The sequence below is a fragment of the Garra rufa genome, chromosome 2 (genome assembly GCF_049309525.1).
Source record: "Garra rufa chromosome 2, GarRuf1.0, whole genome shotgun sequence".
Classification (NCBI taxonomy): domain Eukaryota; kingdom Metazoa; phylum Chordata; class Actinopteri; order Cypriniformes; family Cyprinidae; genus Garra; species Garra rufa.
In genome coordinates this window covers 19,386,103-19,458,191 of record NC_133362.1, presented here as the reverse complement: position 1 = coordinate 19,458,191, position 72,089 = coordinate 19,386,103, and the positions used below count along the sequence as shown (strand labels likewise).

General features: G+C 36.7%; 2 protein-coding genes across 2 annotated transcripts in view; one reads left to right on the top strand and one right to left on the bottom strand.

Moving 5' to 3' along the window:
• Positions 1-19,117: 19,117 nt before the first annotated feature.
• Positions 19,118-34,066, top strand: ogfrl1 (opioid growth factor receptor-like 1). The gene is made up of 7 exons (XM_073833839.1): positions 19,118-19,391; positions 21,287-21,373; positions 21,571-21,649; positions 24,583-24,661; positions 28,204-28,270; positions 28,993-29,138; positions 31,469-34,066. The coding sequence occupies exons 1-7, from the start codon at positions 19,197-19,199 to the stop codon at positions 31,965-31,967; spliced, it is 1,152 nt and encodes a 383-aa protein (XP_073689940.1). The 5' UTR covers positions 19,118-19,196; the 3' UTR covers positions 31,968-34,066.
• A 27,838-nt stretch (positions 34,067-61,904) lies between these two features.
• asrgl1 (asparaginase and isoaspartyl peptidase 1) overlaps positions 61,905-72,089 on the bottom strand; it is an 11,802-nt gene continuing 1,617 nt past the window's right edge. Inside the window, exons 5-7 of the mRNA XM_073833841.1 lie at positions 71,263-71,384; positions 70,439-70,549; positions 61,905-63,838 (exon numbers count right to left, since the gene is read on the bottom strand). Of these exons, the coding sequence (XP_073689942.1) occupies positions 63,624-63,838; positions 70,439-70,549; positions 71,263-71,384 (448 nt within the window). The 3' untranslated portion in view covers positions 61,905-63,623. The remainder of the gene's footprint in view (positions 63,839-70,438; positions 70,550-71,262; positions 71,385-72,089) is intronic.

Sequence of the window (72,089 nt, the reverse complement as noted above, 5' to 3'; positions counted from 1 at the left end):
GTCTCTACACCCACAGACAGTACAACTACTGTGGAAAAAATTCGGCAGAGCGGAAGTAGACCTGTTTGCGTCTCCGAACAACGCTCACTGTCTGGAATTTTACTCAAAAAGCAGAGACGCGCTGGCCCACGAATGGCCCCGCCGTCATCTCTATGCTTTTCCCCCCGTCTCTCTCCTACCTCAGGTGATAGAGAGGGTCAGGGAAAAAGGATGTTCAATACTGCTGATAGCACCGTTTTGGGAAAACCAGCCCTGGTTCCCAGCACTGATGCAGCTAACGAGCACTGCTCCGTGGCCGATACCAGTGAGGAGAGACCTTCTCTCTCAGGCCAGCGGCTCGATTTGGCATCCTCACCCAGAGCTGTGGTCCCTTCATGTCTGGGCCACCAGCGAATATATGATGAACTCCCTAAAGGAGTATTAAACACGATCACGCAGGCTAGAGCCCCTTCTACGAGACAGCTCTATTCCTCATAATGGTCTGTTTTTCGGGCTGGTGCGCAGCCCGCGGCTCGTCACCCACTAACTGTGGTGTGATGGAGGTGCTTTCCTTTCTACAAGAGCTGCTGGACAAGGGCAGAACCCCGTCCACGCTCAAAGTCTATGTGGCGGCCATAACAGCGTTTTCGAGCACAACGCTAGGTCAGTCAATAGGAAGGAACGATTTAGTTATTCGCTTCCTGAGGGGAGCTAGAAGACTAAATCCCCCCAGACCTCCCTCAGTCCCCGTATGGGACCTTTCTGTGGTACTAGAGGCCATGAAAGGTGGACCATTCGAGCCTCTGCAGACAATTGATTTGAAATAGCTGTCTCTTAAGACTGTGTTTCTGCTGGCTCTCGCTTCAGTGAAGCGCATAGGGGATTTGCACGCACTCTCAGTGAGCGCGACGTGCATGGAATTTGGACCTAATGACTCTAAAGTCATACTCAAACCCAAACATGGTTACGTTCCAAAATCACTCAACACACCGTTTAGGGCACAGGTCATCGCTCTGTCAGCCCTACCGGTCAATGATGAGGAAACGGACGCGAACCTCCTATGCCCAGTCAGGGCATTACGAGCTTACGTGTCTCGCTCGTCTGCTTTTAGACAGACAGAACAGCTTTTTGTTTCGTTTTACGGGCGTCCCAAGGGACTGGCCGCGTCGAAACAGAGCTTATCCAGATGGATAGTTGATGCTATTGCGTTGGCATATGCTTCCAAGGGCATGCAGTGCCCGCTAGGTGTCGGAGCACATTCCACGAGGGGCGTGGCCTTATCGTGGGCTTGGTCGAGTGGGATTGCCTTGCAAGATATTTGTACGGCGGCGGGCTGGGCCTCTCCGTCTACATTTATAAGGTTTTACAACCTGGAGGTTCCCGCCTTACAGGCCAGATTGCTGTCAGTCTAGATGTTCAGTGTTGTCTGACCTGACGTTATCAGCTCGGGATGCTGCGTCTACTGAGCACAGCTCTAGGGTCGACAGTGAAAGTAATAACACAAGATGTGTCTGGGCAAACTGTGTGAAGACCCTTATTCTTACGTCAACTCAGGCCGTAATCCCGCCCTGTATGTACGTTTACTTAGTGCAGCGTCACTCAGACGCTATGTGGAAGAGTGCGGCGTTGCCCCTCCCTCTTCCCCGGACTCCCTGTGAGTTCTATGGGTGATTATGAACTGTATGAACCCCGGGCTTTCCCCCCTTCGGGTCTTTGGTGTCAGATCTCAGCATGCACGGCGTTTTACACTGGGTCCCCTAGCGTAAGATACTTACGCAGTACGAGAGACCTCTCGTAAGAGAACGTACTCGGTTACTAACGTAACCTCTGTTCTCTCTAGAGAGGGAACGAGTACTGCGTATCTTGCCGTGCATGCGCACGCTCTGGTTGCTTCGATGATGAAAAACCAGATAATTGCTGCCTACGAGCGATCTTTATAGGTCTAGACCACGCCCTTTTGGGCAGGAAGATACGCAAAGGGCGCGAAGCGACGCAAAGGGCGCGAAATGCCCCCATTGGATCTGGCGTCGCGTCAGGCCTCGCTCTAATAGGCTGCTGCAGTTGCCGCAGAGCAGCCAATAGGCGCGCAAGCTGTTTCGCCTATGTCTGTATGCTGCTGCAATGCGCTTTACATTATTTCAAAATTAAGGATAATTTTTGGCTTCAATATCTCGCAGAAAAGGATTTTCCCCTAGCGTAAGATACTTACGCAGTACTCGTTCCCTCTCTAGAGAGAACAGAGGTTACGTTAGTAACCGAGTACGTTTTCCTCTCCCAATGTTGGGGTAGACTTCAGGTTTAACGTAGGTTATGTAGTTAATAGTTATTAGTTAATAGGCGTGGTTAGCATTGAATTGTGACAGAAATGCACAAATTGTAGCGGATATATTAACGTTAGGGTGAAACTTGTATCGACAAAGACAACGGAATTTACATAAGCCTACTTTGAAACATCGCTACAGTGTGTAATTCCTTATTATCCCATGTTACTAAGTGCAAACTGGAACATTATATCAATAAAGTACTTACCCTCAATATCAAGGATGAAGAACGTTTAAACGCAGCAGTTCAAACCGCTGGCGCTTCCAGCCGTCTGTACCCACGTGATTCCGTCGCAATACTGCGCATGCGCAGTGACTCATCAGAGAGAGTTGTTGATATGAAGCGACTCGGGCTCATTGAATCAACAAGTGCTGATCTAATTCATTTGATTATTTCTTAATTTAGTTACAACTAACAAGAATCAATCATTTAACAGAAGTAAACTCGTTATAATCGTATTAATCAGACATATTTGTATTTTGCAAATCAAACAAGTGGCTAGTTGACTTTTTTGAGTGTACAGAATTGGATTTAGGATGTTGGGTACGAATCCCGTGAAAAACACATGAAAAGTTGTGGACATTTCAAGTCAGAACTGCGGCGACACGTACAAAACCAACATTACATAAACAGACCACATGTATATGTTCATCTGTTCCAGGGAAAGAAAAAAAAACTCTTTTACATGCCACTCAGTAGACATTTCACATCGAATACGTCACAAAACGTACATGGCGGTACGTATTTCGTGTCTTTCAAATAAGTTCCGACAGGAACATTTTCGTCATGAGATCAGGTTGGACTGCAACATGGCCCAAAGACATCTAAACAAACCAAAAACAAGATCTGATGTTAGAAAATGCAACCCTAAAAACAACAAAACACCCAAACAGACCTGGTTCTTCCCGTCATAAGAGCTATGTTGTCCGTTACAGTTCGGTACAGGCGTTGGAGATTCCTATTTTGATGTTTTATGAGCAATTTGAGAGTTATAAGCTGGTAAAAAATACAGTTGAGGTCAAAAGTTTACATACACCTTGCGGAATCTGCCAAATATTCATTATTTTACCAAAATAAGAGGGATCATACAAAATGCATGTGATTTTTTTTTATTTAGTACTGACCTGAATAAGATATTTCACATAGTAGATGTTTACATATAGTCCACAAGAGAAAATAATAGTTGAATTTATAAAAATGACTGTTTACATCCACTTGATTCTTAACACTGTGTTGTTACCTGAATGATCCACCGCTCCGTTTTTTCATGTTCATGTTCACGAGTCCCTTGTTTGTCCTGAACAGTTCAACTGCCTGCTATTTTTCAGAAGAATCATTTTTGTGTATTTAAACCCTTTCCAACAATGACTACATGATTTTCAGATCCATTTTTTTCACACTGAGGACAACTGAGGGACTCACATGCAACTATTACAGAAGATTCAAATGCTCGATGCTTCAGAAGGAAACACGAGGCATTTAGATCAGATTTAGAATTGGGAAACATGTATCTTCTGTAGCTTCTGAAGGGCAGTACTACAGCATTAAGCCATAATAATCTTGAGTGCTGTGATTGGTAAAGCTGCAGGAATGTATTCAGGGAATATAAGGATGTTTCGTGTGTGTATGTGTCACACAAATAAGAAGATAGCACTAATGTCACATCACATCCATCACTTGAAGAATGAATAAAGTAATCAGTAATCAGAACGTCAAATATTTAAATGATTTTGAAGATCAGGGTAAATTTAACTTATTTTGTCTTCTGGGAAACATGTATATTCTGTAGCTTCTGAAGGGCAGTACTAAATAAAAAAAATATGATAATTAGGCAACGGAATAAAATTGTACACATCTTTATTCTGTTCAAAAGTTTACACCCCTGGATTTAAAGCATTGTTTTTCCTTCTGAAGCATCAGTGAGCGTTTGAACCTTCTGTAATAGCTGCATACGAGTCCCTGAATTTGTGGGACCTGAAGGATGTTTCTAAATAACAGTGGGCAGTCAGGACAAACAAGGGACTCATGAACAACTATCACTAAACAAACATTCAGATAATTCAGGACCATTCAGATAATAACACAGTTTTAACAATTAAGTGTATGTAAACTTTTGAATGGGGTCATTTTTACAAAATCAGCTATTATTTTCTCTTGTGGACTATAGGTAAACATATTTCATGTGAAATGTCTTATTCATAAGATTCATCGTATGATTCCTTTGGTATTTTGGTAAAATAATCAACATTTTGCAGATTCTGAAAGGTGTACAGTATGTAAACGTTTGAACTCAACTGTATGTACAACATATGTACATACATACAACAAGCACATTTAGCCTGTTCAGTACATTAATATATACATCAAAAAAGCTGTCCAATCTGACCATGTCCCTATGCCTTTTGTTTTGTATCTTAGTGTTCAGTGTTAAAAAGAGCCTTAAGCAAAAGACTCAATTTGCTCTCCATTTAATCTTGTGGTTAGGAGAAGCAAATGAGATTAAAGAAATGTCATTTTTCATTGCTGTGGTAGTAATTGGTAAAAAATCACAGTTCAAATGGTTAGAAATGAGATGCAATCATACAAAAAAGAAAGAACTGCGTTAAGCATATGCTCGTCTCAAACAATTGAGGTATTATAGAGATCTCATTTGCGATCATTGTTTCCAAATGTGCCGACTGGAGTAGGGGCTGGACTGGGTGTAATTTACAGACCCTAGTCTTTAATTTAGTCTGAGAATTCCGTGCTTTAAAATCATATTGTTAGAAACGCAATACTCATTCAGAGGGCTTTTATATGTAGTGCGAAATGGATATGTCCTCCAGTTGAAATGACTAGTTTCTAATATTCAGATTTAGTTTGAATGTGATGGCACTACATTTCAAAGCCATAATTAACTTCCTCCTCTTAATGACAGAAGAACTGTCAACATTTAATGATCTTGAAAATGAAAAAAGCAAATGTGAGCAGCCGCTGAAATTTCTTCCTAATCTGTTAGTGCTGTATTGCATTTTTATATGCCACGGCAGTGCTCTGTTGAACGAGGTTTGCTCCAGTCTTTAGTGAGGAAGATATTAGTGTGGAAGAGAAAGAGCCACAGACCCTTTAGCGCTAGCCGAGGGGCGTAGGTCAGGACTGACTGACAGGAGGACTTTTCAAAGTCTTTACTGAACTTTCTTAATTAAACGGCACAGTTGTGCATTAGGCCATAATAATCTTGAGTGCTGTGATTAGTAAAGCTGCAGGAATGTATTCAGGGAATAAAAGGAGGTTTGGTGTGTGTGTATGTGTCACACAAATAGGAAGATAGCACTAATGTCACTTCAAATCACATCCATCACTTGAAAAATGAATAATGACATCATTCCTGCATACCAATAACAAACCAACAGTAATCAGATCGTCAAATATTTAAATGTCGTACATGTCGCTCAGCAGTAACCTTTATTGAACAAATAACTGACAATGTAAATGTCAGTTAAGCACAAACAGACGCTCAATTCACACGAGACCGGGTCAGGTTGAAGCAAGGACAATAATTCAAATGTAACTTTGTAAACAGAATGATAAGCGTGTGACTCAGCATATTTTCTAATACAGGACTAATTCTGATAAAGTGGAATCTAAATGTCATTCCTTTATGAAAAGCTTAAAGTTTGAGATACAGTCAAACCTAAATGTATTCAGACACCTTTAACATCTCTCATATCATCACAGTTTATTCACATTTGTTTAGAAAAGGGTAATAAAATATAAGAACTCATAGTTAAACTATATCAGAACAAATTGATCTCGATAATGTCAGATAACTTTTAAAAGAAAGATATGCACTGGAATACAATCAACCAAAAATTCAGACAACAATTTGTAGGACAATATTTACTATCAATACTTTGTTGACCAATTACCAAGCAATGCTTAATTTAGTTCGGTCTGTGGTGTAAAAATGGTGGTGTTAAAGAATAAACACTTCAACAAAACATGGTCAGGTCAAGTCTCTGAATAATTTTTGGTCCCATTTTTTTTTTTTTAATCAATTTTACTGGTAGTCCGCTGTATGAAGACTTTTTGGGTATAATATGTCACAGTTTACTTTATTTTGCTATCTTTACTTAAATAAATTAACTAGTGTCCTGCACCCACTAGTAAAAAATACCAAAAATTATATCTGATTTCTGAATCATTTTTGGTTTGAATTTATCTCTTTGCTTTTACAACATAAACAAGATAGATTTTTTAGCTACAATGTATTTACATTATAAACACTATGTTATAATGCACTTAACATAAACTATGTAGCATTTATTGAACATAGGCCCGGTTTCACAGACAGGGATTAGGTTAAGACAGGAGTAACAGGACCAAACCATAGTTCAATTAGAACATTTAACTAGTTTTTATAAACGTGTTTTAGATAAAAAAAAAAAAAAAAAACTACTGGTGTCCATCTTGAGACGAACAAAGGCACTGACATATTTTAAGATAAGTGTCTTTCAGTTAAAACAGCCCAGACATGCATTTTAGTCTGGGACTAGACTTCAGCGTTGTCTGTGAAACCGGGGGTAAGTAAACCATTACATGTCTAACTTACCCTTTAAATTAAGCTCTACTATGGTGTGACATCATTGACAAGAACGTTTATTCCCAGAGATGAATTCAGAATTTTTTAATTTAAGAAAATGTATAAAAACAATGGCTTAAAAGCTCAAGCTTAAAGGGATAGTTCACCCCAAAATGAAAATTCGGTCATTAATTATTACCCTCATATCTTTCCAAACCTGAAAGTCCTAAGATATTTTTGATGAAATCAGAGTGCTTTCTGACCCTGCATAGACAGCAACACAACTACCAAGTTCAAGGCTTAGAAAGGTAGTAAAGGACATTGTTAAAATAGTCCATGTGACATCAGTGGTTAAACTGTAATGTTATGAAGCTACGAGAATGCTTTTTGTGTGCAAAGAAAAAAAACAAAAAAAAACATGGCAGCGACGACAGACATGGAAGAGAAGTAATTGTTGAAAAAAGTCATTATTTTTGTTTTCTTTAAGCACAAAAAGTATTCTCGTAGCTTCACAACAAACGGTTGAACCACTGATGTAACATGGACTATTTTATCGATGTCCTTACTACCTTTCTGGGCCTTGAACGTGTCAGTTGCATTGCTCTCTATGCAGTGTCAGACAGCTCTCAAATTTCATCAAAAAAATCTTAATTTGTGTTCTGAAGATGAATGAAGGTCTTACAGGTTTGGAACCACATGGTTTTATTGTTGAGAGTATAATGAAAGTAATTTTCAAGGGATAATTCCCCCCAAAATTAAAATTCACTGTAAATTTACTTACCCCTTAGGCCTTGGTTGTTAGTGTATTCCTGCAATATTGATGTCTTATGAAATGAAACGATCAGTCTGTGCAAGAAACAGAACTTCATGTTCAATTTTTAACTATCCCGCTTCACATAATACTATTAACAGCATTAGAAAGCTGTATGAACACTACTCTAAGCTGAGATAATTAATGAAAAGCTACTGTCCATTCCTGATCTCCATCTCTCTGCAGCCTGCTGCATTTATAACTCCTGTAATCACCTGCAGACCACACAAACACACACAGACACGACGACCCAAACAGAATCAATCCTCCTTCACAGGGGCCGTATAATTGGTCCACTCTCCCAGAGCAGGCCTGTTAAGTATGCTCCGCTGTGAATTATGGATAGCCAGCAAAATGGCTAATAAAATATGAATGGCCAGTTTTTGTAGCTTGCGCTTCTCTGTGTGCAGATGTTTCTAGCAAAGCCAGTGTACTTCTAATAAAACACCCCTGTCATCACAGTCCAGGAAATGGCACGAAGCTCTTATGAAAACTATAGGCCATCCATAACAATATATGTCGTTATGGAGAAGCGTCTCATCAACATGAGTGCCTATGCCCATATATATTACCTGCAATCAGCTGTCTGTGACACTGAGCATTATTTGTCAGCACGCTGTGTGATTTATGCCGGTGTGTCTGTGCCATTAAACCCCTTCCTCCCTTCTCTCACCTGCTCCAGATGCTCTTGTTCGCTCTCATGGGGCGGTTTTAAGCCTTGTGCCGTTGTTTGTTTTTTAGGTGTTTATTTCATTAAATACATCAGCTTGTACGTGAGCGGCTTGCAAAAGAGGGAACATAATGAGTGAGTATGGGGTTTTGTTTTCTTTGTGCACAAAAAGTATTCTCCTAGCTTCATAACATTATTATACATCAAATAACATTATGGTTGAACCACTGATGTCAAATGAACTATTTTAACAATGTCCTTACTAACTTTCTGTGCCTTAAAGGAGTAGTTTACTTTCAGAACAAAAATTTACAGATAATGTACTCACCCTCTTGTCCAAGATGTTCATGTCTTTCTTTCTTCAGTCGTAAGGAAATTATGTTTTTTGAGGAAAACATTTCAGGATTTCTCTCCATATAATGGATTCTATGGTGCCCCGAGTTTGAACTTCCAAAATGCAGCTTCAAATGGCTCTAAAAAAGGGTCTTATCTAGCAAAACGATTGGTATTTTCTAAAAATAATTACTTTTTAACCTCAAATGATCGTCTTGTCTACAGTAGCTCTGTGTGTACTCTGTGTAGAGATTAAAAAGTATATAAATTGTAAATGGTTTTAGAAAATAACCGATCGTTTCAATAGATAAGACCCTTCTTCCTCGGTGTGATCATTTAGAGCTCTTTGAAGCTGCATTTAAACTGCATTTTGGAAGTTCAAACTCGGGGGCACCATGGAAGTCCATTACATGGAGAGAAATCCTAAAATGTTTTCCTCAAAAAGCATACATTTCTTTACGACTGAAGAAAGAAAGACACAAACATCTTGAATGACAAGGGGGTGAGTACATTATATGTACATTTTTGTTCTGAAAGTGAACTACTCCTTTAAATGTGCCAGTTGTGTTGCTGTCTAGGGTCAGAAAACTCTCAGATTTCTTCAAAATTTGTGTTCTGAAGAGGAACAAAGGTCTTACAGGTTTGGAACAACATGAGGGTGAGAAATTAATGACAGAATTTTGATTTTAGCGTGAACTATCTCAGTGGAGTGACACTGTATACAACATCGCCATCAGTGATGGTGAATATTAGAAAACATCAGACCACTGGGTAGCACAGTTAACCAATCAGAATCATGTATCCATGAGAGCCATGTAAAACAGCAGAAATACTGGCAGTGAAAGACTGATAATAAGCTGAAAGATATATCTGAGGGGTCTACTGCTGTGTCAGATGGGAGTGCGTATCTGGGGCATCCCAGGAGCCCCGTGGATCCACAGACACACAGTACTGATAAGAACTTAATTAACAGCCATGGTCAAGCTGCAGTCACAGCACACTGTAATACATTCACTGTGTGACAGACATAAAGGTGTGTGTGTGTTTGCCTAAAGGGGAGAAATATGGTAAAAATGATAAGGGCCTTGTGCCGTTAGACGCAGAATTGAAATCCCAGGATATTTGTGGGTGTCTGCCGTGGCTGCTGAATGCTGATGTGCCTTTTTACCCCCCACAACCCTTGCTAGAAGGACACGAACGTTTCAGTGTTCAGTCACAGCGAGGATGTGATTACTATTCTCGGTAGAAACATCCAGGCTATTACATTAGATTGTAAAAGCAACCTTGAAATGCACAGACACACTTGACGACAAGGTAATGACCCATATCTTTAATTAATTACAGACAATTATAAAACTGATTGACTTGCATAATCCTGGCACACTCCACTTCATAACCTGTATTGTACCAAGACCTCAGATGACTTTAATTATCTTTCTTTTGCAGGTTTCGGATGCTTTCTTTTATTCATCCCACACTATTAAGCGTAAAATATACAGTTAGAGACTAGTGTGAAGTGTTGCTGCTCTTCGTTATGACCCCTTGACTGAACTCGTCTAAATTCAGTCTGCTACGGCTGATGAACAGTCCGTCGTCTCATTAAGCTCTCAGTAGAATCTAAAGGCTGGTAGAATGTCATGCCCAATGGGACGTGAGACACAGAAATAAGTGTGTGGTGAGCTTGTCATGTAGTCTTGGCATTCAGAAAGCAATAAAACAAACAGACAAGAGCCATGTCATTAACAGGCCACTGTGCTTACATTATATCATTGTGGTCTGACTAAGTAGCTTCAGGAGTGCTGGTGTGGCTTACAAATCAAACAGAAATCAAAGTCAAAATGTTCTCTTGATATCTATGAAAATGCTGTCAGTAATTACTCACCCTCAAGTCATTTCATACCCGTAAGATCTTTGTTCATCTTCTGAACACAAATTAAGATATTTTTGATGAAATCCGAAGAGAGATGCAGAGTGTTGGTTCCTGTGTCAGCAGTGTTGTGGTAGTCTCCTGAATGTGCAGCAAAGAATAAAAATTCCTTTTGTTTTCTTTGCGCACACAAAGTATTTTCATAGCTTCATAACATTATGACAGCGACATCTACAATGGCTTTATAAATGTTTAAAAATGTAAAGTTACGAGAATAAAGCCGGAATATTTTAAGAATAAAGTCGAATTATTTTGATAATAAAGTTTAATTATTTCAAGAATAAAGTTGAAATGTTTCAAGAATAAAGTCAAAATGTTTTGAGAATAAAGTCAAAATGTTTTGAGAATAAAGTCAAAATGTTTTGAGAGTAAAGTCGAAATGATTCGAGAATAAAGTCAAAATTACAGGAATAAAGTCAAAATGTTTTGAAAATAAAGTCAAAATGTTTTGAGAATAAAGTCAAAATGTTTTGAGAATAAAGTCAAAATGTTTTGAGAATAAAGTCAAAATGTTTTGAGAATAAAGTCAAAATGTTTTGAGAATAAAGTCAAAATGTTTCGAGAATAAAGTCGAAATGATTCGAGAATTAAGTCAAAATGTTTTGAGAATAAAGTCTTAAGTTACAAAAATAAAGCCAAAATGTTTCAAGAATTAAGTCGAAATGTAGTCTAAATATTTCGACTTTATTCTCATAATTTCAAAATCATTGATTTTATTCTCATTTTAACTTTGTCTAAATATTTCAACTTTATTCTTGAAATATTTTGACTTTATTCATGTAATATTTTGACTTTATTCTCGGAATATTACTTTAATCTCGTTATCTTAGAATTTTTTTAACATTACACTAAAACGTTGTATTGAACCTTACAATGTCCTTTTCTCGAAATATTCTGACTTTGTTCTTGAAACACTTCAACTTTTTTGTAATTTTGACTTGATTCTCAAAGCATTGTCTTCGTTCTCATAATTTTAACTTTATTGTCTAAATATTTCAACTTTATTTTCAAAATATTTTGACTTTATTATCGTAATATTTTGACTTTATTCTGGTCATTTCGATTTTATTCCTAAAATATTATGACTTTTATCTTGTAATTTTAGATCTTTTAATTTTTTATTTTTTTTTAATGTGGAACTAAAACGGCATTGGATAGAACCACTGATGTCACATGATTGACAATTTAACAATGTCCTTACTACCTTTCTGGGCCTTGAACCTGGTAGTTGCGTTGCTGTCTATGCAGGGTCAGAAAGCTCAGATTTCATCAAAAATATCCTAATTTGTGTTTTGAAGATGAACGAAGGTCTTACAGGTTTGGAACGACATGAGGATGAGTAATTAATGACAGAATTTCCTTTTTTGGGCGAACTAACCCTTTAATAAACATTAATGAACATAAACATGACCTGCACACACACACAAAACAAGCTCAGTTATGGTATATGAAAACAGTAGACGCTAATGTAAGATAAAAAACGATGTCATTAACGACGACAACAACAACAATAGGCTAATAAATAACTGTCATTGTGTTTTTAGTTTATTATGCACCCTGTAACTTTGTGTAGCCTATTTATTGTGAATGTATCTGAAAGCGAGAGAGCGGCTGCATTGTTGTTTAAAAGAGTGGACGCAGGCTTCAGTATAAGCAGAGGGATTTCTTTGGCACAGTGATATTTTGTTTGAGTAATGGTGTGTTGTATCTAGCACAGGCTTGGCTCTCCATCACTCCCGCACAGATCCAGATAATAGCCCATCTGCTGCCCCAGCGCCCCACAACTGGCTGTCTGACTCATAATGCATACTTAAGAGTTATGTCCCACAAGCTCCCGCTAACCAAATGTATCCTTACAGTCGCAGCGTATTGATCCACAAACGCAATGCTTTCATTACAGAGGAACTGCTGCTCTCTAGTGGTGAAATTATAATAATACAATACTCTAGGTTTTCAAGTCATACTACATGACAGCCAGAATAGCCACATTTACCGCCTTTCTGTCTTGAACTCGTTAAATTCTAACGTTGTGTCATACTATCAGATTATATGGACCCAAAGCATTGTTTTACAAGAGTACACATGGGCAATAAAGATTTTATAGCTACAAACATTACTGAGCCAGCGTAGCTGCTCAGCAAGAACCTATTAGCATTTTATTAGCTACATTAGCTAATAATCAGAGAATATTACGCCAAGAAAAGAACATTAAGACAAAAATCACTTCATTGAAATGACTGTTTACTTGTCTTTTTAGCCGAATCTGCTTTACAGCAAAATTGAATTTTGTTTGCTTCATTGAATCGCTATTTTCTTATCACTTTAAAGCAGCTTTGAAATAATCTGTATTGTATAAAGCACTATAGCCTATAAATAAATGTGACTTGACTTCAAGTTGAAAGCTTCACTGAGGTTGGAAGCTTCTGTAATTCACAGCGTTTGGTGAGACAGGCAGACATTCAGCCATTTGACCCATTTTAATTAGTCTTGGATGTCCACCAAGAGATTTAAGCTCACTTCAGCAGGCCCTACATGCTGACTCAGTAGAAAGCCTGCTCCTTACGGTTCTATTAACGGACGGGATGGCTAAGTCATTATTATTTTCGCCTCCTCTTTAAACTTCACCGCCCACCTCTTCTCATTCTGCTTGTTGCTTTGTTGTTGTCTTCTCACATAGCCCTGCACAAATGGCTTTTGTAATGAGAAAACAGCTATAAAATGCACAATGGCTCCCAAAAGTGGCAGGCAAGCAGTTTGCTAAGTATGATTGTCAAATTGCTTGGAAACGCCTCTTGATTTCTTTCCTAACTCAATAGACACGGATTGTTCCCTTCAGCAGATGAACAGATTGAGAAGGTCTGAACGCCTGTTACAACTAAGTTACATTCTGCAGAACATACAGTGGCAGTCAAAAGGAATAATTAAGATTTTTAATGTTTTTGAAAGTGGCCTGCTCACCAAGGCTGTATTTTACAATGTTAAAGATAGGATAGAAAAATATTTGGCCAAGATACAACCATTTAGTGCAAAAAATGAAATGAAATGAAGAAAATCGCCTTTAAAGTTGTCCAAAAGAAGTTCTTAGCAATGCGTATTACTAATCAAAAAGTAAGTTTTGATATATTTATGGTAGGAAATGTACAAAATAGATTCATAGAACATGATCTTTACATAATATCATAATGATTCTTTGGCACAAAGAATACAATGTGTTTTTGGCTATTGCCACAAATATACCCATTCTGTTTTGTGGTCCAGTGTCACAAATGCCAATTTTGACACAAAAGCAAATGCTGAATGGGTGTGTGAGTGGCTGAGTGAATGAATGAGAAAGAAGGAGAGAGAATGTCAGTTTGGTATGTTGACAAGCTTTCTGTAATTTCGAATCCCAGGCCTCTGAAACAGTTGCACTGATGGGTCTGTGTCTCCCAGCCCCCAACAGGCAGGAAGCAGCAGAGCATGACTTATGAAGGATGAAGGATAATTACCCCACAGTCACTGGAGAGCCTATCCACTTTACTAAACTCACACACACTGAGAGAGATTCATGATGAAAGGGGAACAGAAGGCAAAGAGAGAGACAGAGAGGAAAACTAGATGTAAAGAGACAGGAAGAGGCAAAGTGATAAATTAATGATAAATGCACTATAGCATGAACAATAGACCGAGTGAACTGGGAAGACTGTAAGTCCATTATTTCGAATTGTGAGCAACATGAAAAGAGAAAGGGAAAAGATAGAGAACAAGAGTTGAAAGGAATTGTGATTTAGGTTTCATGATGATCTTTAGTGATAATTGCACTTTCAATCATTTAGTGTAAAAAAAAGTTGTCTAAAGAAACTTGATTGTGACTTTCTCCTGTTAAATTTAAGATAAGCCTACTTGTCGTTTTATCAATGATGAGCTGAGGTCTGATCTGGGATTGAAAGGACATTGAACTTGCTTCTCACACATACAGTACATAATCATGCTTGAGGCATTCTGCAAATGACTTGCATTTGACCTCATGCCACAGCAGCCTCTGCGCTCATCCTTCTGTAACTGTAATAGCTTCATTCAAGCGTTGGACAAATAGTAATGCCACCTAGTGGCTCTTTAAAAATGCATACAGCTGACTATAAATAGACAATGAGTACATTCTCCTAACATCATGTAACAGATTTAGCCTTTGAAAATGCTTATGTAGGATTTATTTACTTTAAGAATAAATGAATGAATGAAGTTTTGGGTTAATTTTGCATTGATTGATTGGACTGATCCATTTCATTCATTAAAGCAGGGGTCACCACACTTGGTCCTACAGAGTTTAGATCCAACCCTAATCAAACACACCTGAACCAGCTAATCAAGTATACTTGAAACTTCCAGGCAGGTGTGTTGAGGCAAGTTGGAGCTAAATTCTGCAGGACACTGGCCCTTCAGGATCAAGTTTGGTGACCCCTACATTAAAGATATAGTTCATTCAAGAATGAAAATTGGCTTAAAATGTACTAGTCCTCAGGCCATCAAAGATGTAAATGAGTTTGTGTTTTTCATGAAACAGATTTGAAGATATTTAGCATTACATCACTTGCTCACCAATGGATCTTCTGCAGTGAATGGGTGCTGTCAGAATGAGAGCCCAAACAGCTGATAAAACATCACAATAATCCACAAGTAATCCAGTCCATGAATTAACATCTTCAAAGGTTAGTTAAACATTTCTTTATAATGGATTTATTACAAACACACAACTTTTGGCTTCACTAGACATTGAATGACTGGAGTTGGGTGGATGTTGTTTTTATCAGCTGTTTGGACTGTCATTCTGATGGCACCCATTTGCTGCAGATGATTCTGGTGAGAGATTTCTATCAAAATCAAAGAACCACTGTTCTTGGGAAAAAAAGGTGACCTTTAATGCAATTTAGTGTTTGAAAATGTTTATGATTTTCCCCGTTTTCAAATATTACACTCATGGATTTGGCAGATGTAACAAGCTTGTGAATCATATTTTTTTATTCACTTGCTCAGAATCTACCTGTTTTTTCAGAGCTGTGACAATATGAGACACCTGCGATTTTTATCAGTTATTTTAGTAGCTATAGTTTCAGTAGATGATTCCTGATTCAAAGTTATCTTTGCACCTATAGATCTTATGCATCAGGGAAACAAGCACGCAGCCATCTTTAGAATTTTGTCTTCGAACTTCCATTTTGCAGTAGCTCTACCTTCCCTGTTGAAAAATGATTAGCTGGTGACAGGGCTGGCCCTAGCATTCTGGGGGCTCCAAGCAGATTTTCAAAAGGGGCCCCTACTACCTACAGTTTCACCTAACCAACCACCCCCCATCTCCCAATGTTTACATCCTACACGGAAACCTTATTGTGAAGTTTTAGAAAATTGTCTTACTCATAATTGACTTAAAGGTGCCATAGAATGCATTTATACAATATTTTAAGTTGTTCTCTGACATCTACATAGAAGGTATATGGCATAGGAAAGGGCAAAAAATCTCCCGAAACAGTTTTACAGCTCCCTTGGATTTGTCCCTAGAATGAAATGCTCTGTTATTGCCTTATTTGGAAGGCTCGTGAATATTAATGAGGAGCTCTGCTCTGATTGGCTGTTTCACAGAGCTGTTCATCTCAATAGCTAGCACATAGAAAATATATATTTAATTACGGAGCTCTAGCCGCTTTTAATATGCAGTTTGTTGAATCTGCCGTTTTGAATCCGCAATATTTTACTCTCACTATTGTGATCGCATGTGCTCTGTGTAACTTTATACTGCAGCGACTTACCACACAAGTTTAGATGCTTGTTCGTGATAGTCTTTGGTGATGCTCAGGATCTGTAAATCATTGGCCATCATCAGCGCAGTCATCTCTCTGTTTATGTGGTAAGTGCAATCTTATGTACTGCAATGTAACAGGCTACCGCTAGCATTAAGCTAACCATGTCCCTTCAGTGGCTTGCCTTATTTTACTGATGTACTGACGTTAATGATGATTGGGCTATGCAAATGTTGGGGGCGTAACTATTAACGATCGGGACTATTGCGTAATAGTCGGTGTTATGTTGGAATTGACCTATTTTTCAGTGGTATTTTGCAAACACCAGATTTATATTAGAAGGAGGAAACTATGGTGTTTGAGACTCACTGTATGTCCATGTATTGAACTGTTATTAAGGTAAATACAGTTTTCCATTCTATGGCACCTTTAAGATATAAATATAAACATATATTTAGGTGCACTAAGCAATGTTTGACCGCAGTGTCGGACCGGGTCCCAAAACACACTTGTAGCCACTCAGCAGTAAGGGGCATGTCTTGTAATGATAGAGAGAAGAAAGGGCTCGATTTGAGTGCACAGGACGGATATAAGCAGATCGACTATAGACAGAGAGAATTGGAAGATTAAAAAGAGGAAAATATCAGAGGAACAAAACATTAAAAAGAAGGCTTACAATCAGGCAAGAGGTAAGACCTAAGTAAATATCGGAGCAGGGTATGGGCGTGTTTGTTTTGGTGATCTTGCTTAGTGCACCTTTGAGCAAAATTGTGTGCCAAAGTGTCACCTTCTGTCAGAGAATAAATAGTTTTATTCAGCCCGTCTCCTGATTTTGTTCAGACCAATGTGAAAATCAGATCAAATTTTCACATAGCAAACATGCAGTACTGTCAAATTTAATTGGCCACTAATATGAATATATATACAGTTTGAAAAATACAGTATCTAGAAATATTCAGGTATTTTGAAGTTTCTACGATATTGAAAAATTGTTACACTGGCTCAGCATTTTCATAGCGCTCAGGAAATGGTGAATTAAAGCAACAAAACATAATGCAACCATGATTTCAACAACATTATTTTAAAATTCATCACTTGCCCTTATCTTTCCTTTCCTTTGTATTTTTTCTCCTGTCTGCATCAGGCTGATAGTGCCCTACGCAACCTGCATGTAGTGAGCGTATAGTAAGCGTACAGGGTCGCTCAGCTCTGACTTATTGTACTTATTGTAGAGTTGATGGGTTAGTTCACCCCCCAAAAAATTGCCCATTATTTACTCACCCTCAAGGCATTCTAGGTTTATATGACTTTATTCTTTTAGACAAATCCAATTGGAGTTATATTTTAAAGTTGTTCTGGCTCCTTCAAGCTTTATAATGGCAATGGGTGGGTGTTTCTCTTCAACAGTCCAAAACAAGTCAAATAAAGTGCATCCATCCTTAATAAAAAGTGCCTCACACAGGGGTTATAATCACATTTGCGTTAACAATTATACATGGAAGCTCTGGGCAGATGATGTCAGCGTTGCGCATACAACAGTGAGAAGTGATGAACGCAGGTGCGCAACGGTTTTGAATTAGAAGTACAAAAAGAGTAATAGGAGGGTTAAAGAAAAATATTTGTGGTATCGATATAAGCCAAGAAGCCTTTGCTTAAGTAGGGAAACTTTGCTTCCTATGCTCCTGTACATACATGGGTTTTCACGAGACTCACAGGCGCATGCGCAACGCATTCGTCCTATGCCTTCCACCCGGATTGGCTTTCATGTACAACTGTTAGTGCAAGCTATATTAAAGTGATTATTATGTTTTAAATATGGTAATATGGCTCCCCGGGAGCTGTGTGAGGTACTTATTATTATGGATGGATGCACTTTATTGGACTTGGATTGTTGAAGAGAAACACCCACCCATGCCATTATAAAGCTTGGAGGAGCCAGAACAATTTTTAATATAAGTGATTGCATTCGTCTGGAAGAAGGAAGTCATATACGGTACACCTAGGATGCCTTGAGGGTAATAATGGGCTAATTTTCATTTTTTTAGGTTAACTAACCCTTAACAAAAGCTATCATGTGCATTGTAATGTTCGAAGTGGATGCAAGCAGCACAACTGTTTTCTACATTGATAATAATAAGAAATGTTTCTTGAGCGCTAAATCAGAATGATTAGAATGATTTATGAAGGATCATGTGACACTGAAGACTGGAATAATGACTGATAAAAACTAAGCTTTGCATCACATGAATAAATAACTTTTTAAAATATATTCAAATAGAAGGAAAAGTTTTTATTGTAAATATTACTGTTTGTACTGTATTTTGCTCAAATAAATTGATTTTTTTGTCTGAATTAACAAAGACATTTTAAATAATAAGGTAATATTTAAAAAATACATGCTCTGTAAGGTCAATGACAAAGTTTAAGGCTGCCAAGATTTTTAAAATAAAGTTATGAAATCATGCATTTTTAAATGCAATGTCAATGACAAAGTTTAAGGCTGCACTGATGCAGCATCAGAACTGTTTTGCTTCGGTAAACATCATTACATCTATGTTTCATTGTGTTTTACAACAGAATTTGAAGCAGACTCAGAGCAGCCTTAACTCAGCTCTAGAGTCGCCTAAATGATGCTGAGAGCACACATCATCTCCAGTGCTGATCTCTGGGCAGAAGGGGGTGTGTTCTCATCACAGCGCTGGAAATCCCCCCATTAGTCACATAAAAGCGCCCCGAACGCCAGTTTTACATCATATTAAAGCTCGACCCTGAGCCGAACGAGGACTTTAAACTATGTAGGCACGGTGGACAGGGTTTAAATGGGCAATCTGATGGGCAGCTGGAGATACAAGGAGCCGAGCACAGTGGAAGAATGCGACTCGACGTGGGAAACGGACTCGGAGAGCGACGAGCATCAGCCGGGAGGAGAGGAGGAGGACAGCGGCATCTCCGAATCCATGAGCCCGGCGGATGCAGTCAGAGGAGCCGAACAGCTGGATCACGGATCACCGCAGGTACCCCATCATACACGAGGACTCAGAAATAACAAAGGAGAGACAATAACCATGAAAACGGTGATTAGCCGCATCTGTAGGACCTGGAAGCGTATAGTCGGCTGCATTAAACATGACAGCGTGTAGTAGTGATTGTGGTATTGATATTTAAAATCTGTGTAAATCCATGTGGTGTGAGCACGCGTGCTGTGCTTGCCTCAAGCGTGGGCAATGTCAACCTATCATCATCATAATCATCACCATATAAGTAGGTATTATTAAATTAAGGATGTACAGCTTTAAAGAAAACAGCGATATAGTGAAAATTGCACATTTAGAGTAAAATATTTGTTAAATACCGAACACATTTCCAGCATAGTAGCAGTTGTGATGAGCTCTATTGTCGTGTCATTTTTGTCCCCTTTTCTGCATGACGCTATAAATACCGTTTCAGCAATTGGAGGTAACTTAGGCTAGGCCTTGTGACACTGTAGTGATATCTAATACTACTACTAATACAAATAAACTAAATAAAAGCACATTTTATTCATTAAAACAATAGCTATTTGACCCATATTTGAAGAAACAGCTATGACCTTTCACCTTCAGATCAGTTTTTTCCCCTACATAGTTTAGTTTATACAATTATGTCATATTTATGACCCAATATATTCAATATACTGTCCTCTATGATTGTGTAACCTATAATTGGCACCCCAGGTAAAAGGCCCCTTATAATTTGGCATGGATATATTTGTAGCAATAGGCAAAAATACATATGGGTCAAAATTATAAATTTTTCTTTTATGCCAGAACTCATTAGGATATTAGGTAAAGATTATGTTTAATAAAGATATCTTGTAAATTTCATCATATATATATATATATATATATATTAAAACTGATTTTTTTATTAGTAATATGCTTTGCTAAGAACTTCATTTAAACAACTTTAAAGGCAATTTTCTCAATATTTAGATTTTTTTGCACCCTCGGATTCCAGATTTTCAAATAGTTGTATCTCGGCCAAATATTGTCCTATCCTAACAAACCATAAAATGAAAAGCTTATTTAATCAAGTTTTATTTGATGTACAAATCTCAGTTTAAAAAAAACTGACCCTTATGACTGGTTTTGCAGACTAGGGTCACATTTGATTTGTGAAACACAACTGAAAATGCAGATACTATTATACATAAAATCATATGAAATGCCAAAAAAGTTCAGGCTTAACCAGGAAAAGGGGCACTTTTGCCAGTGTTAACTTTTCTTAAGGCAATAGGAGGGTTAAAGAATTGTATCTTTGACCTTCTTAGATGTCATATGTTTTAAAATGGCTCATGTTCTCTCTAGGTTTCTGGATTTTAAGGCCACTGAGACTGTGACCTGTTCAGTGTGACCTATTTCCTCACGGGAAATTTGCTCTGCTGAATTTCCTGTCAGCGGAAGAAGGAAATTGGATTTTTATTCATTTAAAGCTTTGATTTTGATAACAGCTTTTCACACTCATGGTTATAGTTTCGTTTTTGTGACCCCTGCGTCAAAGACCTAATGTCGTTATATTATTTAATACAAAGTTAATGTAATGTTATTAATTAATAAGCTTCATAGACCTTTCAGTATGCCAACTGCCTTGTGTTTTGTGTAAGAGTGCAAGTCCTCTGTGCTTTCACTCAACCGTAAAGATGTTCAGTGTTTGAACATCACAAGAGGCTGAGAGCTAAAATGGTCATGAATTAGTTAGAAAAAAAGTACATAGTCTACAAAATGGAGCTCTTCTCTCTTGTCTAACAGCCTTTGCATCCCAATGGGGAAGAGCAGTGACAATGTAGCTCAGATGCTGATGAGTGAAGTCATTCATACTCTTTTTCACTGCCTATGTAACCATTACACTCCTCTCTCTTTTCCTCTCACAGTTTGGTGACATGATGGAGTCCTCTACTAGGATGAAAAGGAGCTTTTACGCCGCAAAGGACTTGTACAAGTATCGGCACAGTTATCCGGTAAAGAGTTGCGTCTACTCTCTTCAGATTTGTCATATAGAGCTCGAAGGCCGATCAACTTTGAATATGAAATTTGCAGTAAATATTGCAGTGTAGTCAGCAGAAAACATAGTAGAGACCAAATATACAGTTTTTTCCCACGCTCACTTTCTCTCTATCCTCTTTTCCTGGTTTTAATCTATGATTCTGTTGCTCAGAACTACAAGGAGCCTCGTCAGCCGAACGAATACCGCAATCTGAGGTTCTATCTGAATAAGATCCCCCTGGTGCCGGATGGTGAGTGTGTATTTGCTTTTTCATTTTAATGATGGGATCTGAATTGAAAAGAAGGCCATTACTAAAAAAAAAAAAAAAAAGAAAAAAGCCATTGAGTGTGAGGGTTTCTTTCTTTTGTCTTTTCATACTGTTTCCTGTATTCTTTAATAATGAGCTAAGGTTCAAAATGTTTGCCAAACAAATCTAACAAACAAATCTTTAAATCACCATTATATTAAAGGAACTTCCTCCCTGGAAGTCCCTTGATTCTCATAATGAGACTGTGCCTTAATTGTTACGTGGGGAAATTTTCTTCGCAGTAATAACAGACAGCCATTTCAAGAACAGAAGCGTTGGTGCAATAACGATATAAAACATTTTACCTTTGATTAAAACACTTATAATATAGTTCCCAAGAATGAAAAATCTGTCATTATTTACTTGTTTCAAATTGGTGTGTTGATACTAAATACATTTAGAAGGATGTACATGTTCCTCTTTTTGAGTGAACAAATTATTATTTCGAGCTTTTCAATGTGTTTCAAAATGTATCCTTCTGTATTCTGTATCTAGGAAAAAAATATAGCTTATGAGAACAACACGAGGGTAAATAATGACTGAATTGTCATTTTTGGTTGAGCTGTTGCTTTGTTGCATTAGACATGTTCTGAAATTTGCTTTGGATTAAATGTTTCTGCCAAAAAAGAGATTTAGCGATTCTGAACAAAAGAATCTGAAATATTGTTGGTGAGACTTACAGTACAACACAAGCAGATTACAATACACATACATACTGCTGAAACATTTATAGCCAAATGAACATAAAGCAGTTTTTACAACCGACTACACATGCCAGCTGGTGTGAGGGAGGAACATGGGTTCTGGAGTGCTTCATTAGCTGAATGTTTTCCCTGCGGGGCCAGTTTAGGCAGACAGACAGTGAAGACATCTCAGAGGAGCCATTGATTGGTTATTGTGGGCATGTTTGAGAATTAACTGGATCTGTTGTGCAAGCATTTAATGGCAGCATAACTGCTTCACTGCTGTTTAGGCTGACAGATAGACACACACACATAGCTCTGTGTCCCCCTGAGAATTTAGTGTTTTCATGTCACGGATGACCTACACCTCTATTTGCGCTCTGATCTGAAACAACACGCTGTCCTATCATGTCTCATATGTGAATGAATCATTATTTTTAATCATTTCTTAAATGAATCATTTGGTGCACATCCTTCTGAATGATTTATTCACAAATCAGACTGATTATCTAACTGATTTATTGATCAGGTCTGGTAATTCTCTGACGAAATTACAACTTAAATTTGGGTCTCTGTAATCAGTTATAATAGATTTATGGCACTTTTGCTTTCTCTTTAAAGGGACAGTTCACCCACAAATGACCAAAAAGACACTTGTTCGTTTTCTGAACACAAATTAAGATAGTTGAAGATGAAAGATGAAATCTGAGAGCTTTCTGACCCTGCACAGACACCAATACAACTTAAATTCCAAGCCTAGAAATATAGTAAGGACATCATTAAAACAGTTCATGTGACATCAGTGGTTCAACCATCATTTTTTAATGTAAAAAAAGATTTATTACTATGTTTCTGGGGCTGTAAACATTTTCAGTTGCATTGGTGTCCATGCAGGGTCAGAAAGGCTTCGAATTTTATCAAAAATATCTTAATTTGTGTTCCAAAGATGAACAAAGGTCTTACGGTTTTAGAACGACACTAAAAAAATACTTATTTTACTAAGAATTTTTGTTTTGTTTTTAGTCAAAATATCTAAAACTTCTTCAATTCAGATGCATTTACTACATAAGCAAAATCACATAAGACATTTAGTCTTGTTTCCAGAGTAAAAAAAAGTAAATTAAGTGCAGTTTGCTTAAAATAAGTAAAATTATCTGACAGTGACGTAAGTAAAATACTCTTGTTTTAAGAATATTTTACTTACCCCACTGGCAGATAATTCTACTTGTTTCCAGGGGGGGAAAAAAACTAAATAATTGCCCGGTTTCACAGACAGGGTTTAGGTTAAGTCAGGATTAGGTCATAGTTCAATTAAAACATTTAAGTGGTTTTTAGAAATATGCTTTAGATAAAAACATTACTGGTGTGCATCTTGAGACAAAACAATGAATCTGACATATTTTAAGATCAGTCAGTGCAAGTTTCTTTCAGTTTAAACAGCCCAGACATGCATTTTAGTCTGAGACTAGGTTTAAGCCTTGTCTATGAAACTGGGGGTAAGTGTATTTTGCTTAAAACAAGATCTTATGTCATTTTGCTTATCTAATAAATTCATCTTAATTTAAGAATTTGTTTTACAAATTTTGACTAGAAACAAGACAAAAATTATTGTTTTTACTTAGATTTTTTTGTCTTGTTTCCAGCCAAAATATTTAAAAATTCTTAAATCAAGAAGGATTTTCTAGATTAGTGAAAATTATTGTCTTGTTTTCAGAAGTCAAAATTAGGTGCGTTTTTGCTTGAAACAAGCAAAATAATCTGCCAATGGGGTAAGAAAAATAATATTGTTTTCTGTTTAAAATAAGATTTTTTGGCTTACCCCATTGGCAGATTATTTAGCTTGTTCTAAGCAAAAACTCACTTAATTTGACTTATAATTTTTACGCGTCTAGAAAAATCTTCTTGATTTAAGAAATTTTTTGATATTTTGGCTGAAAACAAGACAAAAAAATCTAAGTAAGAAAAGCATTTTTTTACAGTGCATGAGGGTGAGTAATTAATGACAGATTTTTTTTTTTTGGGGTGAACTATCCCTTTAAGGCTTGAAGGTTCCATGAATGTTATAGGCTTTTGAAAAAACATGAATAGTCATAGAGAGAATTTTCATTTTTGGGTGAACTGTCCTTCGTTTTTTAGATGACTAATGCTGAGCTTGGCCTGTTGTGATGATTTTTTTTCTCTTTGTCCCCGCAGGTATTTATATTGAAGAAATCCTCACTAAATGGAGAGGCGACTATGACAAATTAGAGCACAATCACACATACATTCAGTGGTAAGATGTTTCTTCAGTATTCCAGCTTCTCTACAAGAAATAAAGCTCCTAGTCAGTAATTGCTTAAAGCAACACTAAAGAGTTTTTTTTACCTTAAAATAATGTTTCCGAAACTCGTGTCAGTGGTTCATCAACTCATATCAGGGTGAAATGGCACTTTTGTATTCGCTTTGCGACCCTCTATCGGCCATAACAGCACTATGTAAGTTTGGGTCGTCGGGTAGCGGTTTTGTAGTTCAAATGAGACTACAAATGCGACTTGCTTTACGGCTAAAATAAATAGCAAACAATGTCATTATTATGTTTTATTTTGTTTTCATACTTTCATAAAGTCATGCAACATACTCTACCTTGTCACTGGACATCGTTATTTCCAAAGCCGGTCCTGGATAGCCTGTAGAGGGAGCAAAGTTCTTTAGTGTTGCTTTAATAATGCTTAATAACTAAGACATCACAAATTGTTATCGGCCAGGCAGTTATTATATTATAATTATTGCTAGTTCAAAGAAAAGAGAAAGTTACATGCTAATATGTGCATGAGGGATTTTTGGACGGCGAGACGTGGATTAGATATGCTTTCCTTTACCATCTGTTCAAAATAAAATTCATCTTCTTTAGATGCAAATCCTGTAGATCAAGGCAAAATCATGAAAAAGGACAAAGGCAGTTATAAAGACAAAATCAGCACTATTGTGGTACCTGCAGGTGAAGGGGTCAATCACATCCTTTTTGGTGACAAAAGATGGCCTTGGGACTACATTAGATAAAGTTTTTTAATGTTTAATGTTGCTTAAATATTCATAGACTGCTTTGGCTGACATCGTCTCTTTAGTAACTGAAGAAGCTTTGGGGAATGTCTCTGACTTGAGGGCATTTCCTGATTAAATGGTCCATTTTCCTAACATCCAAGATGCAAACGATAAAGGTTTAATCTTAATGGTAGAAGATAAGTGCAGCCCACATTATAGAAATGTATGTAGGCTTTTCTAAGAATTTGAGATTAAATCAAGCATGATTAATTAAACATCTTGCAGGCACTGTTAAAACAGCATCCAGCTACTTGGGTGCATAAAGGATCGGAGCTTTTCAAAATTCATAAACCTTTTGTAGTATACAGTATATGGAGACATGAAAAGGTATTTCACATTTGTATCGGAAGACTAAAAGAAATACTTAGACCCTGTTTGCACTATCACGCATTTTAAAATGAAAACGATCCTTGCCAAAACTAGCGTTTTCTTTGCATTTTCACAACCGAAAACGCATGTCATATGACCATTCATGCAGGTACATCTATAGATATGTATAGGTAGATTCCCTATTGTTTAGATGGAGGACGTGCTTGGAGCGGTCGAAAGGGGAATCTACTTATACATATCTATGGGCACAGCAACGCCCGTGATGTTATTGTTTACATGCTTGTCAAGGATACGCTGAGAGAATGTGGGTGGCCACTCCATCGTTTTTAAAAGTCTCCGTTTTGGTCCATTTACACTACAACGCAACCCCGGAGTTTTCAAACTAAAAAACGGGTTCTACAGCGTTTTCAAAAGTCTCTGTTTTCGAGGGTCGAAAACGCTGGAGTAGTGTAAACGACAGGCGTAACCGTAGCAAAAGTTGTGCGTTTTAAAACGAAAACGCATTAGTGTAAACGCAGCCTCAGCAACTCTTTTGGATTCTGATGGTGATTATGCTGTTGATAAAATAAAGTGGCACTTGTTCAATGAACATGAAATAATATTCTGTAACTGAAATGAATCCTATTTAAACTGCAGTTTAACAACATTAAAGGACAACATTAAGGACAGTATGTGTCTCCTGCATTTGCTCAATGCTACTATTGACTAGACAAGATTTAATTTGTGATATTTTTTTACTAGTGGGTGCAGGACACTATAGTTCATTTTTGTAAGTGAGGATAGCAAAATAAAGTAAACTATGACATATTACACCCAATAATTCCTCACACAGTGGACTACCAGTAAAATTTGGGACCAAAAATTATTCAGACAAAGTATTGATAGTTGTGTAAATTTGGTCAGTTTTTGGTTGATTGTATTCCATTACATACCTTTCTATCAAAGCTATCTGACATTATCAAGATGAATTTGTTCTGACACAGTTTAACTCAGAGTTCTTGTCATATTTTATTACCTAAACTATAGTGAAAAAAAATGATAATGTGAGAAATGTTGAAGTTGTCTGGATAAATTTTGGTTTGACTGTAGAGCTGTGGGCCTAAAACCTAGAAGAGAATTAGCATTTTGAGCTATGGGTTTCCTCAATAAATTCTAATGGGCTTTCAGAGTCAAATAAGGTCTATAACTTTACTTTTAAGAGACTTTCACATACTGTAATCTTCAACCAATGTAATTTTTAAAACTGTGATTAAAAATGTTACTAAAGTTACTTGCTAATAGGGACTTCATACCACATGCAGATGCTTGATCAGCTTGACAGCTGCTGGTGTTAGCAGTGTTTTTAAAGCACACAGCAGGTTCAGTATTCACGCTTGAGGTATAGATGTGTGAAATTTATGTTGTAGAACATGACATGAAAGTCTCCTCAAATAATGTTAACCACAGACCTTATTCTACTGAGTCCAAAAAAATGGAAGGCTAAAATTAGCCTTTTGCCCTACAAATTGACGTCATGCTTTTTTGTTTCATGCTTTAGTCATTCTCTTTATTCATTTTAAAAATAAATATTATACAATACCTACGTCACCAAGGACGAAACATGTAAACAGTAATGAATCTGAATCTGCTGGCAATGTAACATTCAGCAAACGCTGAAGGTTGCACGGAGGTTAAACAGAGGTTTTACGTCATGTGCTCTTGTGAAGTTCTCAGTAGGGTGCTGTTACCTCACACACTCCCAGAGCTGAAGCTCCTGTTCGTTCCTGCCTGTGCTGTTATTACGAATGTTGAGGGTGAGGACGAGGGGGAGGACATGATGCCCCAAGCCCGCGTGAAATAACAGCACAGTTCTAAAATCAGGCTTCGCGCACATGCTGCCAATCGTACCTCGGCACCCCCTCCTGCCGAGGAAAAAAGTGATTAGCTTCTCTCATTCCCCCCTACTCATTTTTTCACACTCCGTATGCTTGCAGGGCTATTTGCATAATATCAATTAGCGAATGTAAAAACACAAGTGAGTGCAAGCACACAGATCGCTAGCATTTTGCCTCTTTAAGGAAATGAAGACGAGATGACAGCGAAAGCTTGCCTGCTATAGCAGGCTGCCAGCCAGAATGTCATGGTTTCTGAGAAAGAAAAGAAACAGGAAAAGAAAGATGTGCCAAGGTTTGCGGGTTGTCCTTCACTAGTGGTCAGCAACATGAAGGATCAAACAGCTGACAGGGAGAAATCGTATGTGTGTGTGTCCCTCTTCTCTCTCTCCAGTCCAATTCCCCATATCCTAGAGATGATCACTAAAATATTATGTGAAAATCTCTTCAGCGTTGTCATTCTTGACTCTAATTGATAAATAATGATAAATACAAAAGCAAATCCTAACATGTTTCTTTCCTGCTGTTACAGGCTCTTCCCACTCAGAGAACAAGGCCTAAATTTTTATGCTCAAGAACTCACTCAGGATGAGATAAAGGTATGCTGCTAAAGTCGAACATGAAAGAACAGTCAAGAAAATTCTGTCATTAATTACTCACCCTCATGTCATTCCAAACCTCTAAGACCTTTGGTCATCTTCAGAACACAAATTAAGATATTTTTGATGAAATACTTTTTTTGCAGCAAGAAACCCAAAATAACGACTTTAATAATTTCTTCTCGGATTTCATCAAAAAAAGGTATTACGGGTTTGGAACGACATGAGGGTAAGTAATTAATGACAGAATTTTCATTTTTGGGTAAACTATCCCTTTAAAAGTAATGGTTCTTCTGTGATTCTTTATAGAAAAGAACTTCATCTTTTTATTTTTTTATGTATGTATTTATTTATTTATTCTGTATAAGTCCCTGAGCTGACAGTATAGTTCTCTAGATGCAATAAAAAAATAAATGCTTTTAAAACGTAGTGTTTTTTGGATTTTTAAAGGTTGGTACATATGAAAAAATAGAGAATAAGCCATTTTTATGAGACTCCAAATATATTAGGCTGTAAAACCCTTTGGTTCTAATTGGAACCTTTATTTTTAATAGTGTAAAATCACCTAGTCAGGGGTGTCAGAACATCCATAAATAGGTTTCAAGAAGTGGCACATTCTGTGTTTTAGTCTCATCCTGCCTCTGTTTTATTCAACCTTAAATAACCTTCTGTAGCCATTGTGCAGATCAGCTTTGAACTAAGCGGGTTTTTGCTTTCAACAGGAATTCCAAAGCACTCGAGAAGCCAAGAGACGCTTCCTCCTAGCATATACGATCATGTTGGATTTCTTTGGAATCAAGCTCCTGGATAAAAACGGGAATGTGGCTCGGGCCCCAAACTGGCAAGATCGTTTCCAGCACCTGAATGAGTGAGTTGTATTTCTGGTTTGTTTTTTAATATCCTTTCTACTCTAGAATTTCTTTATTCTTACCATTCTGTTCTACTCCACCTGCACCAGTTATCTTCACATTTCATGACAATCTCAACTCTTAGTCTTCCATCTCCTGTCTCCTGCCATATTTAGAATGCTTTAGTTCAGGGAGTTCTTAGTCTCCTATCCCTGCAACACAATTTCACAGTCATGACCCTGACTGCACCATCATGTGACCGTCTTATGCAGGGGCTGGAGAAATGGGTCAGACGCACAGAGGAGGCTGAACAGAGAAGAACAGAATAGGATACAAAAACTTCTGTATTTAGAGAAATGGTGATTTAGAGCAGGGGAAAAAATGCAGGAGAATTGCAAACGAGTTTGATGAACGCACGATAATCAAGGAAGGAGTGAAAGAAAATCCGCAGTGCAGCGGGCTGAGTAGTAGACATAGATGACTGTGCGTGTCTGTCTGTGTCATTGCCCCAGGACTGTGCCATAGAGGACACACTTACATTACATTGCAGATACACCGCTTGATGAACTTTGTCTGCAGTGTGAATGAGCCCATATCAAAAGTTAACATTTTAAATACACAGAGTGTATTTCCTTTCTTACACTAGACATAAGTCTTTTAGGCAAGTAAAAATATCTAATGCCAAATTTACACTGTAAAGGTGACACAGAAGTGCTCCTGAAATTGGATTTAGGTGTTTACACAGACTGTTTCATGTTGCTCAGAGGTGGTATACAGTTGATTTCAAAAGTTTACATACACCTTGCAGAATCTGCAAACTGTTAATTACTTTACCAAAATAAGAGGGATCATACAAAATGCATGTTATTTTTTATTTAGTACTGACATGAATAAGATATTTCACATGAAATACGTTTACATATAGTCCACAAGAGAAAAAAAATAGTTGAATTTATAAAAATAGTATGGAGTTATTTATGTGCCAAAATTAAACAAACAAATACAGCGTTTTGCAAACAAACACAATCTGCTTTGCCAAGTAAAAATCGACTTTCAAACAAACAAAAAGTACTATGCACAAACACAAGTCAATTTGAGAGAAAATGCAGAGGTATAACAAATACATGCATTTGTGTGTTGCAAATATATATATTTTTTGTGAGGAAAACTTGGCTTTCTCACACGTGTGCAGACAGATTTTCTCACAAATGCATCCATATTTTCTCACAAATGCAATGGAGCAACTTCCTCTTGCAAAACTTTGAAAGTCAATTTTTTCTTTGCAAAGCAGATTGTGTTTGTTTGCAAAACGCTGTATTTGTTTGTTTAATTTCGGCACATAAATAACTCCATAAAATGGCCCTGTTTAAAAGTTTACATACTCTTGATTCTTAATACTGTGTTGTTACCTGAATGGTCCACAGCTGTGTCTTCAGAAAAATCCTTCAGGTTCCACAAATTATTTGGTTTTTCAGCATTTTTGTGTATTTGAACCCTTTCCAACAATGATTGTATGATTTTGAGATCCATCTTTTCACACTGAGGACAACTGTGGGACTCATGCAACTATTACAGAAGGTTCAAACACTCACTGAAGAAAATCGCTTTAGAAGGAAAAACGATGGATTAACTCTTGGAATTTGAAGATCAGGGTAAATTTAGCTTATTTTGTCTTCTGGGTAACATATAAGTATCTTTTGTGGCTTGTGAATGGGAGTACTAAATGAAAAAAATGTGATATTTAGGCAAAATAAGAAATATTTACACATCTTTATTATGTTCAAAAGTTTACACCCCTGGCTCTTAATGCATTGTTTTTCCTTCTAAAGCATCAGTGAGTGTATAATAAATACACCGAAATGCTAAAAAACAAAGAATTTGTGAAACCTGAAGGATTTTTCAGAAGAACATCGGGCAGTTTAACTGTTCAGGACAAACAAGAGACTCATGAACAACTATCACTACACAAAAAACACATTCAGGTTACAACACAGTATTAAGAATCAAGTGTACAGTATGTAAACCTTTGAACAGGGTCATTTTTATAAATTCATCTATTATTTTCTCTTTTGGACTATATGTAAACATCATATGTGAAATATCTTATTCTGGTCAGTACTAAATAAAAAAACATGCATGTTGTATGATCTCTCTTATTTTAGTAAAATAATTAACATTTTGCAGATTCTGCAAGATGTAGGTAAACTTTTGACCTTGACTGTATATTGCTTGAACCAACAAACAATGACCAAAATCAACATGTTCTCCTTTGTCAACAACTAACATTAACTGAAAATGTTGGACATTGTGTAAAACCAATATTTTCTCCTACGACCTCTTTTCTTTCCAGGTCGCAGCACAACTACCTGCGCATTACTCGTATCCTGAAGAGCCTTGGTGAACTGGGCTTTGAAAGCTTCAAGCTGCCTCTGGTGCGTCTGCTGTTGGAGGAGGCGCTGTTGGAGGGCACTTTACCCAACATGCGTCACAGTGCACTGGAATACTTCGTCTACACACTGCGTCAACACGCTCAGAGACGCGCCCTGCTCCGCTTTGCCCAACGCCACTACCAGCCGCCCGAGAACTTCATCTGGGGGCCACCCAAGAAGAAGCGCATTCCGGCCTCTGGCTCTGCTGTGATGAAGGCAGGAAAAAATGAGGTGGTGGAGAGGAGTGTGGGCAAAGCCAGGTCACCTAGGGAGGGCAGAAATAACTTATTAGAGAGAGAGGCGGACGACATGGATGAGAGAAAGAGTGGAGAGTGGAAAACAGCAAAAAGCTCCAAGGTCCTGCAGGAGGGCAGGGGAAGGGTAGATCTAGAAGAATACATTGAGACCATTCCTCTGTAAGAATAAAAAGAGAGCGATTCTGAGAATTCTCGAGTAGCTTAAAGTTGAAAGAATGGCACAGCAATATTATTTCATACTATTGCCTTTTAGAGACTTGCTTTATGAACAACTTGACTGTTTGCCATTTTGATTTTTCTTTCAAATTACTAATGAGGTGTTTTTCTTAACTCTGAATACTTTTCAAAGTGTTAGCAGATGAATTTCTCTACTGTAATAATTCTTACTTGCAGCCCTCTGGAGAGTTCTTAGCACATGTGCAAGTGTGAGTATGTATAAGTGCTACCTGAGCACATCGTTTGTGTGAAATATTGCACTTTTTGACTATTCAGTCTTCCCCTGTGAGAGAATATTATCTTAGTCTACAGGCTCTGAGACGAGGCTTTAGTTTTTTAATCATAAGCCCGTCTCTCAGACAGACGTGTCTTCTTTTCCGTGTTCAGAGCTCGCTGATGATTCTTGTAACGGATACTTGTAGCTCCTTGTAACAACCCTGCTGAAAAAAAAAACAAAACAATAGACACCATAACAAAATTTGTAATGGTTTTACTGGTTATGGGGCATGGATTGGTTTTAAAGGAGAACTCCGGTGTGATTTTGACCTAAAGTGTAATGAATCATGATACCGAGTGTGAACGTACCTTGCATATCTCATCTCGGTTTGTGTCCTGCAGTCCGAAATCTGGGGTCAGTTAGCCGATGCTCACAACAGGTTGTCAATGAGAGTCAATAGGGCATCGAAGTAGCCATGTAAATAAATCACTGTTTTATGCCATTTACGAGGTACAAAGTAGCTCCACACTTCATTGGTAGACTTCCAAGGGCCCTGACATTTAAAACGAGACATTGAGAACTCAGAAAAAGCACTGGTAGTTTATTTACAAGAAGATTTATACAGACATTTTCCACCAGAAACAGACCGGTCGCCGCCATCTTGAATTTAGTCACGATAAGTCGAGTGTCGAGCACCAAGGAATTTATCAGGTTATCAACTTATCAGGTTGTAGTTTCCTTCCTGCTCGACACTAGTCTACCAATGAAGTGTGGAGCTACTTTGTACCTCGTAAATGGCGTAAAACAGTGATTTATTTACATGGCTTCTCTGATGCCCGATTCACCCTCATTGACAACCTGTTGTGAGCATCGGCTAACTGACCCCAGATTTCGGACTGCAGGACACAAACCGAGATGAGATATGCAAGGTAAGTTCACACTCGGTATCATGATTCATTACACTTTAGGTCAATATCACACCGGAGTTCTCCTTTAATGGAAACTGTAATGGACCCTGTGGGTTTCTGGTAATTGATCGCCTTCTTAAATCCTAAAACACACTACAGAAAACAGTTTTTAGTGGTTAAAATATGATTGTTTGTAATGGCATTTGTAGTGGAAACCATTAGATGGTTTATATAGTTTTTCTTTTCAGCAGGGAGTTCATAATAATGTGAAGTGTAAATATACTTGCAGGAATTTTCAGGTAATTGATCTTCCATGTTTCTATAAATACGTGTGAGATCTTAATCAAGTTTTCTCGAATACGTCTTGCAATATAAAGTGCCTCTTCTTTCGTTTGTTAAAGCATAGGTGAGGTGCTTTATCATTTCGAGTCGGAAGTCTGGCAGGAAGCCGTTTGTAGAGAAACGCAGTTGTAAGCAAAACAAACTTGAATTTAGACTTTATTCTGTTTTATGATATTTTTTGATACAACAAAGCCTTAGCTCTCATTTTCTCATTAAAATAAAAAAAAATTCAAACAATAGATGCCGTTGTGACTGCTAAATGTGGTGTGACATACCGCTGTAACTGCCTCATCAGTTCAAACGACGGCACGCCGCATTCATCGATCATTAGTTAGCGTGCTAGTTAAAGTATATGAGAAGTTATATAAAAAGTTTATTAGCCTATGTAATCGACAAAGAAGCGTTTCAACGGCGAGGACATCAGTAAAACAGCTTGTGGACAACATGGTATGTAACTTAGCCTACATTTAGCTTAACTCAGCTAACCCTGGTGAAAAAACCAGCTAAAACCAGCCTAGGCTGGTTGGCTGGTTTTAGCTGGTCAACCAGCCTGGTTTTAGCTGGTCATAGCTGGGAGGCAGGCTGGTTTTAGAGGGGTTTTGGCCATTTTTCCAGCCTGGCCAGGCTGGGAGACCAGCTAAAACCAGCCATTTCCAGCTTAAACCAGCTAAGACCAGCCAACCAGCCTATGCTGGTTTTAGCTGTTTTTTTCAGCAGGGAACTTACGTAATTACCTTAGGAACGCCATTTAATGTCCATAGCTCGCTTTGTAAAAACGAACTAGTTAAAATACTTGCACAATACAGGTTTGACAGCCAAATGATTATATCTCAATGACGATTTGAAAGATAATGGTAGTATCAGTAGAAAGCAGAGACATTCAGTAAATATTACTCTAAACGACTCAAAGTGATGGAGCAATTCACATATGTAGCGATGTGTGAGCGTGTATGCTGCCTTTCTCTAATCATACTTGGTGTTTAAGTGTGGACAATCAGGGCTATTGATGGTCACTATCCGCATACAAATCAATGAGTGTTTTTATTAGCAAATATTAATTAATATGGATGAAGCATGTATGTTATGTGTCGTGTTTGTTCCACACTGCTGTTTCAGAGTGTACTCAGAGGGCTAAACAATACCTCCACAGCACAGGTGTGTGTGTGTGTGTGTGTGTGTGTGTGTGTGTGTGTGTGTAAATGTTATGGGGTTCACAACGGCACACAAACATAAAAAAAAATCAGGAAAGACTAAATCCCGGTCTTCTGTAATAGTGGCTGAAGTCTGTCTTCCTTTCTTTCTTTAGGATTAAACGATGAAGGCTTTCTCAGTCTCTTTCCCTCAGTCAATATTTAGTTTGAGCACACTTTTCTGTTTGCGGTCTGACCCAGTTTATACTCTGGTGTTCACTAAATGCCATCTCTCTGAATGTGTGAGAGTCATGGATGAAAAGAGGGGTCAAATAATTCTTGTGTCCAAACCCTGAAAAACATAGCTGTCCTGTCTAAGATGCCTTCATCTGGTTGTTTTTTAAATTCTGCACAGATGTGCAATGCAATATCTTACAATCCTGTGCATGTGGTATGGCAGTTGGTAAAAAGGAAAAAAAGGCACCTGATGGGATTGAAAGAAGTAAGCTACATTTATTCATAAAATGTTTTTTTCAACTCCTACTAAGAAAGTAATAAATATTAATATTTGCCTGCTTATCTCTTAAGCTCGCTTGAATTTCTTGAGGTTCTTTATTTTTAGATGTGAAGTTATATTGCTTTGGAAGTCAGTCTGAAACCAGTTTTCTTTGGGAGGTACTTTTATACAAAAACATTGCCTTTAAGTCAAAATAGGCAGCGAAACATTGGTTTCAGACTTCTGTCCTGTTGGGAATCAAATAGCCATCTTCTCTTTGTCCAACTGAAAAGCCTGTGGTTCTAAAAGACTGTTGAATTCACTTTTCGGTATTTCAGTGTTTTTTGTGCCATAATCATGTGGAAACGGTTTGACTGGCGTCACATAAGGCGCCTTAAGTGTTTATAACTTATAACTTTGTTGAGAAGTGATCATTTGTAATCAAAGAAATGTGACATTTGGAAGTTCATATTTGGACGTTTCTATTGTGGCCTACTGTATAATAAAGTGCAGCTCTTTGACGAATTGTAAGTGTGCGTGGGTGTAAATGTAGATACTGAATTTGTTCTGTGAATTTGACTGATACAACTGCGATTTTTGCATCTTTTAATTTCCCCGTACATATAATTCCATTGATTCCAACTGAATTAATTTGCCAGTCAGTGGTGGTTAAATGGGTATGGTGATGTTACTATTATGGTGTGTCAAATATATATTTATGCACTTTGAAAACATACTGTGTAAATGCAATATAAATACAGCTCTTTGTAATAAAAACAATTTCAGAATAAAATTACCAACTCACAAACTAACCTCAACAATTTCATAACTTTTTCTTTTATTACATAGCACTATGGAATACTTGTTTCTGATTGGTCAGTCACAGCATTCTGTGGTCAAATAGGCCTAATAGAAATATTATAGTATATAATTCTGATTATAAATTATATTATAAATTTAAAAATACTGTTTCTATTAGTGCTGTCAAATGATTAATCATGGTTAATCACGATTAATTGCATACAAAATATTTTTTTTGTTTTGTTTACATAATATATGTGTGTGTGTACTGTGTATATTTTATATATATATATATATATATATATATATACACAGACACACACACACATGCATCTATATATTTAAAAAAATGTTTATGTATTAAAAATATATCATTTTAATTATATGAATAAATACAGACACGTAAATATTTTCTATACTGTGTGTGTGTATTTATATATACATAAATACAGTACAGACGCATATATTATGTAAACAAAAAGCATTTATTTTGGATGCGATTAATCGCGATTAATTGTTTCATGGCAATATTTTTTTTTTATTGATAAGTAGCAGTAATAAGCAGAATAAAATTAGTTTGTACCCCAAATTAACTTCTACACTCTCACACAAAGAAATATATTTCCTTACATATTAACAATCAATAAACAATATAATGAATGAGTTAATGTATATTGAAAATATACATAATATTTTATATATTTTATATCCAATCCATTAAGTAAGTTAAGTACAAATAACAAATCTCCTTTTTTCCAGCCACCATGTTGCCATGACTTTAAACATACAATTGTCCATAAATCCCAAAATGAATATTTGTTTTTAGTAAACACTTTTGTCTTTTATACATCACACATATTTTCATATGCTGTTTGAATTGTGTAGCTAACAGTAAAGATCAAAGTTAATAAGTATGCGTTCTTATTGTTACACTTTTTTAAATGTACACCAATAGTTTTTGAACAGTAAGATTTTTAATGTTCCTTGAAGAAGTCTCCTTTGCCAACCAAGCCTGCATTTATTTGATCCAGAGTACAGCAAAAACTGTAAAATTTTGAAAAAAATTTTACTATTTAAAATTACTTTTTCTATTTAAATATATATTTAAAATCAAATTTATTCCTGTGAATTTTTAGCATCATTACTCATTACAGTCACATGATCCTTCAGAAATCATTCTAATATTCTGATTTACTGCTCCAAAAAAAAAAAAAAAAACATTATTTAAAAATATTAAACAATCCTGAAAAAAAATGTAGAATGATGTAAATGATGCTAATAATGTAGCTTTGATCACAACAATAAATTACATTAAAAAAAAAATATTCAAATAGAAAGCAGTTATTTTAAATAGTAAAAATATTTAACAATACTGCTCCTGCTGTACTTTGGATCAAATAAATGCAGGCTTGGTGAGCTGAAGAGACTTAAAAAACATTGAAAATCTTACCGTTCAAAAACTTTTGACTGGTAGTATATCAATATGTCGCCATACATTGTTAATCCAAATAATGCAGTATATTGAAAAACATAAGCACTAGTTTAGATGATCAAATATACTGTATTACATTTTCCAGTATATTCCGATATATTTAAGAACAGGTTTATAAAAAACCCTTTAGCTCATGTTCCCAGTCATGCAATTCGGGTTTATTTTGCAATATAGCGACCAGCTAACTGAAGCTCATCGCTTACATATGTGATTTCAAAACAATCTCTCGGCTTAAGATAAAGCAGCTCTGGCTTCACTCTCAGCCTCTGCAGCGCGCTGCGCCGTGTCTTTGACAGAGGACGAGTTGAATATCACTCTGTCCCCTCCCATAATCCACACCGCTCTGTTGAGAGGATTGTGAAAACAGTTAAAATTATGATAAAATCACAGAAGAACAGTGCCATATGGTCTGTTCAGGCAGCCCAGTCCCCAGTGGGCTTAAGGAGACCGCGTATCCCGTAATCAGCGTGAGCCTTGCTGTTACTTGTCAAAGCATCAGTGTGTGGGATCGGTTTTCCTGACGTACACCTGTGAGTGTGACTTTCCCTGCCAGATCTTCAGTCTGAGAGCTGTCAGACACACACCTGGCCCGGCTCTCCTCGTGCGCTCCTGCACATCTTCTCCTGTGGTTTCGTTCACCACAGTATTTTTTGACTACCAACACACTGCGATTGGATATCATTACATAAGTGAGCCCTTGTGAAGCCTGCTAAATGTGCTTTAGGACCAAATGTTCATGTTCTGTTTACAAAAAAGGGATGTCTTAAAGGGGTAGTTCACCCCAAAAATGAAAATTTTGTCATTAATTACTCACTCTCTTGTAATTTCAAACCCATAAGACCTTCGTTCTTCTTCAGAGCACAAATTAGGATATTTTTGATTAAATCGATAATGGTGGAATACGTGATTTGGAGGGAAAGAACTGTTGAATTAAGTGTTTTCTTCATAAATTTGTAAAATTGCAGTTGAACCACTGATGTCACATGGACTGTTTTAACGATGTCCCGACTCCCTACTACGTTTCCGGGTCTTGAAAGTGTCAGTTGCATTGCTGTCTATGAAGGATCAGAGAGCCCTCGGATTTCATCAAAAATATCTTCAGTTGTGTTCCGAAGATTCATGATGGTTTTACGGGTTTGGAACGACATGAGGGTGAGTAATTAATGACACAATTTTCATTTTTGGATGAACTGTCTGTCTCTTTAATTTAGCTTGTTTATAGGTCAGTATGCTTCAGTTAGCAGTTAGTGAAACCCTGTGTTTTACTCGTGCTCTTGCTGTGGTTCATGTGTGTTAAATGTGCTGAGTGGAAAGCAGTATGGCCGTACTGATCGGGAGTGACAGAATGAGGTGGAAGGGCTTGTGTGCTGGGTGTCTGTGTTGCGAAGCGGATACTCCCCGTGACTCACTCTTCTAGCTTGTGTGTGTAAGTATGCATGTATTATCCCTTACTGTGATGTAGTCTCATTCAATTAGCAACCTCAAAGCTTCATACCACAGCTCTCAATTAAACGTACAACATGCACTGTGCTGCTCAAAGCACTGATGCAGAAAAACAGGCATCAGCCACAGGTCAGGTGAGAACAGATTGGTCGGTGTGTTTAGATGAGGCCTACTGAATGACTCAAGCCCTGCTGCCCCATGAAACTGATATCCCAATACTAGCTTACCACTTGCTTTTTACTGAACATTATATACTATTTATTTGTAAATGTTTCTTTCATGTTTTGGCCTATTTCTTTTTGAAAATAGGAGGCAGGGCAAATCAAAACACTTGTCATCTTTTTATTGAAATATTATATGAAATTTGGCATACCCACAGACAAACAAACCATGATTTGCCAAGATTTGGAAGAAATATTCTCTAAGAAAAAAAAATCCAATGTATGTATTTGCCAAAACACACTACCGTTCGAACTATTGGAGTCAGTATGTTTTTAAAATTGTTTATTTATTTGAACAAAATTAGTACTTTTAATCAGCAAGCGTATGTTAAATTCCTTTAAACTTTTTAATCCTCAAACAGTCCTGAAAAAAAAATTACAGGTTCCAAAAAATCTTAGTAGCACAACTGTTTTGAACATTTATAATAAATCAGCACATTAAACAATTTCTTAAAGGGGTAGTTCAACCAAAAATCTGATGTTTATCTGCTTACCCCCAGGGCATCCAAGATGTAGTTGACTTTGTTTCTTCAGTAGAACACAAAGTTTTTTAACTGAAACTGTTGCAGTCTATTAGTCATATAATGGCAGTCAAGGGGCTCCATGGCTTTGAGAGTCAAAAAAAAAAAAAAAAACAGACAAAACCAAAATAAACCCTGTGGCTGGTGACGATACACTGAGGTCTTAAGACACCAAATAATCACTCTGTGCAAGAAACTAAACAGTATTTATATAATTTTTTTTACCTCTGATCCACCGCAATGTCCGACTGTCCTGAGCGCTTTCACAACACCCTATAATGATAAAAATCCAGCCAGTGGTTTTTATTTAATCTGTAAAAATAATTTCCCCTTTTCCAAATCAAGCCATTCTCAGCATCTTGTCTGTGTGACATCACACCAACAGAAGCCGCTCCCATGATAGATTGATTAACAAAAAAAAAAAAAAAAAAAATAGATTGATTAACACCGCCGTTTTACTATAGACCCGCCTTGAATGAGTTTTATTCGATGCCTGAACAGGGACGTAGACAAGAATGGCTCCTAAGTGAATTAGGTGTTCTGTTGTTGAATGTAATAATGAACATAGTGGTCATCATTTACTCTCAACATCTGAGCCTCTGAAGATGCAGTGGATGACTTTTTTTTTTTTTTTTTTTTTTTAATAAATCTTTGCAATTGCCTTTCCTAATAACTTGCTACTTAGCAAGTTTCATGGCTAAACACGGCTAAATGCGTCTAAAGTAAACAGGTTCTTCACTCCACAGAGAGAAGAGAGGGGCAGGGCAAGCAGAGCTCATTAGCATTTAAAGCAACATCCACCAGAACAGGTTGATTTTTGCAGAGCTGATTTTGACAAGGAAAACATAGTGTTTTTTACACTACCGTTGAGAGATTTTAACCAAAGCATGTTATAGACTTTTCGTTAAGACTCTAAAGAATCATATCAACTTGTGGAAAATGGGCATCCGATGACCCCTTTAATACCTGGACATGGTATATGTATAATTCAGGCGATCAGAGGTTATTTTACATGCATGCAGGTTTATAGACCTTCCATTACAGTAATTTACCGTGTTTGATGTTGCATTGTTGGTAGTGTCTTATCTAGAGCAGATGTTTTTTTGTTTTTTGTTTTTTTACACGTCTAGGGAATGTCCGTACTACAGTATTTAAATTTTGGCCAGCTGACAAATATGAGTGACTTCCTCATTTACATTCTCTCTCTCTTTCTATCTGTCATCTCCACTAAAACTGAACTTTTGACTTCTGTAGACCTTTTGTAAATGTACACTAGCATACTACAATGATTTCTGAAGGATCATGTGACATTGAAGACTGGAGTAATGATGCTGAAAATTCAGCTTTGCCATCACAGGAATAAATTACATTTTAAATATATTTAAATAAAACAGTTATTTTAACTCATAATATTTTACACAATGAGTTTTGACTGTATTTTTAAACAAATAAATCCAGCCTTTGTGAGAATGAGATCTTTTTCAAAAACATTTGAAAAACATAATTATTCCAAACTTTTGACCGTGATACAGTTTTTGTTTAGCATGCAATGAGACCAGGGTTTAAAACCTGACCCACATTTTATTTAAATATATATTTTTGCAGGTTAAACTATACTAAATACTCAAAGTGGGTATGAATGGGTGTAACGGTTACACGTTTTACTACAAGCTCAATTACTTTGCATGCATTCACATAATCTAAATAAAACTGTTTGTGATTTCTTTGATTCCCCATTGGGACAACAGTAACTTGAAACCCCAGATGTTGTTGGAAGGAAACTTCTGTTTTCGGTAAAGAGGAAGTGCTGATAGGACTCACAGCAGTGCGTCTAATGAAACAGTCAGTTCTGTCAACTCAATTCTTCACTGTTAGCAGCCACGCGACGTCAAATGACCTTCCTTTAGCCATGCAGTGACAAAGAGCATTTAGGCCTTTGTCCAAAATATTACCCAGCCATTACACAGCTGTTTCCACACAAGCTTAATACCAGGAGTTTGTATAGAGAAATCGAGAACAAGAGTGGGAGAGTCACACTTTACCAGTAAGCACTTACACAAAGTCTTACATCTTGGTTAATTCCGTTTGCAACTTTGCAGGTTTGTACATTGACCCCTGCCAATATATACATGACCATGATATTATTACAATAGCATTTCTAATATGCTATTATCAATATTGAAAACAGTGCTGCTTCATATTTTTGTGGACCGTGTTTTTTTTTTTTTTTAATGATTTTTTGATGTATAGAAAATTCTAAAAGAACAGATTTATTTGAAGAAGAATTTTTTGTAACATTATAATTCACGAGTTCGCCCTTACATCTAATCTGCTTGAGCGAGCATTAAGCATATTTTGGCGTGCTGTCCGGGGGAAGGGTTCCGGGCCGGAATACAGGCCGGAACCAGAGAACTCCCCCTGCTAGTGTAGGATCGAAACAGATTAGAAGTGGGGAGTAGGGGTGGAGGAGGGATGCCAAGAAACTATCGCTGGATGGAGGTAAGACGGCTGGTAATATATAGAGGATGCGCTGATTGAATGATTGGTTAAACAGGTTGCACCTGTGCCGAATGGGTTGATTATCTGATCGTGCTCCTCCTGAACCTTGTTTAATCAAACATCATATATCTTTACTGTCACTTTTAATGCATCCTTGCTTATTAAAAGTAATAATTTCTTTAAAAAAATGAAAGTTTAAATTAGATTTAGAATCATATATTTTCAATTTGGTCACAGGCTTTTGGATCCCATTTCAGTTAATAGCAATTGTAGCATTTGTTTGCATGTCTTCCTATCCATCTTTAATACAGCTTTTAGAAATTTTAATGATAGCATTACAAAACAAATGAGATCTAAGGTCAAATGAGCTGCTCTTATCATACAGTATGCATTATATGAAATATTTCATATTGAATATTACACACAGTCCCTGCTTTTGTCACAGCTCAGTACTTTTTCTGTTGCTGCTGTGTTGTATAGTGCTGAGAGGATATAAATGAAATCTGACAACACTGTAATGTTTCAGTTCCTTGTGTGGTCGAGAGTGTCAACATCCCCCGAAACTATTACTCTAACTAAATACGGGGTTTCGACTGACTGTCATCATGTTTTTTGAGTTAAGGAAGCATTTCACTGAACAAAAAAGAGGCCACAGCACAACAATAACAGAAGAGTCAAACAGTCAGCTGCATATGGTTTATTAAACAAACAAAGGAACAGCATTCACAGAACACTTCTCCTGATGTGTTTATTGCATTGTCAATAACAATGCATTGTTTACTATGATAATGTTGTTTTTACTTTACACATAGCATACATACATACCAACTTCCTGTTTCACTTTCCTGTTGCTGTGCCACCTGTGGGGGGAAATTATTATTTGAAACGTTTAAAGGGAACTGGGTGTAAATTCAGTAGCTCTCTTGCAGTTACTGTAGATAAAAAGAGCTCTGGCATCATAAGAATTAGCTGAATCAGTTCAAAGAGCAAGGCAAGAAGGAGAAAAGTGAAACTAATAATGAATGATGACTTTGTTGTCATACTTCAGTAGTTTCGACTCCTCCAGTTGACAGGAAAAGCTTGATCAGAGGCTGTCAGTTGATTTTAACATTTCATGCTGGTTTTTCCCACTCAGTGTGGTGTGGTGAATGAGGTTGAAATGTTACTGAATTCTTTTCACTTTAGTTTTAGGAAAAGTACAACAGTGATTGCTTGGAAAGATGTAAAAAGAAGATTAGCCATATATATATATATATATATATATATATATAAATTGTATTAGCAATAATTTTAAAATAATCACAATCACAATGTTTTTTTTATGCATTGTTGTTTTTGAACAGTTTTTAATAACCTTAATGTTAATGCTAATTTATACACTGCCGTTCAAAAGTTGGGGATCAGTACGATGTTTAATGTTTTTTAAAGATGTATTTTCTGCTCATCAAGGCTGCATTTATATGATTAAAAATACTGAAAAAAACTATAATATTGTGAAATGTTAGTGCAATTTAAAATGGCGGTTTTCTATTTTAATATACTTTAAAATAGAATTCATTCCTGTGATGCAAAGCTGAATTTTAGGGTCATTACTCCAGTCTTTACTGTCACATGATCCTTCAGAAATCATTCTAATATTCTGATTTATTATCAATGTTAAAAATGTATCGAAGAGCTGTGCTCCTTAATTTTTTTTATTTATTTATTTTTGAACCTGTGATACTTTTTTAGGGTTCTTTGATGAATAAAACGTTAAAAAGAACAGAATTGATTTAAAATAGAAATCTTTTTTAACAATATACACTACTGTTTAAAGTTTGGGGTGAGTACTTTTTTTCTTTCTTTCTTTCTTTGAAAGAAATTAATACTTTTATTCAGCAAGGATGTGTTAAATTAATAAAAAGTGACTTATGTTGTTGGAAAGTCTTTCTATTTTGAATAAATGCTGTTCTTTTTAATGTTTTATTCATCAAATAATCCTGAAAAAATGAACCGGTTCCAAAACTTTCTTTTGTTTCTTTCAATGTTTCCAACATTGATTATAAATCAGCATATTAGAATGATTTCTGAAGGATCATGTGACACTGAAGATTGGAGTTATGATGCTAAAAATTGAACATTGCATCACAGAAATAAATTATATTTTAAAGTATATTAAAATAGAAAACTGTTATTTTAAACTGCAATAATATTTCATATATTAATTTTCTGTATTTTTGATCAAATAAATGAAACTTTGATGAGTGTAAACGTTTTTAAAAAACGTTAACTCATACTGATCCCAAATTTTTGAAAGGCAGTGTGTAATCTGAGTAAAATATATAATAAAGAGTTTCTGGTTTGGTGTTGTTGAATTAAAGGTATGTAAGACAATCAATGATTGTAAAAGCTTAAGTAGAATAGTGGATCATTTTACATTTTTCAAAAAGATGGCCAGTGCACAGAAGCGAAGTCTAAAACCTTTTAGGAATTTTGTGGAGTTAGTCTGCCACCTAGTGGCCGCACATAAGAAATGTTTAAGCTATGACATCACCAAGCAAAAGTGGGTAAAGGTCATTGCAGTAGGAGAGAATGGTAACCAAAACACGATAAGGCGTGTACACAAATACCATTGAGAGCACTGGATGTTGTGCATATCTCTGTGGAGTTGGGGTTAGCTTTCATGAGAGCAGTGCTAACATATTTGTCAAAGGAAGCAAGAGGAGAGACGCCCATCGGAAGGGTGCCTCTCTCTGTTCCTTAGCCGGTATAAATAGTCACTTCCTCTCAGGCAATTCCATCGGCAGCTCTGTCTGGGTGGGGGCGCATGCAGTTGAACAGAACTGTCCCACCCTGTGGGGTCAGAAAGCTTCAAAGAGACCTAGAGTTCAGCCTGAACAGCTTAATGATAGGCCACTCACCCTCAGAGCTCTTCCAGTGCTCACAATGGAGTTCACTTCCTGTGTGCGTTACAAAGCTCTCGTATCCACTTCAAAATCTGTCCACTTCAATCTAGCCAGGAAGTAGACGTCTTCTTTTTCATCCTGAGCTTTTTAACATGCTTGACATTAAGTATGCACACAATGAATAGACGTTTATAAAGATGTTGAATGGACAGTTTAAGAAATAATGCAAAAGTCTTGAATTTTAAAGGTTTTATATGCCTGAAAGCCAGACATATCCACCCTATTTTTCAACACAGAAGCCGTTTTCTGTGAATGTGCATGACTTTGTTTATTAGCCGTAAGAGGGGAAATAACGAGAAGAATAAAAAATGCAGTAAACGGTAAAACTGTTTACACTACAAACTAGTCTGTTCATATTTAAGATTAAACATTGAAATAATATGGTAAGACACCAGTTTACAATATCAAGCAGCAAAAATAGCTGGAAGTGAATGACACTGGAAGCCAGACACATTAAATGTACAAATGGACCACTTTTATGGCAAAAATAAGGTGGATAAAAACATATAAAGATAGATGATATAGAAGTAGATAGATAGACCCTAAAATTAGGTAATTGTTACCTACTCCAGTGATTGTAGTTCCAGTGTATATTGTCACAGAGTGGTCAGGTGTAATTCCAGGACTACTGTGATAGATGATGAGAATATCTAGAAGACTTTTTCTGAATAAGCTTTTCCCCTCTGTAGCGCAGCCGTAGTGAACGTGGCGTTCCTGAGCCATAGAGCGCAAACATCCCACTCCCGGCCTCGGGCTGGGCTCCAGCTGAGAGTGTAGGATGTTTACACTCCCTGAAGCTCATATGGGTTCCCAAGTCAGCCTGGGATGGAGAAATCTGGCCATGGCTTAGATAGGAAAGAATTTCTTGACCCAAGAATACCTGAATATCGCATTACAATCAATTCAATTAATGCCACGCTTAAGATATTATGTAGAATTGAGTTTTTTTCCTAGTTTATTTTATTTTAGGTAATAATTTAGATTTTTATTTTTTTTATTTTAGTTTTGAGTTTACTTTAAGTTATAGTTAGATTTTTAGGGCTAACAAAACTAAATGTGTTTACTATACAATAGTATAATAAAAAAACTAACATTTAGTATTGTTAGAATTTCTTGCTTTTTTTTTCTTCATTTCTTAAGTCGCTTAAAATGTCTGCCACCTGAATAAATGGTAAGTATAAACGCTTTTATTAAAGGATTAGTTCACTTCCAGAATGAAAATTCCCTGATAATTTACTCTGTCGTCCAAGATGTTCATGTCTTTCTTTCTTCAGTCGTAAAGAAATTAAGGTTTTTGAGGAAAATATTCCAAGATTTTTCTCAATATAGTGGACTTCAATAGGACCCAACGGGTTGAAGGTCCAAATTACAGTTTCAATGCAGCTTCAAATGGCTCTACATGTTCCCAGCTGAGGAATAAGGGTCTTATCTAGTGAAAATAGGTCATTTTCTAAAAAAAAAAAATATTACAATTTATATACTTTTTAACCACAAATGCTTGCACCAACCCAACCTCACACATTACATAAGCACGTTGGAAAGGTCACGCGTGACGTAGGACGGAAGTACTGACCCAATGTTTACAAAGCGTGCAAAAAAAGTCAAACACCCTTCACAAAAAAAGGTAAAACAATGTCAGATAATTTTTAAGTTGAAGAAGAAAATGAGATGGAGTTTTTCACCCTACTTTAACTTTTTGTGATTATACGATTACGTAATGCGTCAAGTTGCACAAGTGCAAGATGAGCATTTGTGGTTAAGAAGTATATAATTTTATTTTTTTATTTTTTTAGAAAATTAGAGATAATTTCGCTAGATAAGGCCCATGTAGAGCACTTTGAAGCTACCTTGAAACTTCAATTTGAAACTTCATTGAAGTCTACTGTATGGAGAAAAATCCTGGAATGAAATTATTTCCTGAAAAACCTGAAAAATTTATTTTCAACTAAAGAAAGAAAGACATGAACATCTTGACTGACATGGGGGTTAATAAATGATCAGGAAATGTTTATTCTGGAAGTGACCTAATCCTTTAAATATAATAAGTGGCGATAAAGCTGTGCAAGTAGAATTTAAACTGTTTTAAAAAGAGAACCACAAGTTAAATTCATAGAATGTAGGAAATTAGATCATTGCCAATGAATGAGGACCGGTGGATGAAAGTACGTCACTGCCATGACTTTCAGGAATCTGGACATGCCAGTCATTAGTCTTTGAGATAATCTATCCGCTCTATTAATAGAGACGCATTCCTCACCATGCAGCCTACTGGCTGGTTCGGCTGTAAGGGTAGAAGCACTGCGGGGAGAGTTTGTTTGTACGAGTAAATAGAATGCAAGGGGTCCTGAGTCGATGTCCTTAGGGACAGAGGAGAGGCGGAGGCACTGGACGCTCCCACGGACCAGCGTCATCCGAGGAGCCTCTGCATTGCTTCTGGCCCCTGTCCAGGATCCCTAGCCCACCCTCCTGAAAGCAGCAACCCCTCCTCCCTCCTGAGGATGTGGCCGCTCCCAGCCCCTGTGAACCGGCCTGAATGGGAGCTTTTCACATTCTTCAGTCCCCTTTCCTCTTATTGGACAAGAAGGCTCTCTTTCTGCCCCCTCTCTCTATGTCTTCACTGAATCTTCTGGGAAAAGTCATCAGACTTGGTGCCAGCCTATGGGCATAGAGAGGGGTGGAGGACAAGAAACAGAGAGAAAGAGTGATTGAGTTTACGAGGAAGGGGAACAAGAGGGGACAGAGCAATAAAACTGGTGGGGCTGGAAAAAAGACACAAGAATGATTTTTAAAAGGCTTGGTGAACGTTAAACAACGGCAACATACAGTCGTTACTACTGTAATCATGTTTAACTATATTAGGCAAATGTACGCCATTTTTAGTTCTTCAGTAAGAAACTAAAGCAGTAAAAAGTCTTCTCACAAAAGTTCTTACAAAATGTTTACATTCTAGTATTCTAGTCAGTGGCCTTTTGAATGCATTAGACATGATTTGGATGCAAAACTTAATAATGTTAGGCTATTTTAACAATTGTAGCTTGCACTTAACAGAATCTGTGTACTATTTCTGATACATTTGGTAAAATGTTTAACCTCTAAGAATGAGTTAATTATTTGAAAGTGTTAGTTTGCCAACCTTTCTATTCTTGTCCAGCATTTTAATGGCAAATTTAGGAACGTTTTGTACATTAAGATGTATAAAACACCAATTTGGAGCTTATTCAACAATACAGCACAGTTTATCATTAGCCCATTATTAACAAAGAGTTAACTATGTAAACATTCAATTAGCTTACTCTAGTAACATTTCTAACTAGCCGACTTACTACAACGTAAACTCTGTTGTCTTTTGACACGATAAAGAAACAATAAAGGGATCAGAATGCCATTTTAGAAATCCCAGCTTATTTTAATTATTTGATTTTACGTTATCACAGTAAAGATGTCCCAAAGGACTGTCTCACCCATAGGACAGGGTGTCTGCAGGGTCAACCTAAGAGAGCTGTCCAGAGTGCTGAAACTGGGTGCTCATTAAATCTGTCACTTATTGCAGATAAAGTGATAACCAACTTAGCAGGAAACACTTGTTAAAATATGAGCTTTATAGAGCAAAGTTAAAGTCTTTTTTTTTGCAGTATTAAGATTGGCTCAACCAATGGTGTGAGTTTCCTTTTCACACAAGCCTACATAGACAGATTATTGATAATTAAAGACTTAGTTTTACATGGTTCCTTGTAGGTTTTGTGTTAGTGGTATATTATTTTAAAATGCGATAGAGTATTAATCTTATAGCTACACTCACCAGACATTACATTTACAAACTGGCGCAATACATACAACAACCGACCCATTCAAATATTCATCTGTTTTGTATAAAACTGAACATGCTTTTAGAGCCACCCACTGGACATTTCACTTTGAAAGTGTTGCAAAACTTGCAAGAGGCCATGCAATCTCGTTTCTTGCAGAAATGTCACCAAAGACATATTTCCAATGAGCCTGGGTTGTTTTTACATTTACAATGCATTTTTTCACTGTAGAATTAACATTTTCTGATAATTTAGATGTTCATGTCTTTCTTTCTTAAGTCGAAAAGAAATGAAGGTTTTTGAGGAAAACATTTCAGGATTTTTCTCTGTATAGTGGACTTCAACGGGGATCAACTGGGTTGAAGGTCCAAATTGCAATTTCAATGCAGCTTCAAAGGGCTCTACACAATCCCAGGCGAGGAATAAGGTAAATGTACTTTTTAACCATATCTTGCACTAGCTTGACTTCACCCATTACGTAGTCACGTTGGAAAGGTCATGCGTGGCGTAGACGAAAGTACAGACCCACTGTTTACAAAGCAAACGTGCAAAGAAAGTCAAACGCCCTTTACAAAAAAAGGTAAAACCACGATGTTAGACAATTTTGAAGTTGGAGAAGAAAATAAGATTGAGTTTTTCGCCTTATCCTACCTTTTTGAACCGGAGTACACAGATTAAGAAAACTAACCACGCATGACATTTCCAATGTGATTACATAATGCATGAAGTTGTAGACACGTATCACAGAGCTAGTGCAAGATGACCATTTGTGGTTAGTTTTTTTTTTTTTGTACAAAATGGTGGATCGTTTTGCAGGATAAGACCCTTATTCCTCGGCTGGGATCATGTAGAGCCCTTTAAAGCTGCATTGAAACTGCAATTTGGACCTGTCCACTCTATGGAGAAAAATCCTGGAATATTTTGATCAAAAGCCTTAATTTACTTTCGACTGAAGAAAGAAAGACATGAAGATCTTGGATGTGAACTAATCCTTTAACAGAACAGTGTTGTCTGGTAATTTGCAAAGGTTGTAGTCTGCACATAAAAAATGGTCAAACATATATTGAAATATTAAAATGTTGCTTTTACATTGTAGATAGTGTTAATCTATCAACTGTTTTGGTGTTTGCACTTTGTAGGCTTGAAAGTTTTCACTTTGCTGACCCAAAGCTGTTCTTCAGGATCACATTTCTGTGCTTTTCATCGCGCGCCCTGTGGGAGCCTTCATGCCGGAGGTGGGAAAGCGAGAGTCCTGTGCTCTCGGGATCTGTGTTACAGGCCTTTGAAACTCTGAGAAGGAGTGACCCGGTGCAGAGGCAGCTCGGCTAATCTGGGTCTTAGCGCTCCACAGGTGTCGGGGTGGAATGTGTTTTACATGATTGAAAGTGTTAATCTGACACAAATGGCAACCCTTGGCTGCTGATGTTGACATTCGGCCTCTAGAGACAATGTTCGCTCGCGGATCAGACCCTCAGTCTGATTCGTTCTCAAACCACTGTTTGCTCTTGACGTGCCACAGAGGGATCCATTTCAGTCCGTCTCAGTTCACACAGATACGCTATTGCAGCTGCTGTGGATCGAAAGCAACATGGCTGAACAGTGAGCTGTTTGAGTAGTTTACGGTTTCGTATATATGATTAAAAAAAAAGTCTTAGTCTTATGTAGCTCACGTGACTTACAGCATATATTGTGGTTTACTTTGCGGTTTTAGTGTAAGGGTAACTCTGTGATCCATGTCAAATTAACCTAAATTAATAATAAAAAGCCAGATGTTCTTAACCAGTGTATCAAAATTACACAGACACGTGTACAGGCAGAAATTCTATCTTGTATTTGACAGGAACAACTGAACAAGGTCAGCACAAAAAAATCAGTGGGTCATGATTTTGTTACACATACATCTTACAAGTGTGTAAAATATTAATACAGTGAACCAAACACTGTGAAGGTATCAATTTAGCCGCATCTAGAAGCAGGAGCCATTATCAGAATGACTGAATGCTTGATTTAAAAAAAAAAAAAAAATCTGACTGAACTTTATTTTTCAAAGATGAAATTTGTATAAAAAACAAAAACAAATACACTACCAGTCAAAAGTTTTTGAACAGTAATATTTTTTTGTTTTTTAAAGAAGTCTCTTCTGCTCACCAAGCATGCATTTATTTGATCCAAAGTACAGCAAAAAGTACATCTGTTTTTCTATCTTTTTGTAATTTATTCCTATGATTTCAAAGCAGAATTTTAAACATCATTACTCCAGTCACATTATCCTTCAGAAGTCATTCTAATATTTTAATTTGCTGCTCAAAAAACATTTATTATTATTATTGTTTAAAACAGCGGAGTCAAATTTTTTTCAGGTTTCTTTGATGAATAGAAAGTTCAGAAGAACAGCATCTATCCGAAATAGAAATCTTTTTAAAAATGATAAATGTCTTTATTGTAACTTTTGAACAATTTAAAGCAACCTTGCTAAATAAAAATATTAATTTCTATCATTTTATATATAGATAAGCTTTTTATTTCAGATAAATGCTGATCTTTGGATCTTTCTATTCATCAAAGAATCCTGAAAAAAATGACTCAACTGTTTTAAATATTGATAATGATAATAATAATAATAATAATAATAATAATAATAATAATAAATGTTTCTTGAACAGCAAATCAGCATATTAGAATAATTGCAGACTTCTATAAAACAAAATAGGAAAAACATGCTTAGAAATACTTTTCCTTGTACTCACTGCCAAGTAAATATCTTTCAAATGTATTACAAATAAATAAATAAATAAAACAAATAAATCTCGGGGCAGCAGATGCATCTCAAATCCCATAAACTGTTGGCCAATCTGTTTGAAGCTTAGAGTTTTCACAGTGCTTTCTAGTTTTGTGTACCACATGCATCAGACAGCCATTAAATGGACCTTGGGTGGCCCTTCAGCTTGCCTTTATCAGAGGGGGACTAGAAGTTATTGATCCTCCACAATCTGAACATTAAAATCCGATGGTTTGTTCCAGTGGGTGTGTCCATGTTCTTCTGGAGCAGGTTTCCGGGTGAGAGTAACAGCAGTTGGCTGCTGCAAACATCCGACTGAAAGCTCCATCTTAAGCACCAGCTTCCAGTCAAGGATGTTTACAGTAGCCTGTACTGCCAGCTGACTTTTTGTCCACTATGCAGATGATAAGTAAACCTGACACTGACTGTAACCCTAATACACTAAAATTTGTGCCATCGTTGGCATAAAAACTTGACTATACTTCATGAGACCTCTGTCATCAGAAGCTTTTCAACACACCTTCCTCTGTGTCCATGGAGAGGCAGTCATTCAGCCTAGGTTTGGCCAAGCTTGTGACACTATGAGGGCTGGTAACCATGACAGAAGAGACATGTCATATTTACATTGAAAACACTGGAAACTCAACAGCGGGCGCTTGTTTTGCCATGACTCTCCCACAAAGAGCCAATCTGATGAAGCTTCACACGCAACGCTGCCTGCAAACGTCTCCTAAACACAAACACCAGAGCAGCTTCCTGCCAACCCCCTCCAATCACAAAGCGTCCATCTCTGTTTACTCTTTAAACGAAGCTGTTAAGACCCCTGTGTCGTGAGGGCTGAGATGGCAGATTTCATCAAGAGCGTCTCAACTCCCTTCAACACTAGACTGCAGCTCTGAGAGACGTGACCTCTGTACGCCCATTACACATGGAACGCCAACTTAAAACTTCAAATCAATAAATCAGCATCTTTTTCTGTCATCAGTCGTACTTTCCTGGCAGTGTTTCCACTCAACTGGCCTCTAAAACTGGAAAAGTGTGTGAGCGAGAGAGTGTCTACTTTTGATAAAGTGACAATGGGAATTTGGACTGAGTCTCTTTTCTCTCTCTATCATGAATCTTCTTTTCTCTGGAAGGAATCTGTTGCTGCAGAAGACCTCATGCATTCAGAAACTGATTTTCAGTTAGGGAAATGGTTTTGTTTATGGATTAAGATGTGTTGCATCATTCATTGACATTTACCAAATCTACTCTGCTGTTTCTTAATCTTTCCCTTTCCTTCATATTTTGAAAGTTTTACATCACTTAAATCCACATCATTTTATACATATTGTGGACTATGGGGGAGGGCGCTGTTATTTTGATTACGTCAAATGGTTGCACTCGATGAGCTACTGGCTCTACTTGGCGCTATTTTTACCGCAACACAACTTGGAAAATAAAATACTGATACCATGCCACACACTTTTAAAGTCATAATTTTGACTTTTTATCTCATAATTATTTTTTAAGTCATAATTTCGACAAAATGTAGAAAAAAATGTGGATTTTTTAAAATAACTTAAATATTTAATGGGTTTTCTACTACATATGTCAGTAAGAGACATTATTCATGTTATATTTAGCTATACAAGTCTCAAAACCTGGAGTTCCCTTAAAAAACTGAAACAAACATTAACTAAACTATTTCTATTTCTAGGTCATTAATCAAATAAAAAAAATATCTTTTGTACAAATCAGATTTTCTTGCTTCACAATTCAACTTTTCACTCAAACTTTTATAGTACTAATATACATACACACATTACAATATATAAACATTTTACTAATTATGTTTATAACTTTAATATCAAGTAATTGACAAATGACACAATCTGGTGGGTCTAGCAAGTCAATTTTATACATTTTATGTGTTGCTTGCATTAATAGTTAAACTCTTTACAAAACAGCCATACTTTGTAATTTATATTCAAAATATACTTAAAATATTTATAATGCACTATTTGTCTTATTTATAATTTAATATATTTTATTTTTCCATAGTGCATATTTTTTATGGAAGCCCATTTCCGCCATGTAAGAAAAAAATGAATGCCTTAAAAAGTCGAAATTATGACTTTAAGTCATACTTAAGAGATAAACAGTCGAAATTATGATTACCAAAGTCAAAATTGAGATAAAATTTCTTTATAAACACATTGATCACTGGATAGTTGTTTAATGATAAACGTATGTAAGCCCATTTTTGCCACGTAAGAAAAAAAATGTATGCCTTAAAAAGTAAAAATTATATGGAAGCAGAGCTCTCCCCCATAGTCCACAATATGTAAAAACTTTTTATCTCATAATTTCGACTTTTAAAGTCATAATTTTGACTTTGTAGGTCATAATTGTGACTTTTTATCTCGTAATTTTGACTTCAGTATGTCATAATTTTGACTTTTTAAGTCATAATTTTTATTCACATAATTATGACTTACGTAAGTCATAATTTCGACTTTTAAAGTTAAAATTTTGACTTTGTATCTCATAATTATGACTTTTAAAGTCATAATTTCAACTTAGCAGGTCATAATTGTGACTTTTTATCTCGGAATTTTGACTTAAGTATGTCATAATTTCGACTTTTTAAAGCATGGATTTATTTTTTTCTTATGTGGCGGAAATGGGCTTACATAGTTTTTCAGCATTTAGTATGTCAGAAATGAAACATCCATTAAAAAACTTTGCTGTTATTGGACATAATTTATATTATCACAAGTAAACTCCTTTTGAGGCCTTTATAGGGACATTTTTCCTTTTTCTGTATATTTTTATTACTACTTTTACTTATAATGTATTGTATATTCTCTCTAATATTAGTGTTTGTATTACCTTAATTTTATGTATGTCTGCACTATGTTTGTACTTTCTGTACTGGAAATTCCTAACACCAAGACAAATTCCTTGTGTGTGTGAACACATTTGGCAATACAGCTCTTTCTGAATCTGATTCTGTGTTTTAAGTGTATTTTCTGTCTGATAAACTATTCTGGTTAAATCAAGTAAGACCAGACTATTCCATTTTTGGAGCATTCCATGTACCCTGCCTACAACAGCTATAATATGCATATTCAAATTTGCATGTATGTAAATTCAACTTGTAGCATGCATCCCCATCCTATCCACACACCAGCAGTCAGCACCATGTGCTGTAAAACAAATAACAGGTTGCTAATAAGACGTGGCTCAAATTGTGTGAGTGTGTGTGCACTTAACAGTGTGTTGAGACTGTGTACTGGGTCTGCTCTGCTGTGCACTGACTCTGGTGAAACTCCCAGGGTCCCATATCCCTCCCAGTGTTCAGGTCACGGCGGGAACAAAGCAAACTTTATCAGACCACTGCAATCCCACATTCCGCGAATTCTTAGCACTTGGCAACCGCATAGCATGTAGTAAGGCAGAGACATAGGGAGAGGGAATTGGGGGAAGGGGTGGAGAGCAAGGAAGGAGAGCGAGACTAAAAGAAAAAAGGAAGGGATCTGGCTGCGAGTCCAAAGACACACGGCCTCTACCCAAACAAGGCCTCTGATCACATCAATTATTAGCAATGGTTTTGTTCAAAGTGGTACAGTTATCATTAACTTTGAGACTGTTTTTTTTTTTAATGGGACACACATTTTTTGATGCATTCCACTTGATGAATTTCAATCAATCAATAACTCCCAGACCAAACTATATACTTGGTGAGTTTGACTAGTTAAGATGCTGTATTATGCTACTAAAACATAATACATTCCCAGACAAGGCATATATATATATATATATATATATATATATATATATATATATATTAGGGCTGTCAAAATTAACGCGTTAATCGCGCGTTAACGCAAATTCATTTTAACGGCACTAATTTTATTAACGCGCGATTAACGCAGCGCGCATTTCTGTTTGACCCACTACCTAGCCCATAGTTAAAGAAATGGATGCAGTGCTGCCAACCTAGCGAAAAGTGTCTAGCAACAATACATAAACACATAATTGGACAAACCCAATATAGTTTCTGAGGCTCTTCGGTTTTGCTGAACGTGCGTGAGGTCTCCCAATGAATGCGCGCGCACCTCCCTCTCTTCATATCTGCGTCTGCTCTGTTCAGCGAGCGGCAGTGGAGCAGCGCTTTCGGTTAAAACAGATGTTATGTTCATTCCAGTGCTTGAAGTGGGCCGGTACGCAGGTACTTCTGTATTTTATCCTTTTGCGTACACCGGCACTTCTGCCATATTTAATGAATGCAAGCGGAGTCGGGCTACGTTAGGATTGTTGCTGTGGGGTTGATGCGTAAAGCCACATACGAGTATGCACGCGAAAACGGCGTATTAAATGCACGTCAAACACATGCATAATTGCATATCATATGTACGCCAAAGTTAATTTCAGCTTGTTAATAGCACGCCAAATAGAAACAGAAAGTCGTGCTAGTGCGCATTTGCATGAGACCAGGCTCTCCAATCAGTACATTATAACCAAAACAATACATTAAAACATAAAAGAAGCAGGTTTTTGGGATCACATAACTTTAAATGGCTAAACACCTAAAAAGTCAAAGGATCCTGAAGGCATTCAAACAGGAAGTTAAAAACAACGATAATAATGCAGGGAATAGTGACTTATGTCCAGATGCCAGTAAATGATTCTTTTCAGTGATTGAATCATGATCATAATTCAGGATTTTTTTTCAGTTATTATTTCATATTACTTTGGTTGTCTGATAACAGAAATATTACATCAAAACAATGGAAACAGTTTTGTTGAGAACTTGGCTGCATCAAATGACAGTATGTGGGCACCTAGAGGCAAACAAATGTAATAATAAACGTAGATTTTGCATGTTCAGAAGAAGTGAGCTGCCCTGTCCTGCAAATAATGTAAACAGGCTTGTGTAAGTAAATTGCTCAGTGCAAAGAAAGAGAAGTAATGGGAACCTGGTGTTTCTATGTTCTTTTTTTCATGTGTCTAATAGACATGAACAAGTTATTTGAAAAACATCTATGACATTTGAAACAAGTTAGTCTAGTCAAGTATGGTTTCACTGATAATAAGCACATATTTGCTTAAAGCATCCATGCCAATGTTGATTAGAGTATTAAAAACTTTAAAAAGTGTTAATTTAAGGTACATTTAGAACAGATAAAAATGTGCGATTAATCGCGAGTTAACTCAAGACAACCATGCGATTAATCGCGATTAAAAATTTTAATCGATTGACAGCCCTAATATATATATATATATATATAAAAATCATATTCAACTACCTCTTTATCCCTTCTCTTTCTATCTGAGACTGAGTCTGAGAGTACAATAAAGCTGAAACTTCTCAAATAACCCTGAATACATTGTTTCTAGGATTTAGTGATTGTCCTGTTCTTTCTGAGTCGGTGAAAATACCACCCTTGTGAGCGGCACTCTGATTTCCCCTAGATCAAGGGCCTCATCAAAGCATTCTTCCCTAACGCAGACTTAAACTGCACTTCTTATGATGGCAGATGCCCTGTGGGACGAACTTATCATGGGGCAGATGAAGTTAGGTCAATGCCTAGAATGCTCCTCTGGTTTTAACAGTAACCACAACTTGTTACCTATTCAACACATTTGTCAAATCAGTCTGATTCAGAGGGCATCGGTTATTGACTATTTTTATGAGAATGTTCTCCAAAACTGAAATACGTCTATACTAATAAATACAAATATGTATTCCCTTACTTGTGTTTCCTGATCTTTAAATGCAACAAAACAACAAAGTCCCATTTCTAATGCGATGTACCTGATTTGTGAGAAAACACATTGATTTTTTAACCTCTGTTTCACACAGAATCACTTGTTTCCATTCACTCGCATTGCTTTAACTCTGTCTCCTTTTTTCCAGGAACCCAAAACCACCCGAAGCAGATTCAGATGAGCGAAGGCCTCTCTGACCTTGCTGGAGGTCACACTCCTTTGCACTCGACAGGCAGCTAAACACAGTTCCCTGATTCCAGGCACGAAACTCACAGCAAGAGAACAAGTCATCTGTGTCACCAGAACACTGATTAACAGAAAACGCTAACTCTCAGAGGTCAGCAGGAAGTCATGCCACCCCGACACTTACACTCTACTGGCCGCTTTGCAAAACTGAATTAGAAATGAGAAAAGAAACATGAAACGAAGAGTGAAAAAGACTTACTTGATGTGTCAAATGCAGTAATGATAGGTTTAATGAATAGGTCTTGACACATTGTCCTCCACTGGCTCATGCCAACCCAACCAACTACAAATCCGGGACACAAAATCTGCAGATTTTTAATTCGTCTTTGTGCACTGCTGAGGTTACATTTGATTGGCTGTTTCACTGATGCATAGAAAATAACTCAGAGTAATGTACTGTGGCACAGATGTGACAATAAGATAAGAAGGAAATGCTGGCCTACATATTCTTACTGTTCAAAGACTAAAGAGCTGTTCAAATCAAGGACAAAAAAGATAAAAATGTTTACTAATCATTCTAATTCTGTGAGAATAGGGAAGTCCACACTACAACTATAACACTAATGGCACATTGGAACAGTGCAGTAAAAACATTAATAGCCAATCAGAATTATTTTGACATTGAAAAGCTCACAAGCCCGGTTTACACCTGATATTAAGATAAACAGGGTCTAAAACGTCTCCACTTTCGACCACTTCCAGAGGGAGTCAAAAATGCATTTGACGCTCATGTGATCAAATGTGTTCAAACAGCCACTAAAGTCCACCTACTCTCTGCTGAGCTAATTCTTAAACATTACAATGTTCATTTTCTATCCGTTAATCGACGAAATTAGAATGGTAAATTAAATTAAATGTAAATTACAATAAATTTGTGTATGTGACCCATTAAAACTAAATGTTTTCTTTTTATATTATTTGTAAAGCAGTGGAGGACAAAACTGCAGTGTGCTCTTATAAAAAACAGAACATTAATATTTATTGGTGTTGGTGCTAATATAGTTATCAAACTAATATGTAGCAAACTATTTCTTGCCGCAAACAGGTCTTAAAGTCCCTGTGAAATCAAAATTAAACAAAAAACTACAGGTTTTTGGCTTTTAACATGAATATGTTAGCCTTAAGGTTATTTATAAGCTAGTGTGCTCCAAAACAATGACAAAATTCACATTTAGAAAATAAAAGCATTCATAACTTACACTCTCTAACTTCCGCCAATATGGATCAACCATTTTGATGACATCACCCTGCACTTCAGCTTCTCATCAAACTTTCCGTCCAATCAAATGCTCTCTAGAATTCGAAGTGTCCCGCCTCCTACATTATAAATATCCATTGAAGCTGCGGTTGAAATCTGTCACTGATAAATAACTTCAGAAAAGTTAAACTTTTTTTCAACTTAAATAGACACTCTGAGCTGCAGAAAAAGACGCCGACAGTGGCGTTTAAAAAAGCGCTCAGGACTTTTTTGAAAACACTGTTTACTCCATTGAATTATAATGTAAAAAGGACCCTGACAGTTTAAAACAAGATGCCAAGTGTGAACATAGCCTTACTCCACTTCTGAATGCGCCACTGTTTAAAGTCGGAGCGCCATATTCAATTTTTTGACAGGGATGAAAATGAGGCTGTGAGGATTAGAAGTACAATGTGTTTGATTGATTTGTACTGTAGTTTAATAACAAGCCAACTGTTAAGCTGACAAAATACTTTCTAAAGAAACTTTCAGTAGACAAAAACTCCGCACAAAATTAATTTGGCGTCTATCCTGCCCAAGGTCTATGAAAGCGGATTTATGTGATTTTTACCTGAACAGAGCAGCGATTTTGAAAATCAGGGCGTCGATGTTTTCGCTCACTTATCTCTCTGAGCGGGTTTCTCTCAATACTGAGCAGGAAATGAAAAACCCGGACTGGAGCAGGAACCGGGTGATTAGACCTTTGAGGAAATATGTCACTCCGCTCCACTCTTACAAAGAGCTCCAGACCAGCTTTTAGTGTGTGAGTTGCTTGGTGACACAAAAAGCTTTATAGGCTGAGTAGACAGGTAAGTCCAAACTGGCCAGTCATAATATTAATTACTTACGATTGTATCTTAATTACTGTAACGCTTACAAACCGCTTGTAGTATTTAACATCAACATGGGTGAATATCTAAAACCTCGTGCTTATGGCCGATTCAGTGTTGATATTCATCTGTGCCTGTCATTTTGTTTTATTACAAAAAATCGATTAAATACATATATAGTATCTAACATTTAATATTTTCCCTCATAACGGAGCCATTTCCTGGACACCGCTGAGCAGACTTGTTGGACTGCCTTCTTTAATAAATCTACAAATACAAACTCTTAATGCAGCATATGAATTGACCACTCACCTAAGTTACAATCAGAATGTCTGTATTTCTAAGAAAGATCCGTCTGATGAACTTTCTTTTGCAAACTTCTTCGCAGATGTCCGTGACTTTTCCTCCAGCGCTGACAGCACAAATGCCTTGTGAGAAAATGTATAAACGTCCAGAGAGGATGTCATCTCCACTTCGACAGATCCTTGCCGTGTTCTTCGTCTTCGTAATAACTTTATCATCTCTTTGACTTCACGAAAACCCGTTCCCACGTGATTTAAAGTTCTTGGTCAAAGCAAACAAGCGCAATGCATTTGTATAAGCTGCTGGGAACCGCCACAAGTGCGTAATTACGTAATTATCTCACGCGACGCGACAAAAATAGAAAGCGACCGTTATAATCAAGTAATATTATGATGGTTTGGTTGAAGTTTGGTAGCGTCGCTCTTTTACAATGTCTACACGGTGTTAAGAGTCTATGATAAAGCTTTGTAAGATGGCAACTGTAAGAATAGGGGCTGCTTGACTTCGTCGTCGTCCGAGCCCACTGTAAAGCTGTCAGCCACTCCGGGCAATCTGTCACTCCTGACTTTTTCTATGCGGATTCCTGAGTTTAGACCCGCCCCTTTTCTGTCGTCGCTATCGAATGCTGACCAATCAGCAAGCGAAGCGCTCATATTCATGATGGTGCCAGCGTTTACATTCACTGAATGACCCCTTGACCGCTGCGCTTTTATATTTGAAATACAAATGTGTTGCATTATGATTAAATCCACATAGGTTCATAAAAAAAATGCATTTCGCTTTTGTTCTAGCTTGTTTCCTGGTCTAGCTTTCTAAGAAATAAACCTAAAAATTGTCACTCGCAATATTGCTGGCATCGTTCCTCTATTGCTAAATATCTAAATGCAAAATATTAATGTAAAATAAAAATATAAATTTAAAATGAACGCATTGCAGCTAATTCCGTGTTTAGATAACTAACATGAACAAACGATGAGCTGTATTTTTTATTTACAAACATTAACAATGATGAATAAATACTGCCATAAAGGTATTGTTCATTGTTCGTTTATGTTAGTTGACACATTAACTAATGTTAACAAATGAGACCTTATTATAAAGTGTTTCCATTTGCTTAGTATATTCTAAAATATATTCACTCCAAAATAAATGCAGTTCACTTAGCTAAAATACACTTAATCTTGAGTTTTATAATACATTTTCCTCATAAACATATTATACATATTGATGTGGGAGACAGTGAGTGAGTGGAACCAATAAAAATATTTAAACAAGATACTAAATATTAAAGCTGCAGCTATTCAGCATAAATGACTAGAAAGTGGTACACAAAAATAAGGCATGAACTCACTACTTTTATCTAAAAGTAGCATGGCACCATGCCACATGAAGGTTACTGACCTTGAGGTAAAAACTAATCTCTTTTGGACTGTTTTTATAAGAGATTCAACTTTAAAACAGCATATTTTTATTCATTTAGAACTTGAAAGTGTATTATTTGATGTATACCCAAATAATTTAATTCACTTTTATGTATTTCTTTTTATGTCCCTGCAGGTTTAAGGGTTAAATAAGACACAAAAGGACAGAGAGGTCATAACTTGTCAGCTGTGTCTTTGAGAGGACAAACGCTGATGCTGTTTTGCATGCTCCGTGTGGAATATTTTGAACACAAACTGACCGCCGAGGGCAGAAAAACTGCTTTGGGGTTGTTGATCATTATAAAGACAATTCACAGTTGGAACTTGCAAGCTGGCCTGTGTGTTGACACAATAAGCAGAAGCTTGTGTACTTAAACTGTCATGAGGGTCAGGGCATTAAGATTTGAAGGCCACGTTACCTCACTATACTGTAGATGAAAACAACACAACTGATGTTATCAGTAGCTGTTAATTTAAAATAGCACATAAGTGACCCACAACAACAAGAATTTATTTTCTGCACAGCACATTTCCACCTTCAAACAGATATTCAGCCAACATAATCAGTCTAAATAGTGTTATGATACAAACACACTTAAATGCGTTACAAAGTTTCATTTGTCAAACTTTCTCACAGAATATAGACAATTGCTGCATTGCTTGTTCAAAAGTCAACATTACCTATTGGTTAAAAATATTCTGTGCTGATTTAACAATCTGCTTTCTCTTTCAGACTAGAGAAGGAAATGATACGCAGAACTACTTCAAGAATTAATCATCATTTCTTTTCTTCAAAGTCAGTTATAAAACCAGTCTGGTAAGTCTGCCAAGACATTGTGACTTAGGTTCACAGGTGTATTTATGGCACATGTAAACATTTTTATCTTATATTCACCGACACTTCAGCTGCAAAATATGTACAACATTTATTTTTACTATTTTGTAATTAAAATTGGATAGTCCATCCAAAAATGAAAATTCTGTCAACATTTACTCACACAAAAGATGATATTTCAAAGATATATCCAAACTATGGACGTCTTTAGCTACCATTAACTGTTTTCTTACCAATATTATTCTTTTGGCCTCAACATAAGAAAGAAACTCAAACAGGTTTGGAACAACTTGAGGGGTGAGTAAATGATGACAGGATTAGCGTTTTGGGGTGGACTATGCCTTTAAATGTGCCCTGCACTTTACAACAAATTAAACTCACTTGGTTGTAAAAACATAATTTATCTCCATCTAGTGGAGAACATATAGTATTACCACTAAGGGCAGGTCCACTGTCCTCAAAAAGGAGTGTTACAATAGTTATTTTTTTTCACTGCCATAAGGTATGTACACTACCAGTCAAATGTTTTGAACAGTAAGATTTTTAATGTTTTTAAAGACTCACCAAGCCTGCATTTAATTAATTCAACGTACAGCAAAAAACAGTAAAAGTTTGAAATATTTAAAGAATATGAATATGCTTTAAAATGTAATTTATTCCTTTGATAAAAGCTACATTTTTCGCATCATTACTCCAGTCTTTAGTGTCACATGATCCTTCAGAAATGATTCTAATATGCTGATTTGCTGTTCAAGAAACATTACTATTATTAGCAATATTTAAAACAGTTGAGTAATTTTTTTTTCAGAATTCTTTGATTAATAGAAAGATCCAAAGATCAGCATTTATCTGAAATAAAAGCTTTTGTAACATTAAACAGTACACCATTCAAAATCTTGGAGTCAGTATAATTTTTTATTATAGAAATTAATACTTTTATATAGCAGGGATGCTTTAAATTGATTAAAAGCGATGATAAAGACATTTAAAACATTACAAAAGATTTCTATTTCACATTAACGCCGTTCTTCTGAACTTTCTATTCATCAGAGAAACCTAAAAAAAAAAGTTACTCAGTGGTTTTCAACATGATGCTACTAATTCAGCTTTGAAATCACAAGAATAAATTACGTTTTAAAATATATTCAAATAGAAAACAGTTATTTTAAATGGTACAAATATTTCAAAATTGTACTTTTTTGGCTGTACTTTAATGAAGCTTGTTGTGCATAAGAGATTTCTTTAAAAAACATTACAAATCTTACTGTTCAAAAACTTTTGACTGGTAGTAAAACTGACATCCCTTTGTATTCGCTGCTGATTATAAAAATACAATCACCTAAACATGTCTGAGAGTATATGTATGTGTGTTTATTATATATTCTCCTGTAGAGGCTCAACAACGTTTTCGCCATGGTATAGCCCATAGTGGAGTTCACCCTGCTGGGCAGCAGCCCATGCCATCTGAAAACTGCTAAACCGAGCTGCCCAGGTTCCTTTTGGATCTACCACCACCGCCCCGCCAAGACCATTCACCCGTTCCTTCATAAACGTAAGAGCCAGGTCACTAGCCTCCTCTGGCGTCTTGCCTAGAGAATATAGAAGAACACATAAATAATTGAACCATACAAGTAAGTGATTTCAAAATACAGTTGACTAGTAAGTACATTGTAGCACATGGTATTATCATTCCAGATCCTTCTGCCAGATGACCATGTAACACACGATAAAGGAGCTAGTTTAAAAGACCTCAGGTCATCAAAGACATAGATGAGTTAGTTTGTTCATCAGAACAGATTTGGATAAATTTAGCAACACTTGTTTATCAGTGGATCCTCTGCAGTGAATGGGTGCCGGAAGAATGAGAGTCCAAACAGCTGATAACAATAATCAACAAGTAATCCATACAACTGCAGTACATCAGTTATTGTCTTGTGAAGCAAAAAGCTGTGTTTGTAAGAAACAAATCCATCATTAAGGCGTTTTGACTTTAAACTGTCACTTCTGGCCAAAATACAAGTCCATAATAACACTTCCTCCAATAGAAAAAGTTTAGATTTCGATTTCAGCTTCAAACGATCATGAAAATACAGTATTCAAGATGAAACGATTATTGAGCTCCATTCCGTCCCCTTGCCAGTGGTGCGCTTTTGCTCCTCCATTAAAGCCGAATTTCACATGCAATTGGTGATTATTCATGTAAACCCTTGTCAGTTATGTCTTAAATGATCATAAACAGTTGAGAAAATACATGTGTAACAGTATATAAGATCTGTGTGGCACTTAAAGCGCCAACAAATAATATTCCTTCTGCCGTCTCTGTGCTTAATATTAATAAAACGAACAAATACAAAGAAAAACAAAAATCACTCACTGCTCTTGAATGAAGGGCTTTTGTAGTTTTAATAAGAAACAAAGCATGTTTAATTCTTGCAGTGAAGACGCCGTTTTATTTTACATCCAAATAATTACATTTCATTTCTGTAGTAGGCTGTTTAGACTTGCATAAAAGTATTCAGTATTTTTATTTCCAAAAAAGCCGTTTTTTTTTTCTTTTTTTCTGTTGTATTGCTATATTTAAATTAATCACTAATATAAAGTTTTGGACCCAGTCATAATCGTGTTAAATCGTAATTTGATTATGATTTTTGCCATAATCGAGCAGCCCTATCGCCCACTGTCCTCTCATATCTAAATCCACAGAAATGTTTGTTTAGAACTGTTTTCACTTGTAAATGGAGCTTCATCTGTGCATATTTTTTCCTGTTTCTGGTGAAAGCGATATTATGGACAGAGGACTTGTATTTTAGCTGGAAGCAATGGTTGTAAGTTAAAAACATCTTAATGATGATAGATTTGTTTATTACAAGCAGACAGTTGTTTGCTTTATAAGACATTCATTTATAGATATGAGTTGTGCAAAGTACTTGTGATGTTTTTATCAGCTGTTTGAACTCTCACTCTGACGGCACCCATTCACTGCACAAGACCCATTGGTAAGCATATGACACTAAATTTATCCAAATCTTTTTCAATGAAAAAACAAACTCGTATACATCTTGGATGGCCTAAGGGTGAGTATACTGTCTGCAAATTTGAATTTCCTTTAAATTATGTGGTTTGAACAGATTGGTTCTTAGGTGAAACCAAATAAATCTTATCAACAGATTGACCTCTGCTGCTTCAGCAAAAAGACTTCCTGTTGTGTTTCCACATACACAAGGCAAAAGCAGAAACATGGATTGCCTCAACAGAAAACAAAGCCTAACTTACACTACAGAACATACTGGCTGGGTAATGTCAGACCACGTTACAGTACATGAAATGCCCTTCTGAGGATGTGCAGGCAGGTTAATCTTTACTGTACTGTTCAGACAGCTCTACACCTCTGACTCCCATGAGTCTACTCATTGTAAATGGTGCTGGAGGTGGTTTTACATAACGCATGGTATGAGACTGACTTAAATTGTTTTTACTCAGACCCATGAAGTGAGTAATGTTTACCTAAACAGACTTGAGGTCAAGCAACTTAATGAGGCCCTAGATCTCCAGTTAATGTGTAGCTGCAGTAATTCAAGCTATTTATTCACTAAAATGCTGCCAGGAATTGGTCGCACAGCTAATCATGAACACATGTGAACTGTTCATATGAGCTTATGTCAATATACCTGTTGCTTCTAATTTAGTATTACAGTGCAAAATGATTTATGGTCCAAGATGTGACATTTAAAGATGTCATGCAGTAATAATAAAACTACCAATTACAAGTGCACAGTACACAGGCAGGGAGAAATCAGTTGGTCATATGGCTAGATTATCTTTTCTTTATCCACCTCTTTCTTCAACGCTGAAGTAGGCCGTTTTTTTATTATCCGCTACAGGGAAATAATGAGTAGAATAACAACAATGTTTGTACTACAAACCAGTGTGTTCATAATTAAAATAATACATTAAAATAACATGGTAAGACACACCAATTTGCAGCAAAACAAGCTGTTTTGCACAGCTAAAAATAGCTGAATGTGCAGAAGCCAGACCTATAAAATTTACAAATGGCCGCACCCACTCTTACAGGAAGAAAAAGGTGGGTATAAAATGATAATTATGTTCAGTAGAATGTACTATAGGAAGGGCATTATCACAAAATAAACATTTTGATCCCATCATGATGCAAAGCTCTTGTAAATGTGCTATATATAAAGTTATATATTATTAATCTACAGTTACTTTTTCTAGGAACTGCCCTTCAAAAGTTTGGAAATGTCCAAGAACAGTGGGGTTTTGGACAATATTGGCATTAATCCTTTTTCATTTGTGATCATTTTGCACTGATAAAGGACAACACAAACTACGAAAACATTATATTGCATAAACAGTTTATACATAAAAAAAAACTTTTTGATTCATCAAAATATCCACTATTAGCAGCTATTACAGCTCTGCATAATCTGGGCATCCGAGCTGTCAGTTTATTCAAACATTAACTTGATATATTACTCCAAGTCTCCTGAAGGATTGCCCAACGATAATTCACACTATGCTGAGATCATCCAAAATCACACTTTGCCAAGGGTGTTTCCAAACTTTGGTAATTTAGTGAGATCAATTTTGGTGATCTAGGGTAATTTAATTTAACATTTTAATTACAATCTAACATGTGTTCCAATCCAACTTTAGTTGTCTCTTACAACTTCCTAGTTATTCCAAGCAATGTTTTTATTACTTGCTTACCATGTACTATATATTAAAATTAATACCCAAGTCATCCAATTTTATTTTTACTACAATTGGCAGTCAGTTGTTTTGAGACACAGATATTATAACTTGTGTTATTAGGAAAAGTAGTAATACGTAAGACATTAAATTGATTTCAAATGTATTTCACTATTGCCATAGACAATAATGAAATACACTGCTGTTCAAAGTAGGCCTGTCACGATAACGTTTTGTTGTGCACTATATATAACAAGTATATTTTCCGAATTTTCCCACCATGATACAGAGTTATAGACAACTATACAACTTATTATAGCCCACATACTAATAACAGCTTCGATATTTTATGTAGCCTAATTTGCGCGCATTGGGGAGTAGCTCTGTAAACGTGGGGTATTAAAATTGCTTTTGAATGCATGTGCGCGTTTTACTTTCGGTTTCATTTTAACGATCGCGCGAATCAGCGGCGCTGAGCGTGCATTCTACAATACAAGACATTACTTTTACAAAACCATTTGAAAGTGGGAGGACACAAACAGGATTTTGAAAAGCCCCAAGTGGAAATTACGCCCCTGCATGAGCTGAACTCTGCCGCTGAGTTATCATTTGTCAATGTATGCCGATTTGTACAGTACACCGAGACTGAGGCGCCAGAATGCTGCAGTTCAGCGGAGCGCAGTGTCAGTGACATCTCTGCTGGACGTGACAAAGTTGCAAATAATTTTAACTTTGAAGCCCTGCATTGAGCTTTTGAATGACCAGCACCTGACTGGGTCTGAGCAAATTCATCTATGGTTTTCTCTTCTCTTTCACACACCGATCCATCTCCCATTCGTTACGTCCTTTGGCTGTTTACGTTTTTATATTTATTTTTCTGCTGATGGCCAGCGCCCCCCCTGCAATACTCGTGCGCCCCCCACTTTGAGAACCACTGACCTACCCTAACTGTCTTAAACATGGAGTGCACGCAGAGATAAACAAGACTAGCATTTGAGGTCCTAAAATGTTTTCCTCAAAAAACAATTTCTTTACGACAGCTTTTCCATATATTGGACTTCTATGGGGCCCGTGAGTTTGAACTTCCAAAATGTAATTTATATGCAGCTTCAAAGGGCTCTAAACGATCCCAGCCAAGGAAGAAGGGTCTTATCTAGCAAAAACCATAGCTACTATTAAATTTATATATATTTTTTAACCTCAAATGCTGGTCTTGTCTAGCTCTTGCGTGTACTCTGTGTATTCCAATTCAAGACAGTTAGGGTATATCAGAAAATTCTAATATAATCTTTTCCTCCAACTTCAAAATCACCGTTTTGCCTTTTTTGTAAAGGGTGTTTGATCTTCTTTGCACATTAACTTTGTAAACATTGGGTCGGTACTTCTGCAGCGATGTAGGACGATTTTGAAGTTGGAGGAGAAAGTGAGATGGGAGTTTTTCGACCTACCCTAACTGTCTTAAGCACAGAATACACACAGAGCTAGACAAGACCAGCATTTGAGGTCCTGAAATGTCTTCCTCAAAAAACTTAATTTCTTTACGACTGAAGAAAGAAAGACATGAACATCTTGGATGACAAAGGGGTGAGTAAAATGTCCCTTTATTTCCTGCTTAATATTTTTTGTGGAATCTGTGCTAAAAAAAAATTTCAGGATTCTTTGATGAATAGAAAGTTAAAAAGAACGGCATTTATTTAAATTAGATTTTTTTTTTGCAGCATTATGTATGTCTGTACTGTCACTTTTACTGCTCATCCTAGTATACACCGCGTTCCAAATTATTATGCAAATTGTATGTAAGTGTCATAAACACAGTTTTTTGTTTTTCAATTAAACTCATGGATGGTATTGTGTCTCATGGCTCTTTGGATCACTGAAATGAATCTCAGACACCTGTGATAAATAGTTTGCCAAATGAGCCCAATTAAAGGAAAAGTACTTAAGAAGGATGTTCCACATTATTAAGCAGGCCACAGGTTTCAAGCAATTATGGGAAAGAAAAAGGTCTCTCTGCTGCCGAAAAGCGTCAAATAGTGCAATGCTTTGGACAAGGTATGAAAACATTAGATATTTCACGAAAACGTAAGCGTGATCATTGTACTGTGAAGAGATTTGAGGCTGATTCAGAGCAGACAGGTTCGTGCAGGTAAAGGCAGAATGAGGAAGGTTTCTGCCAGACAAATTCATCAGATAAAGAGAGCAGCTACTAAAATGCCATTACAAAGTAGCAAACAGGTTTTTGAAGCTGCTGGTGCCTCTTGAGTCCCGCGAACATCAAGGTGTAGGATCCTCCAGAGGCTTGCAGTTGTGCATAAACCTACTATTCGGCCACTCCTAACTAATGCTCACAAGCAGAAACGGTTGCAGTGGGCCCAGACATACATGAAGACTCATTTTCAAACAGTCTTGTTTACTGAAGAGTGTTGTGCATCTTTGGATGGTCCAGATAGATGGAGTAGTGGATGGAACATGTCCCAACAAGGCTGCGACCACAACAAGGAGGTGGCGCCGGAATCATAGGGAGAGAGCTGGTTGGCCCCTTTAGGATCCCTAAAGGTATTAAAATGACCTCGGCAAAGTATGTCGAGTTTTTGACTTACCACTTTCTTTCATGGTACAAAAAGAAGAACTGTGCCTTCCGTAGCAAAATCATCTTCATGCATGACAATGCACCATCTCATGCTGCAAATAATACCTCTGTGTCATTGGCTGCTATCTGCATAAAAGATGAGAAACTCATGGTGTGGCCACCATCCTCCCCTGACCTCAACCAGATTGAGAACCTTTGGAGCATCCTCAAGCAAAAGATCTATGAGGGTGGGAGGCAGTTCACATCAAAACAGCAGCTCTGGGAGGCTATTATGGCATCCTGCAAACAAATTCAATCAGAAACTCTCCAAAAACTCACAAATTCAATGGGTGCAAGAATTGTGATAGCGATATCAAAGAAGGGGTCCTATGGTAAGATGTAACTTGCCCAGTTAGGATGTTTTTGATTGAAATAGATTTAGATTTCAGTAAATATGACCACCTAATGCGGCAAATTCAGCAAATGCCCATTTTCAGTTCTTTACAACCTATACAATGTTTTAACTCTGTTGTGCATAATAATGTGGAACAGTGCATTTTCAGTTTTTTATTTTTGAAATAAATACTGTTATCATTAGGAGGTTTGTTCAATAAAATTCGAATTATACCCTAATGGTTGATGACTTAAAAATTATACTGACTGTCATTTGCATTGACTAATTATGAAAACCAGAGAAAGATATCATTTGCATAATAATTTGGAACGCGGTGTATATGCTAGTGCTAATACAACTGACCAGAGATTAGAAAATCATATTAATAATGGTTATAATAAATATTCTGTCTAATAAATACGGCAATTCTTTTAACTAAAAAAATAAGAAAAATACCCCAAAGCTTTGTTTGTTGTAATGCTAAATAAGTTGTTCTGATCTTGTAACACATGCCTTGCTCCATGTGGAAGAGAATGAGTCTAGACAGCGTGACCTTCATTATGGCTTCCCCATGGCCTGTGGGTGAGACAGCCCCAATATTGTTATCTGCATAGCCCCCACATCCTGAGAATCAGAAGAAACACAAATCCAGAGTGAGATCTTTCCTTTACACAAACTCACATTCAGCAATCCGGTTAACCAGATAACCCCTTAGAAATTCTGTAAAATGTAAATATATGCAAAGTGTACTGCAGGTGGTACAGTGGAACGCTACTAGGATAAACTTCCACCTGTTTGAGGCAAACCCTGATAGTACTCCCTGCCTAAGTACCTAATAGTATCTTACTGTCTACATGTTTGCTTATTTACTCACCTACTAAAGCAGACTATATCAGCAGAGTCTATTCTCCTGTTTAGCTGTTTACCAGCTCTTAACTACTGTGTATGTGTGATTCCCACAGGTTAAAATGTGTCCTGAGGGAATGTGTATGTGTAGGGTGATGTGGTGTGGTATGCTGAGTTGGGATTAGATCTGTTTGAATATTAACTCAGCAGGCAACAAGCTCTCATGAGCAGCTGAAAATTACACACATTCTTGCATGTCCAAAGGTTAGGGTTCAATCCCTGCCATATCAGCTGCTTAGTTTTTTTTTTGTCAAATCAAAGGTGAAGTGTGTCATTTTTTTAAAAGTTAAAATACTTTCTTCTATTTCAGTTTTAAACACAGAAAGAGATACGTAAAGCCATCCAAAAAAGTATTAACACTGGAGTTCTGTGGTGCAAATGAAATCAAATCAAGACCCCTAATATACATAAAGCAGGAGGTTTGGATTTACCAACACATGGCGTGTCTCCCACACGACCCTCCATTTTATTTATCATTCCACCAGTGGATGTGGCACAAGCAATGTTTCCGTCTTTGTCCACAGCTACTGCGCCGACTGTTCCCATCTTGCCCCTGAAACATATGAATACAAAATGGCTTTACACACAAAATGTCTTACTCATTCTGGTAGCACAGGAATAGCTCATTAGAAAGTAAGTAAGAAAGAAAGAAAAAATAATAAATATACGTGACTATGGACCACAAAACCAGTCATAAGGGTCAATTTCTGAATGCGATGATGGTTTGTTAGGATAGGACCATATTTGACCGAGATACAACTATTTGAAAATCTGGAATCTGAAAAAAAAAATACTGAGAAAATCACCTTTAAAGTTGTTTAAATTAAGTTCTTAGCAATGCACATTACTAATCAAAAATTAAATTTTGATATATTTACGGTAGTACATTTACAAAATATATGCATTGAACATGATCTTTACTTAATATCCCAATGATTTTGGCATAAAAGAAAAATCAATCATTTTGACCTATACAATGTATTTTTGGCTTATGCTACAAATATACCCGTGCTACTTAAGACTGGTTTTGTGGTCCAGGGTCACGTATGTAGAAAAATAAATGTAGCCTTGGTGAGCAAAAATCAATCAATCAATCAATCTTAATTATTCTAATCCTTTTATCAGTTGTGTATATATAATCTGTTGTGTTTCAAAGCAGAACAAACGTCATTCAGCTCTTAAGTAATTTTAATTTTTGGGTGAACAATCCCTTTTACTATTATTGCAACTCTTACTTCTTAGTTGAAGTTCTAGACAT

What these genes read in the sequence shown, in the direction of transcription:
- ogfrl1 (XM_073833839.1), top strand. Translation starts at nt 19,197, where the DNA reads ATGGGCAATCTGATGGGCAGCTGGAGATACAAGGAGCCGAGCACAGTG. An exon ending in AATCACACATACATTCAGTG is followed by an intron (nt 24,662 to 28,203) that starts GTAAGATGTTTC and finishes CTGCTGTTACAG; the next exon opens with GCTCTTCCCACTCAGAGAAC. An exon ending in CGTTTCCAGCACCTGAATGA is followed by an intron (nt 29,139 to 31,468) that starts GTGAGTTGTATT and finishes TTTTCTTTCCAG; the next exon opens with GTCGCAGCACAACTACCTGC.